General features: G+C 41.7%; 4 protein-coding genes across 4 annotated transcripts; 1 reads left to right on the top strand and 3 right to left on the bottom strand.

Annotated features, from left to right (window-relative positions):
• Positions 1 to 6,345: 6,345 nt before the first annotated feature.
• On the bottom strand, positions 6,346 to 13,784 carry LOC142660032 (olfactory receptor 8D1-like). The gene is made up of 2 exons (XM_075836683.1): positions 13,194 to 13,784; positions 6,346 to 6,699 (listed from the first exon to the last, which is right to left on the bottom strand). The coding sequence occupies exons 1-2, from the start codon at positions 13,782 to 13,784 to the stop codon at positions 6,346 to 6,348; spliced, it is 945 nt and encodes a 314-aa protein (XP_075692798.1).
• A 4,081-nt stretch (positions 13,785 to 17,865) lies between these two features.
• LOC142658864 (C->U-editing enzyme APOBEC-1-like) lies at positions 17,866 to 21,608 on the top strand. Its single transcript, XM_075834479.1, has 3 exons — positions 17,866 to 17,924; positions 20,074 to 20,483; positions 21,435 to 21,608. The coding sequence occupies exons 2-3, from the start codon at positions 20,102 to 20,104 to the stop codon at positions 21,554 to 21,556; spliced, it is 504 nt and encodes a 167-aa protein (XP_075690594.1). The 5' UTR covers positions 17,866 to 17,924; positions 20,074 to 20,101; the 3' UTR covers positions 21,557 to 21,608.
• Positions 21,609 to 27,084: 5,476 nt separating this feature from the next.
• Positions 27,085 to 39,688, bottom strand: MVB12A (multivesicular body subunit 12A). The gene is made up of 10 exons (XM_075836320.1): positions 39,588 to 39,688; positions 38,071 to 38,172; positions 37,890 to 37,982; positions 36,118 to 36,211; positions 34,498 to 34,627; positions 32,896 to 33,027; positions 31,758 to 31,858; positions 31,600 to 31,661; positions 30,662 to 30,721; positions 27,085 to 29,397 (listed from the first exon to the last, which is right to left on the bottom strand). Exons 2-10 carry the CDS (start codon positions 38,146 to 38,148, stop codon positions 29,353 to 29,355), a joined length of 795 nt encoding a protein of 264 aa, XP_075692435.1. The 5' UTR covers positions 38,149 to 38,172; positions 39,588 to 39,688; the 3' UTR covers positions 27,085 to 29,352.
• Positions 39,689 to 43,013: 3,325 nt separating this feature from the next.
• On the bottom strand, positions 43,014 to 43,955 carry LOC142660031 (olfactory receptor 5B17-like). Its single transcript, XM_075836682.1, has one exon. The coding sequence runs from the start codon at positions 43,953 to 43,955 to the stop codon at positions 43,014 to 43,016; it is 942 nt and encodes a 313-aa protein (XP_075692797.1).
• Positions 43,956 to 59,040: the final 15,085 nt, after the last annotated feature.

Here is a 59,040-nt window from a genome sequence, read left to right as displayed (position 1 = left end):
AGTGACTGCCGAAGTCCCACACAAATTGTCCAATTTATGTTTCCCCTACCAAGACACATTGGGCAGGGGTCTAGCAGCCCCATAGGCAGAAAAGAGAGATAATCATCGAGATCTGTGTTTTCTACCAACAAATTCTTAACATCTATGGGCAGCATAAAGGGGTTTCTTAGAAGGGTTCGCAAGAATGATCTGCTGCTTGGACCCTCAACGAACCCGGCTACAAGTCCTCAATTCCCTGCAGCGCCACCACAGAGGAAATAAAGCATTACATGACCTCCCTTAAAAAATCAATGGGCTGTTCTTGTGCTGTTTGGACATCCTCCAGAACAAAGGAGGCTCACTGTGGATTCTTTCTGATCTATAAGAAGGGGATTTGTTTAGATAATGTTGGCTTCTTACCTGATCTGGTAGCCAATGCTCAAAATATGATAATCTTCTAGACCTTCTGCAGATATTAAGCTTCAACTCCTATAAATCCTTTCTCTCTTCTAACAAAATGTAAGAAAACATGGCAGCAAGAGATTTTATAATCTTCCGACTGGTAAGGGTACAAGATGAGCGTCACTGCATTGTCAATGTTAATTGATCTCTTGGGTGCAAATAACTTTGTGAACCTTTAATTGGTGATTAACACAAGTATGTGATCACAGTTACAAAATGTATGAAATAAATGTAATTAGACTGTTCTCCACAAGACAAATTGAATTGTTAGTACACAAACAAACAAACATACGAACATGCGCACACACACACACACACACACACACACACACACACACACACTAATTTGCCCTATGTTACTTTAAGTCCCTGATTTGAGATTATTAAAGAGTGTGAATACTTTTCCAACCTGTTTTTTTTAATGTTTAAATAAACTGAGCTATGTGTCTCCATGGTTACAGACTACAAACAAATACTGAGTAGTCTGATCGTGCAGTCATGTGTTACTGTATCCACTTTGCCCACTTTACTTGCTAACCTGCAGACAGTAGAAGTAACGGGCAGATGGAAGACAGGACTGTGTAGCTCTGTGAATGCAGCTCTGAAGTATAATAAGGCTGTAACTCAAGATCTGTATAAGACAAGTAATTTAGATTTATTCTACATATAGTTTTTTCTTAATTAAAGGGGTTGTCCAATTAGGAAAACCTTTCTATATGCTTTATTAGACTATATGGATGTCATAGAAGAGGGTCACTTACTTGGGATCCTCCTCTATAAGCCAAAAGGGAGAGAAAAAGTAAAAAAAAAACTGCTCCCAGGCTAGTGGACCACAGCGGATTACCAGAGAGGTTTTCGACTTAAGAAGGAGCTGTCCAGATGGCCATCCCTTTTAGCAAATAAATGTTATTTTTTGTTTAAAGTTATAACATTTTCCAATATACTTTCTGTATCAAATCCTCACAGTTCTCAAGATCTCTGCTTGCAGCCTGTCAATATGAACTTTCATTGTTAAAGGCGTTGTACACTACCGGGCAACTGATGAACTACCCCGTACCGATCTATGGGGGTCCGTGGGGTGTCCAACACCCGGACCCGCACTGATGATCTGTTGGGGTCCGACACCCGGATCCCACATGATCAGCTGCTCCGTTGGCCTCCGTGCACTAGACGTATATGCCGGAAGTAGTTGGCTCCGGGCACGGAATAGTGGCCGAGCTGCAGTTCTGTAGCTCTGCTCCTATTCAAGTGAATAGAAGCAGAGCTGCAGTACGGACGCTATGCTATGTACGGAGCCAACTACTTCCGGCTCCGTACATAGCATAATGCGCCATAACTTCTGGTGCCCGCAGGCCACCAGAGAGGCTTATCGGTGCGGCGTCCAGGTATCGGACCCGCACCGATGATATACTAATGACCTATTTGATGGATAGGTTAACAGTTCTCCGGAAGTGGACAATCCCTCAATGGATAATGATCTGTCCTAGTGATGTGATGGACACACAAGTGCACGGCATGTTACTAGACACAGCTCCGATAACTGGACTGTAACTGTAGTACTGCGCCTGTGTAATAATCACAGGGCAGATTTTTGGTCTGTGGAAGTACACAATAAAGATTCCTATTCAATGACAGCAAGCAGAGACCTTGAAAACCATGAGAAATGAATACAGAAAGTATATTGGGAAATTGTATAACTTTTCAGTAAACAAAAAACAAAATTTATTTGATGCAACAGGAAATACCCCTTTAAATTTCCTGAACTATCTAAATTTTTTTGTACATTAAAGGAGTTTTCCCACAAGGGACATTTATGACATATCCACAGGATATGTCATAAATGTCAGATAGATGCAGGTCCCATCTCTATCTCTAGAATGGGGTCCCCTAAACCCCGTTATAGCTTTGTCCGCTATCGCTGACTCCCGGCCACTTCCTGAATTTATGGTCGGGAGTTACAAAAATAGCGTAGCTAGCTGTGCTATGCTGTTTCCGTAACTCCCATAGTACTGAATAGCAGTTACGAAAGCAGCGTAGCACGCGAGCTACGCTGTTTGCGTAACTGCCATTCAGTTCTATGGGGATTACGAAAACTGCGTAGCAAAGCGAGCTACGCTATATTCACCTTCATGGTCGGAAATCAGCCGACACACACAGAGGTAGAACGGGGTTTAGGGGCACCCATTCTAGAGATAGGTGCAGGTCCCAGAGGTGGGACCCGCATCTATCTGACATTTATGACATATTCTGTGGATGTGTCATAAATGTCCCTTGTGGGAAAACCCCTTTAATAACAATTTAGCATCAAATTGCTGTTACTACAAATCCGCAATATGGGAGGAAGTGTTACAGCATAAACGACATGGCGGGGTGCGGATGGGTTTTTAAGGCAGTCGGAAGCCTAATGAAGGCCTCCAGGTCTGCCATATTGACACTCCTATTGACATAATAGCATGCCCGTCAGACGTATTGCAGTGTATTATATCAGTGATCAAGTCATCATAGGGTCAAATCACCTAGAGGGACAAAAAAAATTGTAAAAAAAAACTGTTAAATAAAATGTTTACAGATTTTTCTTAAAAACAAAAACTTGTAGAAAAAACTTTTTAGCATTAAAAAATCTTTATTATGAAAATATTTAAAAAAATATATTAAAAAGTACACATAATTGGTATTGCTGCAACCATAACGACTCTAAAACAAATGCGTCGTTCAACCCACATGGTAAACGCTGTGAAAAAAAATGAAAATAATTGCTGTGTTTGTTCATCCCTCCTTCCATAAAATGAAATAAAAACTGATCAAAAAGTAATATATACCCTAAAATAGTACCAATAAAAACTACAGCTCATCCCGCAATAAAGAAGCACTCACACAGCTCAAAATAAAGTAGAACAAGGGGAGGAAACCTGCAGCTCACCAGCCCAACGCCTGACACTCCTGCTTCGCTCGGGTCTCCGCAACGGTCCACGGTAGATAATAGTAGAGTAGAGAAAGTTGATCCAGCGCTGGAGGAGTGTTTTAAAAAGGAACGTATTCCCAATTTTATTCGTATCAAGACATAAAAAAATTCGGTAACAGGCAGACTTGGTATCAAGGCAGCAATCGGTAGGTGTAGTGAGGATCAACTTTTTCTACTCTAGCTCAAAATAAACTTAGTATGTTATTTATATGCACGGTTACTGCTGTAAAAGCAAATCCCAGAAAAACAATGGCGGAATGTTTGTTCCACGCCCGCCCCAAAAAACTAAATAAACATACTATACTACCTTATATGTACGCCAAAATGTTGCCAGTAAAACATACTCATTCCAAAATAAACAAGCTATCATATGACTTCATACATGAAAAAATAAAAAGTTATGACTATTGGAATGCAAAAAAAATAACAATTCTGTGGCCTCAAACAGAATCTTTACAGAACAGCTGAGATCCTGTGACAAGTACAGCAGGTATGCACTTTCAGTTTACTTTCCTGAGTTTTATTCACAATATCTTGGGCATACAATACTTTACTTGTGCAACGTCATCAGGGAGTGATCAGCGTAAAAGAAAAATGAATCATAAGAGGACTTAGACACTCATATGAGGCACAGTGTCACTGACACTTATATGGGGCACTGTGGCTGGCACTCTTATAGGGCCACTGTGGCTTTAATTCATATACTCTAACCAGAGGCGTTGCTAGGTTTTCCTGCACACCGGGGGAAATATTCAGTTTGGTGACCCCCACTCCCGAACCTCTTTCCCGACATCTCCTTTTTAGTAGATGGTGACACACGCACGCGCGCACGCACGCACGCACGCACACACACACACACCCCTGTAGAAAGCGCTACAATACACCCCCTGTAGATTGTCCCCTCTAGAACTGAAATCCCCAGCTAGAGTGTTGCCGACACTCTGCCCGGGGATTCCTCTTCTGGAGGAGCCCTTGACTTCAATGTCCATAAATGGACATTGACGTCAGGGGCTCCTCCAGGAGTGGAATCCCTGGCCAGAGCATTGCCGACACTGGCCAGGGATTCCTCTCCTGGTGGAGCCCCTGACTTCACTGTCCATATGTGGACAGTGATATCAGGGGCTACCTCTATGAGAGGAATCCCTGGCCAGAGCGTCGGCAACGCTCTGGCTGGTTATTCCCCTCCTTGACTTCACTGTCCATATATGGATAGTGACTTCAGGGGCTACTTCAGGAGCAGTATACCTGGCCAGAGTGCCGACAATGCTCTGGCCGGGAATTCCGCTCAAGGAGAAGCCCCTGACATCATTGTCCATATATGGCACGGACGTCAGGGGCTCCCTCTTAGAGCACATACCCGGCCAGAGCATTGGCGCCCCTCCTACCTACCCTCTTAGTGCGCCCAGGGCACATTCCCCGCCTGCCCCACTAGCTACGCCCCTGCTCTAACCGTGGCTACCCCTCTTTGATGGCACAGTGGCCTGTAGCATCCAGTAGAGTGATCTTCACGGCATTCTTAACCTATTTTAGTTTATATTTCCTGGACCACAAATCAGTATTCCTTGAAGTAGTAAAAGATTATAAATAAATCTAAAACTGAATTTTATTTTTAATTATTATCAAATGCTTCAAGATCTGAGTATATCAATACGAAAACACAAAATAGTGTGAAGATACAGTATAATTACAATACAATGATGATACCACGGGACGGAAGGATGAGGAAACACACATCTCAGGGAATATTTACCAGCAGAACCTCAGTACAGTCAACCTTTCATCATATATGATCTCTTTGTCCAGCCAAAACTTAAGATCCAATCCGCTTGGGTTGTTACCTTGAAATACTTCTTGCATATGTGGTTTATATGGTTGAAGTCCTGGTATAATGGCGTACGTCAATACACAACTTAAATTGACAGTGGTCCAATATTATTTTTTTATTTTTAGGGTTGTCAGTGCTGTACACAGAAGAAAGAAAGGTTCCATAGCAAAGATCAAAATTTGCCCTTTTTAAGGCGCAGAGTTTGACATCCAGGACAGAAGGGCCTACAGTGTTTGAATACCCCTCCATATCTTTTACATGACCTTTAGGCCAATTCCTCACCCCCTTGTTTTCAAACAATTTACTTCCACTAGAGACGGGAGTCTTGGTTGCAAAGGTTGCATAAGTTCTTGCCACCCAGTAGCAAATGGGTTGAAACCAACCAGGGCCGGACCCCTACACCAGGGGCCCCATAGCAGCTGCATGGTCTGCCTCTATGGTATATACGTTAGGATGTCTTATTTTTTTTAAAGGATTTTTAATACATTTTTGCACAGTTTGTACATAATTTTAACATAGTTTTATAGTGTATATGCACTGCACAACATTTTATTATCTTTTCACTGTTGTTAAACTTTTTATCAATTACCGACAGAGGAACGGGAATGTACCACTCCCATTATGAACTGTCCCCTGCACCTTTGACCCAGAAGTGGTTCTTGGTCAAAGGGAATATTTAAGGAATGCATTTTCCCTAGTTTTTTTTATAAGCCTGATAAAGACCTTAGTCCTAGGTCGAAACGCGTAGCTTCCTGTACGATTATAGAGACATATGCTGTTCACTCACACATGTATTTTTTATGAAATAAATCTCTTTATATATTTGACCCATCGAGAGATTTTTCCATAACAGGGGATTCAGCTAAATTTTCAAAGCAAGTGCAGGAGCGCCTTCAACAAAGAGTGATAGTTTTTTCAGGTGTTTTGGAATCTATAGTATATACGTCTTTGGTTTGAGTTATTCTTTCAATGCAACTAGCAAAGTATGTGACTAATAATATATCTAAGACGAAGTCACAAAACTAATTTTAACAAACTTATCTCTAGTAATTACAGAAATTATATCACTATTGGCCTCTGATTATTATAATGTTGTAAAAAAATTAAAGTTTTGGATTCAAGTGATAAACGTACACAATTTGAGCCTCCGCATCATAGCTGATGTCATCTCTTTATTTTTTAAGCTGTAGATCAATGGATTTATTATTGGGATAAGGACAGTATTAAGCATAGAATACAATTTACTGGATTCTGTAGATCTTTTTGATTTTGGTGTGAAGTATTGAAAGGAGATAGTCAAATAGAGGAGGATGACGACTGTGAGGTGAGAAGAACATGTGTAGAAGGCTTTGCGTCTTCCAGCGCTAGTGCGGATCTTAATAATGGCAATGATGATAAAAATGTAAGGTGTGAAGGTCAGAAAAAAAGGAAACAAACCAAAAAGAAAAATTCCTGCTGTAAAAATGACTATCTGTGGGGGGGCGGAGCTTGCTGCGCTGAGCGATGGTAGTGTGATCCCGGAGCTCTACCTCACACTCGTCGAAACCAGCGGATAACACCGACAATTTGCCGTCAAATATGGGGAAAACAGGGAAGGACAAGACCAAGGACACTTTGGGGACCCCGAGACCTCCTAAATCACTACCGGAGATGGAGAAATTCTTTAAGAAAAGAGGGGCTTCTCCGGGGAGGAGATCCAAGATGGCGCCGGACAGACCACACGAGGATCAAGGAGCAGAGGACTCAGACAGCTCATATGCTCCGTCGGAGTGTGCAGGAGAAGCGGACGCCGATCCTATATCAAAGGCTTACCTGAGGGAGACCCTGATGCAGGCTCTCACACCAGTGGTGAGTGAACTGAGAGAAATAAAAACGGATCTGCAACACATAGGTCACAGGGTCCTGGCGCTGGAGGAGTCACAGGCTGCAGTTATGGAGCGACAGGATACCATGCATACGACCGCAAAAGAGCATACTAACCATCTGAATGCCTTATACTTACATATGGAGGACCAGGAAAATCGTAGTAGAAGGAAGAATATTAGGCTTCGGGGTCTTCCGGAATCTGTCGCTTTTGATTCCTTAGCAGGTACTGTGATGCAGATTTTCTCCTCCCTGATAGGGGCTGACCGGATGGCTTCGCTGGTGATAGAGAGAGTTCACAGGGCGCTGAGGCCTAAACCTACAGCTACTGAACCTCCTAGGGATGTAATTTGCGGTATTCTTAGTTATGTACATACGGCAGCCATTTTAAGGGCCGCGAGGGACAATCCGGAGATAAATTTTGAAGGAACTAAGCTTGCGGTGTATCAGGATCTGGCAGCTAGCACGCTGGCAAAACGTCGCATCTTGAGGCCTGTTACAGAAGCGCTGAGGGCCAATAAGCTACCAATTAGATGGCTTTTTCCTTTTGGCCTGGCGACAATGAGAGCGGGGAGACAGATAACTATCCGTACGCCGGAAGATTTGGAGCGAGCTTGGAAACCGCTGGATATGGATCCGATTGATGTCCCCTCTTGGATGCCAGTGGCAATGGATCTCTCGAGGCCCCGAATGAACCGCCCATGGCAAACGGTGGGGTATTCCAAGTCACCTCAAAAGAAGAACCGTCTGCCGGTTGTGGATAATCCATGAGGTTCGACGGACCTTTAAGATGGCGGATGATCAGAACGAATCTGGAGCGGTAGTCGGTAGATAGTAATATCTAGGAATATCTTTTGATTTGGACTGCTGTCACAAGAAGGACTATCTGCTGGATCAGAAGGTCGTGATAGTCTGTATGTGAGGATGCCACACGGCAAATGCCTATTTTCTTTTGTTGCTTTGCTCTTTTCATTTTCTTTAGCCCCTGTATTCCCCCTCCTGCTATTCCCCCCCCCCTCTCCCCCCCCCCCTCTCCCCCCCCCCTTTTTCCTTCCCCCCCTTTCCCTCCTTTCTTCCCCTCATTCCTCCTTTCACCCCCCCCCTCATTCCCTTGTTCCCCCATCTGTTTTCCCTCTCCTCTTTAACCTTCTTCTCTACTTCTTCCCCCTTCAGATATGATTTCTTACGCTACAGGAGTGGGTTGACCTCACTACACTAATACCTTGTACATTTTGCTTGATCTGATAGTTCTATATTCAAAGTGGTGTTTCATTGTAATAACCTTTATTAAGCACTTTAAGTTTCGATGAAGTGTTTACTGTCTCATGGTGGGCTTTGTTTATCCCCCCCCCCCGTGGACAGGGGTCAGTTGTGAGGCCTTTGTCTAAGGGCTTTGTTTCTCCTTATTTCGGGATAATAAGGAGGATCGTACGTAATTTCTTTTTGTTTTATGTGTTTTTGTATGTCTTTTTATTTTCTTGTTTTTGTTTTTGGGAATGTTCATGTTTGAAAGATATCTCCGTCTTCTGTATTGAACGGCTAGGGCTGGATGTCTCTTGGATGAAGCTCCATGGCTGGGGGTCTATTGAGCTAGTATCTGGTCAAAAATATAAATGGGTAGGTTGAAATTTTGCTCCTTTAATGTGAAGGGACTGGGATCCCCTCAGAAAAGATCTAGGGTTTTTGGCTCTTTACGTATACAGGCCCCTGAAATTTTATTCTTACAGGAGACGCACTTCCGACCGGCACATATTCCTACGCTACCGGTACATACATATTCACAGTGGTTTCATAGTACCTATTCCTCTAAGTCACGGGGAGTATCTATAGCTATTCATAAGAATGTCCCTTTTCAGGTGGAGACATCCAAAATGGACGAAGGAGGGAGATATCTTTTCTTAAAGGGCCAGATGTACGGAATTAAGTTTACGTTCGCTAATTTGTATGCTCCCAATGTTGGGCAATATAGATGGTTGCAATCTACTTTAATGTCCCTTAAGGCCTTTACAGAAGGTCAGCTTATTTTGGGTGGAGACTTCAACGTTTCCCTGGACTTGCCGATGGATTCCACCTCGTTAGTGCAGGCGGTGACACCTCTGATGCTCCGCAAACTTAAGGTGCTCATGTCTAGATTGGGCATGGTCGATGCTTGGCGGGTTGGGAATCCATCGGTTAAAGATTTTACATTCTATTCCGCTCCTCATGGTACATATCATAGAATAGACTATTTTTTCCTTCCCTTGTCTCTGTTAACGAGCCTGCAGCACGCCGAGATTGGAAGTCTCACAGTCTCAGATCATGCGCCAGTTAGTATTGTTTTGGAGTTGGGGTGTGTTCCTCAAAGGGAATGGCTCTGGAGACTCAACGACAAGATCATAGCTCAGGACGATAATAGTGCGTCTTTGGCCTCTAAATTGGAGGAATTTTTCAAATTCAATGATTCTCCACTGGTATCCAGACCCATTCTATGGGAAACACATAAAGCGTATATGAGGGGGGAGCTTATTGCACTAGCCTCTTATCTTAAGAAACAACGGTCTAAACGGATTCTTAGCCTAGTGTCACGGATATCTGAAACGGAGAGATTGCATAAACAGGGGGACCTCCTTGTAGACTATAAAGGGCTGTGTTCATTGCGGCAGGAACTTAGAGACCTACTAAATTACAATGCTGCTAAGGCGTATAGAATGGCTTGTGGTCAGACATACATGCATGGAGATAGGGGATCTAAGCTGATGACTAGGTTAATCAAACAAAGGCAAGCTAAAGTGTTTATAGAAGCTGTTAAAACTGAACGAGGGGACAGAGTAACCTCAACGCCACATATTGCTAAGGCCTTTCAGACATTCTATTCAAAATTATACAATTTATCCGCTTCTGTCGAGGGGGCCCTTAATCCTATCTTAGATAAACAGGAACGCATTAATGCTTTCTTGTCGGGCATAGTAGCTCCTCATCTCACTCAAACTCAGTGTGAGACGTTGTTGGCACCTGTCACGAAGGAGGAGGTAGAGAAGACCTTAGATTCTATCCCCTCGGGGAAGAGTCCGGGCCCGGATGGGTTGCCTATCTCTTTTTATAAAAAATTTAGAGATCAATTAGTACCAAAATTCACAGAAGTATGTAATTCCTTGTTGTGTGGATCCTCTCTCCCTGCGCAATCTTTAGAAGCCTTTGTTACTATTCTTCCCAAGGAGGGGAAGGATCCTGAGCAGTGCGGAAGCTATAGACCCATCTCGTTATTGAACTGTGACGTTAAGTGGTGGGCAAAAATTTTAGCGACACGCATGCAATCGCTCTTACCCTTAATTATAGGAGAAGAACAGGTGGGATTTGTGAAGGGGAGAGAGGGCAAACACAATGTGAGTAGAGTTTTGCATGCTATTATGCAGGTGCGTAAGTCCGGGGGTTCTATGGTTTTGTTGGGTACCGACGCCGAAAAGGCTTTTGACCGGGTCTGCTGGGAGTACATGAGGAAGGCGCTATTGAAGTTTAATTTCCCAATCACATTCATAGATGCTATATTCTCACTATATAAAGGGCCCTCTGCTAGAATTCAGGTGAATGGATCCCTATCAACCCCCTTTCCCATATCGAATGGAACTAGGCAGGGATGTCCCTTGTCTCCGTCCCTTTTTGTTATAATGATGGAGCCCCTGCTATTAAAATTTCGTCAAACTGAGGGAATCCAGGGTCTTAAGCTTGGGGGACGCATACATAAGACAGCGGCCTTTGCAGATGACCTGTTGCTCCTGGTTACGAACCCACTTACAGCACTCCCGCGGGTTCTAGATGTTTTTACTCAATTTGGGGATATATCTAATTTTAAAATCAACTATGGGAAATCTGAGGCCATGGGTATATCAATACCACATGACAAGTTAAAACACTTAAAATCTATCTCCTCGTTTAAATGGCAAGACTCGGCCATCCAATATTTGGGCGTTAAAATACCGGCGGATCCTAAACATATCTTCTCCATGAATTTTGCGCCTCTTGTCCCGAAAATCCAAAAATTTGTAAACAAAATCGACATTCCCTTCCTCTCTTGGATGGGAAGGAAAAATTTATTGGCCACCTATGTGCTCCCACAGATCCTGTACCCATTGCAGAATATTCCCATAGACCTTCCGGCTAGCTATTTTAATAGATTCAAGAGACTATTTACTAATTTTCTATGGAGAGGAAAGCGCCCCAGATTGGCTCATAGGTTACTTATCCTAAAAAAGAGACAGGGGGGATTATCAGTACCGGATATAGGGTTGTATTATACAGCGATCCAACTTCTCCGCTGGTCACAGCTAGCTAATGATTCTCTCAAACATGGATATCTGGATCTGGAAAGAAGGGTCCTCTCGGATGAGTACTTGCATTTACTCTGGATTAAGGCACCGTTACCCCCAAAAAATATTTTAGTCAGTGACATAACGAGAGGTATGCTCAAAGTTTGTCAAAGGTCTACAGTATTGAATATGGCTAAGGGGGACCTCTCTCCAATAGCTCCATTAGGGACTCTACCCTATTTTAAGGAAAAGGACACATCCTTAGGGGTGATACTAAGGCCTTTACTGGGTTCACTGCGGGTTAGGGAGGTCACTGCTAGGAGGGTAGTTCCGGATTTACAAGAGCTAATAGGTAAAGTAAGGGAAACTGGAGAGGCTACATGTGCTTCGCCCGCGACATTTCTTCATCAGAGGGGCTTTGAACTGGCGTGCTGCAGGTTCTTGACTGGAGCCCCTGCCCCATATCCGGATCCTACCTGGATGGAAAATTACACTCTCATGCCTCAGTCTCCGATCAGGGCTCTGTCAAAGATTTACACCAACCTTTTGTTAGACTTAGCCCCAACCAAACCCTGTTTCTTATTGGCGTGGGAGAAGGAGTTAGATATTATCCTTACACAAAGGGAAGTGTCCTATATTCTGACTAGATCCCATGGGTTCTCGTGCTGTGTGAGACATCAGGAGAATTCCTACAAATTACTGACCCGCTGGTATAGAACCCCTGCTTACTTATATCAGATTAGGCTTATTGCATCGGATGTATGCTGGAGATGTGGCATTTTTCCTGGGACCTTATCTCATATATGGTGGTTTTGCCCCAAAATTAAACCCTTCTGGGCTCAAGTAGAAAGAGCTATTAATGATATAGTGGGAGGCTCGGTGGAGTTGACGCCCACGCTGATACTTCTATGGCTTCCATCTGGAGACTTCACCCCTGTACGCAGAGACTTAGCTACTCTAATGATCTCAGCGGCTAAACTGCTGATACCGCAGAAATGGAGAAGTGAGAACCCACCATCGATAGATATGTGGTGGGCCAAAGTACATCAATTACACTCAATGGAAGAGTTGGTGGGCTGGCATTCTTTCTCTAGGGCTCTGTTTTTAAAGGTTTGGAAGCCATGGAGGGAATATCATAAGAAGGAAGGTACAGGAGGGTGAGGGGGATGGGTGGGATAAAGAGATAAAAAAGTAGTGGGTAAGTAATGAAGGAAGGGGAAAGGAAGATGCGGAGTAAACGTTCAATGAAGGTCAACATGTGAGGGGATTTGTGGTCTATTGTCCTCTTTAACTGGGGGAGGTGTAATGGATTGGTGTCAGACCCTGCAGGGGGTGCTAATTAGGAGAAGGGGACGTCCAGGAGACAGCCAGCCCTATGGATATAGGGATATGAAAGTATTAGCGAGCTCCGGTTCTTATAATATACGCAGAAGATCCAATATGCTGGAGATATGGATTGTTACCTTATGATGTGCAATTTTCTTTTCTTTTTGTTCTGAATGTAGTGTATTGTGATTTATTTTATTGTTAGTTATGGTATTGTATGTTATTTTCTTTTCTTTGTATGTATCTTGATAGGAATCCAAGAGGAAATGACTTTGTTGTGAAACACATCTTGAGGATCTAAAATATGTGGGAATTGCCTAATTGCCTATTTGCAATTTGGATTGCGAAAGTCATTGTTTCTATTGCACTGCCTTTTATTGTTAATTGTTAAATGTCAAATGTTAACTTCATATGCTGAGGTCATATGATGTATGTGTTTACTGCAAGTTGTTGTAAAATACAAAATAAAGAATTTATAAAAAAAAAAAATGACTATCTGTAAAATGGCAATGTCATCACAAGTAATTTCCATGATAGGGACGATGTCACAGAAAAAGTGGTTGATCTCATGAGACCTGTAACAAGAAAAGTCTAAAACCAAAATGATCGGTGGAAGGACTATAATGAAACCAGAAATCCAGGAGACTACAGCCAACCATACACAAACCTTCTGGGTCATGACTGCGTGATATAGTAACGGATTACAGATGGCTAGATATCGATCATAACTCATCACTGCTAGTATTGCAAATTCATCAAAAGTTAAAGCTGCAAAAAAATACATTTGTACCATACAAGTGAGGTAAGGAACCGTCTTATCTCCTAGTATGAAATTAGTTAGGATCTTGTGAAGTGATACGGTCGAACAAGACACATCCACCATGGACAAGTTGACCAGAAAGAAGTACATGGGAGTGTGGAGTTGACGGTCCAAACAGAAAAGTATGAGAATGGTCATGTTACCTCCAAGAATGATGACGTAAATAAGAAGAACCAGAAGGAATATGGGAAGCTGAAGTTCGGGAACACTTGAAATACCTCGAATAATGAAATAGGCTACCATGGTCTGATTTGGTGGATTCATGGTACGGGTTGAACTCTGCAAACAAAGATATAATTTATTACTACACTCAAAAACAAACATAGAAAGCTTCTTCAGGCCACAACACTGTCTTCTAGCTGCCATTAGATTAATGTTTTCTAAAAAAAAAAATACAAAAAATAATAAGCCATTTTTACATTATGTACTTCAGATACTATTAAGGCTATGTTCATACCTTTGTTGTGTCATTCTGTTGTTCTGCCTTGTTAGAGGAGCAGAACAAAGGAATAACTAAAACAGTGGTTCCGTTGCGCCACCTGTGACTTTAATGGGTTCTGTAGGGGTGTCTGTGGTTTTACCGGAGACAATGGAGCAGCATACTGGGCTATGAAATCTTGGCCGGATCTGCGACGGAGGCTCCTAACGGAACCTCCAACAGAGATGTGAATGAGGCCTTATTGAGGGTGTGATTGATGACGTCTATATATACAGACATATATTAATGTATTCTACGCAGCTTGCATGTGACCAACCGATCGAGTGTCTGATATAGATATACAATGTTCGTAATGTGTTTCTTGATACTTAGTTGAATTTATAGATATACAATTGGACAATAAAAAAAATTGGACACAGCTGTCTATTTTTGCAGATATCATAAGTTGAAGTACTCTGAGTATTAATCACACTTTAAGCGTCAAAGTGTGGCATTAATTAATCTTTTGCTCTATAATATATTAATTGTCGGAACATAGTTCATATTTCTGGATACATTCAGTGTCTCGCAAGCTACTATAACATTAACTATAAACATAAAGATTAATAACCAGTACACGGTGAGTCACTCACAAAGACCTACGAGCTGATGACATCATTGAACGTCATTGAGGTGTCCAAAATATTGGAAAATTATTAAGATATTTTTCTTCACTTGGACATTTACAATTCTAGACCATTATGAAATGTTATAGGTCAGTTTTGGTGGATCCATAGCAGAAGACCTTCCATTTCATCAGGGGATTCAAATTATTTTATTTCCTCAAAAGGGATTATATGTAGCCTTCTTATACTAATAATCTAAGCCTGGAAGCCAAGGGAAAATGAGTGCCTAACAAATTCCTACACAAATTGTCCAATTTATGTTTCCTCTACCAAGCCATATTGGGCAAGGGTCAGGCACCCCATAGGCAGAAAAGAGAGATAATCATCGAGATCTGTGTTTTCTACAAAATAATTCTTAATATCTATGGGCAGCATAAAGGTTTTTTTTTTAAGAAGGGTTCACACGAATGATCCGCTGCTTGGATCCTCAACGAGCCCGGCTACAAGTCCTCATTCCCTGCAGCGCCACCTCAGAGGAAATAAAGCATTACATGACCTCCCTTAGAAAATCAATGGGTCGTTCTTGTGCTGTTTGGACATCCTCCAGAACAAAGGAGGCTCGCTGTAGATTCTTTCTGATCTATAAGAAAGGGATTCGTTTAGATAATGTTGGCTTCTTACCTGATCTGATAGCCAATGCTCAAAATATGATAATCTTCTAGACCTTCTGCAGATATTAAGCTTCAACTCCTATAAATCCTTTCCCTCTTCGGACAAAATGTAAGAAAACATGGCAGCCGGAGATTTTATAGTCTTCCGACTGGTAAGGGTACAAGATCAGCGTCACTGGATTGTCAATGTTAATTGATCTCCTGGGTGCAAATAACTTTGTGAACCTTTAATTGGTGATTAACACAAGTATGTGATCACAGTTACACAATGTAGAAAATGAATGTAATTAGACTGTGCTGCACAAGACAAATTGAATTGTTAACAGACAAACATACACACAAACACACACACACACACACACACACACACTAATTTGGTCTATGTTAATTTAAGGCCCTGATTTGAGATTATTAAAGAGTGGGAATAATTTTCCAACCTGTTTTTTTTTCATGTTTAAATAAACAAATATGTGTCTCCATGGTTACAGACTACAAACAAATATTCAGTAGTCTGATCGTGCAGTCATGTGTTACTGTATCCACTTTGCCCACTTTACTTGCTAACCTGCAGACAGTAGAAGTAACGGGCAGATGGAAGACAGGCCTGTGTAGCTCTGTGAATGCAGCTCTGAAGTATAATAAGGCTGGAACTCAAAATCAGTATAAGACAAGTAATTTAGATTTATTCTACATATAGTTTTTTCTTAATTAAAGGGGTTGTCCAATTAGGAAAACCTTTCCATATGCTTTATTAGAGTATATGGATGTCATAGAAGTGGGTCCCTTATGTGGGGATATTTTCGACCTGAGAAGGAGCTGTCCAGATTGACAACCCTTTTTATCAAATACATTTTTTTTTTGTTTAATTAAAAGTTATACAATTTTTACAATATACTTTCTGTATCAATTCCTCACAGTTCTCAAAATCTCTGCTTGCAGATCTGATAACTGGACTGTAACTGTATTTCTGCGCCTGTGTAATCATCACATGAACAGGACAGATTTTATTCCTCTAAAAGTCAATAATAAAGGTTCCTATTTAATGGCAGCAAGCAGAGATCTTGAAACCCATGAGAAACTATATATAGAAAGTATAGTGGAAAATGTAATTTCCTGAACAACCTACATTTTTTGTACATTAATAACAATGTAGCAGGAAATTTCTGTTACTACAAATCCGTAATATTTTATCAAGAATTTTACCAAACTCAAATATTTGATAGTCTATTAACCCCTTGTCGCCAACTGCCGTACATTTATGGCTCTGCTGCGAAGTGGTTAAGGCCAAGTGCCGTAAATGTATTGTGCTTGGATAGTGCGGGCACAGAAGCTGTAGGCTGACACTGTGCTGCAACGGCCGGGATCGGAGATAACTCAGAGCCTTCAATTTAACCCCTCAGATGCTGTGGTCAATAGTGATAGATAGATAGATAGATAGATAGGATAGAGATATGAGATAGATAGATAGATAGATAGAAGGGGCTCCCTCTGTTATGCCATTGATGCAATGACGGGGTGTGGATGGGTTTCAGAGGTAGACGAAAGCCTAATGAAGGCCTCCAAGTCTGCCATCTTGGCACTCCTATTGGCCTAATAGGATGCCTGTCAGTGTTAATAATTCACTGCAATACGGATGTATTGAAGTGTATTATATTAGCGATCAAGTCATTGCAGGGTCAAGTTTCCTAGTGGACCAAAAATTTTTTGAAAATGATTACCGATATTTTTTTTAAAAACCCGAAAAAAACTTTTTATCATTAAAAAAGCTTTATTATAAAAAAATAAACAATTTAAAAGTACATATAATTGGTATTTCCGCAACCATAATGACCCATGCTAAAAATGATTGCATTGTTTAACCCACACGGTAAACGCTGTAAAATATTTTTAAAAATGAATGTTGCTGTTTTTTGTTCATCCCGACCTCCATCAAATAAAAAGTGTTCAAAAAGTCCTACGTACCCCAAAATGGTACCAATAAAAACTGCAGCTCATCCCGCAATAAATCTGCACTCACACAGCTCCATTAATGAAAACACAAAAATGTTATGATCCTCAGATTATGGAGACACAAAATTAAAATATTTTTTTAAAGTGTTTTTTTTGGTACAAAAGTAATAGAACATTTTAAAGAAACTATAGAAATTTGGTATCGCCGTAACTCTATCAACCCATAAAATAAAGTTAGCCTGTTATTTATACTGCATGGGGACTGCTGTAAAAGAAAATCCCTGAAAATAATGGCGGAATGTTTTTGTTCCATCCCCCCCCTAAAAAAATACCTTGCAGGTCCGCCAACATGGTGGCAGTAAAAAATACTAAAAAAAAAAAACAAGCCATCATATGACTACATTGATTAAAAAATGTATGACTCTCGGAATGCAAAAAAAAAATAAAAAAATTCTGTGGCCTCAAAGGGTTAAAAAACAGAATTTTTACAGATCAGCTTAGATCCTGTGACAAGTACAGCGGGTATGCACTTTCAGTTTCCTTTCCTGAGTTTTATTCACAATATCTTGGGCATACAATACTTTACTTGTGCAACGTCATCAGGGAGTGATCAGCGTAAAAGATAAATGAACCAACCAGAATATATTTAGCATCATTACTAGATAATCCAGTTTACAACTATAAAAGCTTGGGTACAAGTTGCCACAATAGAAGAGCTCCGGTTGGTACAACACTACAGGTCAGTACATGTCTCCTGTCAGCACGTAGATACGTCTAATCTAACAGTCGTTCTGCCTATAGAAAAACCATATACTTTCTAGAATTTCTATAGATGCCATAATGTCACAGAAGAAAAACAAAACTGTAGGTCCTTTATGACAGCTTGTAGATATGTCTAATCTTTTATTCTTTCTGCCTATATGAAAGCAATATATTTATAATAACAGAGTAGTAACAGAGTTAGGGCTTATTCACCCGAACGTGGTAAATGTCCGTGTGATGGCCGTAAAACAACGGCCGTCACACGGACGCATGTATTTCAATGGGGCTGTTCACACAGCCGTTGTTTTAACGGGCCGTGTAAAGGGTCTGTTGAAAAATAGAACATGTCCTATTTTCTTCAATTTTCACGGATCCCTCGATAGACTCAAATCTACTGGGATCCGTGAAAATGGGTCCCGCACTGGTGAAATTCGGATGTGGAAAACGGACGTTTTTCACGTCCGAGTTTCCCCACGTTCATGTGAATAAGCCCTAAACGTAGTAACAGGGTAGTATCATAGTTTGTAAGGCTGAAAAAAAGACATCTCCATCCAATTCAGCCGATTATTCTACAATGTTGATCTAAAGGAAGACAAAAAACCTCATGAGGCAAAAGCCAATTTTTCTTACCTTAGGGAAAAAAATTCCTTCCCGACTCTAAATACTGCAATCAGAATAAATTCCTAGATAAACAACCCATCTCCAGAAATCTAGTGCTTATAACGTATAATATTATTATAACGTGAAATTATACTTTGTAAAATTTCTTTAGATACCATAATGTCACGAAAGAAAAAAAACCACTATTTAAAATTCAAGTTTCATCCATGATTGTTAAAAGAAACGTAATCACTTGTATTATCTTTATGAGTGGTCTCCAACCAGTGGTCTCCCGATGGGTCGGCATGACAGCCTGGAGACTAAAGTATGCCCCCAGGTCTGCCATATACGTATTTTGTAAGCAATCAAACAATCGCATAGTTAAGTCCCCTAGTGGGACAAAAAAATAAATATTCAGAAGTATAAAAGAATTTCAAAGAAAAAAAAACTGCGGGATAGTGTTTTTTTTGTTTTTCTCCCCTCCCAAAACAAAAGAATAATAGTAAATCAATAAGTCCTATGTACCCCAAAATGGTACCAATGTAAATATAACTTGGACCGAAAAAAAGTCCCCATGAAGCTCTGTCGACAGTAAAAAAAATAAAAAATGATGGCTCTCAGGATGGAAGGACACAAAAACAAATTATTTATTTTTTATATTTGTTTTTATTGTGCAAAAGTAGTAAAACATGAAAAAAACAAAACTATATAAGGCTTCGTTCACATCTGTGTTGGGACTCCGTTCATGGGATCCGTCTGACCTTTCCGTCAGGGGAACCCATGAACGGAATCCAAACTGAGACAAACGGATGGTGACGGATCCGGTGCAAAATGGTTCCCGTTTGTCACCGTTGTGTAAGGGTTCCGTCATTGTGACGGAATGAATAGCGCAGTCGACTATGATATTGATTCTGTTAAAACGACGGAACCCTTAATCAAGGGTGACAAATGGAAACCAATGGCACCGGATCCGTCACCATTGAAATCAATGACAATGCGAACGGAAACCTATGGTTTTCGTTTGTTTCAGTTTGGATTCCGTTTTTCCCGATGGAAAGGTCCAACAAAACCCGTGAACGGAGCCCCGACGCAGATGTGAACGAAGCCAAAATAGCGAAGATTTTATTTAGACACACAGTTTGTCCGACCTCATGACCAAATTTTTAAACACAACAGGTCAATCGTGATTTTTACGATTATCTTCGGTCAGTATAGACCTAAGCGGGAATTCACAGCTTTCAGAAATCCATGTGCTTGGTGCCAAAGAAGTCCTGTTCAGATGAACATATCTGATTTTCAGCCACAGAAATTTCTGCAACAAATCTGCGGAGTATGAATAGACTAATACTTCTCACAGCTGACATTTTGCTACCATAAGTATTTATCCTGTATGTGTATTTAGCCTTCGGCTGTCACTATGTATGAATGCTTTGAGCACCAGATTTGTTCTACTTTCGCTGATACAGGATCTCTGTTGTTTTTTAAAAAATTTCCTATTTTTATATGTTTTTTAAATTCTTTTTTAGGTCTGTTAATTCTGCGCTTTCCACCATCATGATTCTGATGCCTCCTGCTATGTTTCGCTCTCACTACGGACCATATACAGATCCCCCTGCAACTCATCTAATTTATGAGGTGTATGATGGGAGCACACGTATTGATTCAGGTCACCATACCAACACTGGTGAGGCCCACGCTGAGGAAGTGTTTCTTGGTGAACGATTCAGAGATGCTTGGAAACAATGCACTATTGTGTGGTACATCTCTTGGAGTCCTTGCGATCATTGCCTTCAGATTTTGCTGAACGCGTTCCTTCCAAATAACCCTCAAGTCACGTTGTACATCATATTTGCCAAGGTCTACAAGTTCACTGAAAAGACTAGGGTCCGAGAGCTGAATAGAAAAGGAGTGAAAATACGATCAATGTGCCTCACAGGTAATGTATCTCTGGTCTATTGTGCTTTATTAAAAAAAAATAAAAAAAATTGTAGTAATACCGTTTAAAAAGACAATTTAATTCTTCGAAGAAAAGTGTCAAGATGCATCTCAGTGTCTTCTGTTTCGAAGGGATGCCAAAACTCATTGTGTTGACGTATGACAGGTCCCAAGAGCTTGACAGACCCCATTGACTTACAATTGGGTCCATTGGGGCTCCATTGTAGTGTCGGTCATTTCAAATGTGGCGGACCTGCCAATGGAGCATCCGAATATTTTGGCTTACACACTGCGACTGAAAACGGTCTAGTTTTAATAGAATGCTGTATTTTCTTTCAGGCCGCAGTCAGACAACCGTAATGAAGACACATTTTAGAGTCCGCATTGGGGCTGCAAGACCGAGGTCCCCATGGTTCAAGTAGCCTAAAATTAGATGATCATAGGGTTCTGTTGTGATCTAAACTCGGTTCCAATGTCTTGCATCTTTCATACGGACCTTAAAATGTAGCTGCATTACGGACATCTGGATGCAGCTTAAAATATCTTATACCTGTCCTCAGGTTAGTTCTGTCATTTTTACCAATGATTAAAAAGCAAAAGCTACGACCGTTGAATGGCAATGTGGTAGAAACAAAACCTCAGAACCGTGGGAGACTTTCTTACACTATTTGCACATGTCAAGTAGCCTCAAAGACTTGGGTTACAACCTTGTCTGCTGGAAGGGGAATGGGTGATGCGATGGTCTATGCCTCCATAGTGTCTAGTTTATGTTACTCTTGGGGTACTAGTCTTAAGAACCCTGCTAAATCAGCAGATCCACAGTGCATGTCATTGGATTTCAAGCGCAGGGCCTAAAGATTAGGAAAAGTACTTAGATAAGATTAAAACAACAATAAAACAGTACAAAAAAAATTCCTCTTTATGCCATAACAATTATTTATTTTTTTTATAGATTTTCGTTGGTGCTGGAATCATTTTGTTGAAACTACAGAAGCATTCACACCATGGCCAAATCTGTACAGAGATTATTACAAGGCTTTTAAATGGATACAGGACGCTTTATATTCGGATTAGTACATTAGGATCATTGTATTTATATTTGTATTATATTTTTTACTTCAACATTCCTTTCTTATTCTTTCTGCAACATTTTACAATCACTTATCAGTGTAGTTGCTATAGAGTCGTTATTCTGATAAATATATTAATATTATAGTATTTATTATATTTTAGAAACAAGAACATACATGCAGTGGAAGGAAGCCATGTGGCTGCTATGGGGCCATTGGAGAAAGGGGGGCTTTACTTGGTTGGTCCCATCCCCTACTGGGTGTCTATCTATGCAGGACTCCACTCTACATTTTTAGCAAACCAGGGAAAATTGGCCCAAGGGTCTTGACTACTGTAACTCACTACTAATCGGTCTTCCCCTCACTAAACTCTCCCCCTCTCCAATCTATCCTGAATGCAGCAGCCAGGCTCATCTTTCTGACCAACCGCTACACCAATGCCTCTACCCTGTGCCAGTCACTGCACTACTACACAAATGCCACTACCCTGTGCCAGTCACTGCACTGGACCACCACACCGACGCCTCTACCCGGTACCAATCACTACAGTGGTTGGCCATTCCCTTCAGAATTAAATTCAAACTTATTAGGGTATGTTCACACAGCCTATTTTCGGATGTTTTTTGGGCCGTAAACGCCCGAAAAATCGAAAGCAGAGGGGCCATTTTTTACGCGGCCATTTTGAAAAATGGCAGTGAAAAAGAAGTGCAGGTCACTTCTTGGGACGTTTTTGGAGCCGTTTTTCTTTGACTCTATAGAAAATAGCTCCAAAAACGGCCGTGAAAAACCCTGCGAAAATCGCGAGTGGCTTAAAAAAGCTCTGTATTTTCAGACGTTTTTTGAGTTTGTGTGAACATACCCTTACTCTCACACACAAAGCTCTCCACAGAGCTGCACCTCCTTACATCTCCTCCCTCGTCTCGGTCTACCACCCTACTCTACGTTCTGCCAACGACCTTAGATTAACATCCTCCATAAACCGAACTTCCAACTCCCGTCATGACTTTTCTTGTGCTGCACCAGTCCTCTGGAATGAGTTACCCCAGAGAATCAGATTAATTCCCAACATACACCGTTTTAAACCTGCCCTGAAAACCTATTTTTAGACAGGCCTATAACATTCCCTAATTGGACCCCTTTTCTTTGCCCCCTATTACATTAGTCTTCAGAACCCAACCCCTCATTCACCAGTATCCCCCACACTCCTTGCACTTCATGTCTGTCAGACACAGATACTGGCCGGTGGCCGGCTCATGCAGCTTTATATTACTACCCCATGTGTATAAAAGATGGCCGGACCATTGTACCAAACAAGCACTCTTTACATTTCGTGTCTCCCTTATTTCCTCATAGATTGTAAGCTCTTGCGAGAGGGTCCTCACTCTTGTTTGAATTGTATATTAGTTTTGTCAATATGTAACGTCTGATATTGTCTGAACCCTTTAAATTGTAAAGTGTGCGGAATATTTTGGTTGGTGCTATATAAATAAAGATTATTATTATTATGTAAAGGGTTTGGGTGAAGAAACAAACTGCTTTTCTACCCTGAATGGTAAAGTCTGGCAGTATATTGGAGGGCCCTTTTTGACCTTTCCTCTGGGGCCTCCTCTTCTAGTGTAGTATGATTCGTTTTGCTCTCAGCGACCAGTGCGGTCTCCCAGCCTGTAGGAGTTATACAATGCATCCATTTTGATGTTAGGAAGCGGCCGATTCCTACAAACTGAATAATATTAAAAAGGTGAAAAAAATTAATCAATAGTCAAATAAATAGACACCGCCTGCTGAAAACGAATTCCACCAATCATTGTCGTAGCACTAGCCCTGAATCAATTACCATAAATAGGACATGTAACGCATCAAATTTAATTGCAGACGGTGATAAATACAATTACTCTCCTGTTTGTGTAACTTCCATAGAAGTGAATGGAAATTCGGAGCACATGTACGGCCAACTCTACATTTATTCTCCGACTGGATGCGGGACCCCCGTTCAGACATTTATGGCATATCCTGTGAATATTAAGTAGAAACCACGGCTCTCAGACAAAAAAGTGCTCAGGTAGGATTCCACTCTGGGCTTCACTAAATATCCTGTGAATATGCCATGAATGTCTGAGTTGGGAATACCCCTTTAATATTAGCCAGTTTAGATAAATGAAGTTGTATGTCAAATAAAATACCACAACCATTTATGACGGATTTCCCAAAATCTTGATGCTCCTGTGGTGATCCAGTGGGGTCTATTACTACAGAGCATTAGAATTGATAGATATATAGCAATGCCACTTTCCACAACCCCCTGCAGATAAAAAGGAAGAATGAGCACCAGTCCTCAAAATTAAACAGCTTTTATGAAAAACATAAAATAAAATAAGACAAAAACACATTACATGTAGGGCTCTGTTCACATCAGCCACGTTAGAGCTGTGCTATGAGCCAATCAGATGTACCCAACTTCTGCCCTTTCTCCCCTCTCACAGCATGCAGTCTCAGATACACAAAGTGAGAGATACTGCAGCTGCATCTCCCTCCTCCCCTCTATTATTTATTTATTATTCTAAACGGAAATTTTGGGGACTAAAGTTTCTGAACATTTACAGCGAGACAGCACTAAATGTATACAAATTGAGGCGTCAATATTCAACCGATCCTATATTCATTGGACATTGTAAGGAAATCATTGATAACAACAGACATTATATATTTTGTGATTTTATTTTAAGAAGAGACAAGACGAGAATTAATGATGCAGGATCTGGTGTCTATACAGAAGTGAGATAAATGAGAAAGCAGTAACATGCAGCGTATACAGTATTCATTATCTCGACAGGTCTGCTACTCCTATTGTAGGGAATTGAGAGAATTACAGAAAGGGGTTCCCTGAGATTTTAAAATATTCACATTTGGGTTCAAACTGTGCAATATACTCACTTTACCGATTCCAGACATCACGTCATGAACAAAAACAGCGGCAAGGAGGTAACAAGACCTTGGATGGGGAGTCAAAGTGGTAAATATATTGCACAGTTTGTTATTTTACCATTTTGCAAAGATTTTAAAATCCCAATAAAAACCTCTTTAAGACTTGAAACACACATGAAGTTTTTGGATAGTTTTTGATGCATTTTGAGCCATGCACAAAAAAAAAAAAAAAGAAGTACCAGTCTTCCATTTATGCTTTTCTTTCTTTTTGGATCCACTCCTAGCTTTGGCACAAAAAAAAAAACTGCATAAAAAACCCACCACAACAAATACATGTGTGATTCCAGCCTAACAACTAGAACCAGACTGGGTTCACACATGATTGAGGCAAGATGGTATTTTTTCTCGCCATATAAAAACAGGATTTAATAGATTCCTCTTAAAATAAATAATAAAAAAAAGTTAAAATGTAAAGGGCTTCTCCCATGTGTCCCATCAGATGGATGTCATAGATGGGTTTATTCATCTGAATAGCCACTACATTTCCCTTGCAGTCGGGTGTCTGGCGAGCTGAGGCTTTCCCCTGGCAAAAAGATCTGTTTGCCAGGGCTCCCACATTAAAGGGGTTGACGTACATGAGACCTTTTACTTTTTAAGAAAAAATAAAATAAAATAAAATACTGCAGAACCAGTACTACAAACATACTATAGATAACCAGTTACATTTGTCACTTTTTCTATGCTGTCCTTTTAGCTCGGCAGTTTCTGTCAGTGCCGTAGACTTTGAATGGATCGGCAGGGCGCATGCCCGACCTGCGCTCCTCTCAACGCCTCCTGGCAGTGGGCTTGCAGTTAAGGGAAAATGGTGGACACGGGACCCCCGTTCTGGCGGTCAGTGGGAGTCTAAGCAGTCAAACCTGATCGATCTAATAAGTCACCTATCTAGTGGATACGTGATCATTTCTTTCATTTACACCAGACCCTCTGGTTAAAATAAATACATGGAAATGATACGAAAAAATAAAACATACAAAACAAAAATTATGTGCAAAGAGAAAGGTTCATGTCCTAAAAAAAAAAAGAGGCTGTGCAGTCTACTCACTGCATCCGTCTGCGTGGCTTAAGGATCTTTAGGGTTGCATGCACACACAGCGTTAACGAACTTATGTTTTTGGTGCAGTTTTTAAGTGTGTTTTGTCCCCCAAAAACATGATGCGGCCAGATGTTACATTAAAGTCCGTAATAAAATATGAGAACTCCTACACACAGGAATTTGGTTTCTGGTGTTTTTGTAGCGTTTTTTTTTGTTTTTGCTTAAGGCCCCATGCACACGAACTTATTTGTGCGGCCGCAATTCACCTGCAAATCTGCGGGTAATTGCGGCCCCATTCATTTCAATGGGCCCGTGGTTTCCACTGTCCGTGCACTGCCGAGGAGCCTGAACCGCAAAAGGATCGGACTTGTCTTATTACGGCCGCATCTTGTGATCCAGGCTTGTTGAAATGAATGCACGCTGGTGACACTCCGCGGCTGTCTGAGGCGCAAGTCACGGCCTGTGCACAACACTATGGTCGTGTGCATGAGGGCTTAGGTATGGCATTTTCCCATAGGCTTCTGCATCTGTACAAAATGACACGAAATAATAAAAACGCCACCAAAAATGCATGTGGAAAAAAATTGCTGGCCTTTTTGCAGCTATGTCAATAGAATGGTGCCATTGAAAAATAACACTTAGGCCTTATTCAGACGAACGTGGGGAAACTTGGACTAAAAAATGACTACTTTTCACGTCCATGTTGCCCCCATGAGGGTCCCGTTTCCACGGATCCCCATAGACTTGAGTCTATGGAGGGATCTGTGTAAACGCTACAAAATAGGACAGGTTCTATTTTTCAATAGACCCTTCCACGCTCCGTTGAAACAGCCGTGTGAATGACCCCATTGAAATACAGGCGTCCGTGTGATGGCCGTTGTTTTAACAGCCGTCACACAGAGGTATTCTAAGTCAGTCTGAATAAGGCCTTATTCTGCAAAAAAACAAGCGCTCATATGACTACATCGATGGAAAATAAAAAAAAAGTTATGAAATTAAATAACAAAATTTTGAGATGAAATTAAAATTGCTGTGTCCTTAAAGGGGTTGTACAGGCACGGGGCTGTCTTTTATCAATATATTGTCAGTGGGGGTCCGACACCCGCACCAATCAGCTGTTACAGCTCCCGGAAGCCGTGCAGAGGTCGGTACCAGAAGCGGCTGTGCTAGGTTACTGCAGCTCTGCTCCTATTCACTGGTGGTGAGTGGTCGGAGACATCTGCTTTCGGGACCACTGCATAGCTTCTGGCGCCCGGAGTCAGCTGACTGATGCGGGGTCCGCTTGATGGACCCCCACCGATCATATGCTCATGAGCTATGCTGTGGATAGATCATCAGTATAAAAAACAGCCTCCAGTCCGGACAACCCCTTTAAGTACTAAACTAGACCGCGTAGAAGTCATTACCGAAGCAGCATTCTATCACTTAACTCTTTGCTATACTGATAGAGATAAAGCTAATCATTGGGATCTTGTTGACGGCAGCCCCAGCAATCAGTTGTTATTTCGGGGGGGGGGAAGTCATAGTATAAAAGGTGCTTTGCAGGGTGCCCATTGAGATCAATACGGTTCCACTGATTGCAAAGGACTTTGGAAGCGGTCGATTTCAGCTAATAGAGGAGGGAACTCCACATCTACAGCCCTAACCAGCTTTAGAAGGGCATTATACATGGGGTGGCCATCTTTAGGGGATATTTACACATGGCAAATTCGCTGTAGAAATTATTCACATGCTGCAGAAACAACCCCAACCAGATGTACGGAATGGATTTTTCAGTCTGCCGCACGGGACTATACCCTGACAGGGCTTTAGACAAACATGACTGCTCTCTACCAAACAACCGGTGGACAGGGGTAGTGCTGTAGTTGGTATAGTGCAGCTCGGAGCCATTTACTTCAACGCAGCAGAGTTACAACACAACCCATGGACAGTTAACAGACGTTGTACCCCTTTGAAAGGTGCTAAATCTTATTCCCATCAGGTCCGCAGAACTGAGGGGTTCAGTGAGAGCGGGTCCTGCGTGTCTCTGACACGCTAAATCCACCTGTAATCTATCACATCTAAGTTCATAATAAAAAAATGATTGCCTTTCAAAGGTTTGCATAGCCTTTAAGCCGCTGTTTCGGGAAGAAATGTTTTTATAAACCCAAACAAACCCTTTAAGCCTTGTGGCCCCCCAGGCCAACAAAGGGAGAAAATTGGACTTTATTGTAATTAGTGCTATAATTTATTAGCAGTGTCTGGTGACCGGATGCCGTAGGACATTTTTTTTACCTTCGTATACATCAGCAACACATTTCTTTTTTTATTCCTACTTATCACTTCATTATATGTCAGCATATGATATCTTTTCAGCTCAGAGCTCGGTTTTGCCTATTTAGAGCTCCAGTTCCCATTTCCTCTTCGCACAAAACCACAGCAATTTCTGCAGCTGAAAAGGACAGACCCCAGAGACCTAAAGAGAAGCTGCATACAACCATCCTATTGATGTCTATGGGGAATGATTATAGAAGACCTTGTGTTGTATTCTTCTATGAAGTTGTTAAAGGGAATTTGTCAGCAGTTTTGAGGCCTCAAAACCACGGATGGCGCAGTATATAGGAGGGGGAGGGCATTGTAAACATACCTTTTGTCTCCATCATGCAAGTTGCATGACCGAGAAACCGACGTAGGATTCCCCCCAAAGCGGTGGTCGTAAGGGCCATTCTCTGCTCTGAGTAACGGCCCTAGCGGCCAATCAAAAGACCACTAGAGCTGTCACTCAGAGCAGAGGGGATGGCAGTGAACAGTATGGGAGAACTTGCACTTAGCGGCACTTGCGATCGTGGTGCTGGGGGAATTAAACATCGTTTTTTTAGGTCTTACAACGTGCATGGATACAAAGATCATCTCTCGTTCTGGAGGACCTGGCATGACCCCACATTACACAGACAGGTTATTGATTTCAATGGGAACTATGTAATACTCAGTTTCCCCCAGTGCTGGCGCTGTAGGAAAATCTAACACTTTCTGGCAAGATCGCTAGCAGATTATAGCTGATCGCTGAAGTTCCAAGCAGCAAGACAACTTGTGATCAGTCTATTGGTGGGGAACGAAAAGAGAGATTGCCCCAAAAAGACGACCTCTTTAAAAGGAGTTGTCCACTACTGGACAACTGATGACCTATTCACCAGATTGGTCATCAGTACATGATCTGTGGGGGGTCCGATACCCGGACTCGGCACCGTTAAGCCGCTCCGGCTGGCTCTGGACACCGGACGTACATGCCGGAAGCAGTTTGCTCCAGCCACGGAATAGCGGCGAGCTGCAGTACTGTTCAAGTGAATAGCGGCAGAGCTGCAGTTCGGAAGCATGGCCGCTATGCTATGTACGGAGCCAACTGCTTCCAGCTCCGTACATAGCATAATGGGCAATAACATCCGGTACCCGCGGGCCACCGAAGCGGGTGTCGGAACTGCACCGATGATATACTGATGACCTATCCGTTGGATAGGTCATCAGTTGTCCGGTAGTGGACAACCCCTTTAAGGTCTTGAATTACAATTCTGGGGACATGCTCTTGGGGAGCTCTGTCGTGTGTTACTCGATACAAGCTACCCACTTCATGTTAGGAAGAACAATTAATTCTATACTATAAAACAAAGTGGATATCTGAAGTCACCACTTATATCTGCTACATCATCATTGTACATTATATAAACTTGGTAATATGCATATCCATTTTGTCTCCATCATTCGGTCAGTGAATCATTATACAAGTCCATCGCTGATCAGCAGGATCATCGTCATCTGTCACAAGCAGAGCGCTCCACCACAAATCCATAGTCGTACTGAAAATACGAACAAATGTTTACAGTGATCAATTACGATGTGAACTTACTCAAACCAAGAAAGGGGGTTTTCTGGAATTTTAAATCGATGGCCTATCTATAGTAACCCTACTCGACTACCACCAATCAGCAGAATGAATAGGCAACAATGTTTGCTGTAGTGCCACAACCCCTTCAAGTCAATAGGGCTGAGCTGCAGTACCAGACACAGCCCCAAGAGCATAGACGTTGCGGTATTTGGTACTACAGAGATGTTCGTTCTGCTGAATTGATGGGCGTACTAGGCGGCAGGATGTACTAATCATACATCGATCCTAAGGATAAGCCATCGATGTGAAGTCCCAAAAACCCCTTCCAAGGGAATGTATCATCAGAAAATGACATTATTTAAATCAGGTTTTTATTACACACAATTTTTTTTACATTTTGGTGTTTGTTTTTTTTATGTGACTATCTAGGTAAAAATAATCTTAAAATATTACAGTTTTCACTTTGGCCACTAGAGCAGTCACAATACGCTGATATTTCCTGTCCTCTGTAGCTCACCTGCCAGCTTTGCTGTATAGACTGGGACAGCATGAACAGAGTCACCTCAATATCATTAAAGAGTGGGCAATTTAACGAAAGCTCTATTACTGAAATCCTAGATAAGGCAGGATAGTAACATTATACACTGCAAACATGGATAAAGCTCTGTATGAATCTCCCCTGGTCTTTGCAGGAAGGAAACTACTCCATCACTTCCTGTACACTGTAAAAATCTATGAGATCTCTCCGTCAATACACTCCTATTCATTTTAGCTGCCATAAAGCGCACACACTCTGCTGCACTGTCTATACAGGAAGGAAGTGTGTGTCGCCAATATGGCTGCCTCCATAGAAGATTTTATAAATAAAAAAATAATAGCTATAACTTTAAAAAAAAAAGAGAAAAAACACATTATCATCAATATCATCTATATACTTAAATCTAATGAATGAAATGAAAATTTAAATTCATGACATGTCCCCTTTAAATCAATCCCATCAAATTCAGCTCATCTATAGCTGTATACACTATGGTCTATGATGATGCATCGTGTTGTAGGTTGCCCCTTCTGGGATATTGCCAGTGTAACAAAGGGCTGCAGTAGCCACGGCTTTATATGTGAATGTTGTCTATATACAGGATCTCAATATTCAGAAATGATTGCGTTCCGCTAGTTATTAGCACAAAAATTTTTTTGGACATTATCCAGCACTTGGTCGTGTCTTCAAGATTTACCTCATTTTCAATCTCAGCCAAGGTTTTGATTCGAAGATCTTTAAAGTTGGAAAAGTTTATCTAAGGGGAAAGAAAAAAGAAACCTTTTATTATATGCAGCAAATACATGCAATTTTACATATAATGATGAAAGAGTAAGGAATTTTCCCCATATACTTTCTGTATCGATTCTTCACTGTTAAATATCTCTGCTTGCTGTCACTCAATAGGAAACTTTAATGTTAACTTATAGAAATTTGTCTCGGTCATGTGATGATCACAAAAGGCAAAAGTTACAAGACACAGATCTGATAACCGCATTGTCACAAGCCGTGCAGCTGCATGTCCATCACATGACCAGGACAGATTTTTAATTACTGGTAGTAAACAACGAAGGTTCCTATTGAATAACAGCAAGCAGAGATCTTGAAAACCGTGAGGAATTGATACTGAAAGTATATAGGAAACTTATATAACTTTACATTATACAAAGAATAAACTTGTCGAAACTAGTACAACACATTAGTGAAAAGGTGACCCTATGAAGCCGGAAAGGACGTAACACTTAAATCCTGGCTAAATGCAATTACAAATGCTATATTTTTCATTGATTTAGATTAGCTATCCATCGATTTTCAGTGATTTTGATTGGGCATTTATCGAGACACCCATTTGCTATTCCAAAACCGGAGAAATGTGATTACAATGAGATCTCTCTCCTCAATGCTATTAGCATAATGCTGATACAGAAGGGAGACCCTAATGATGCATCACTGGGGTTCCCTATGCTGTAAAGCTACAACTCCCAGCATGCAATCGCTGTCTAGTCACAGGTTGGAGACTTCTGCTTTACTGCATATGAAAGCCAGGGGCTCTCAGGGGATGCTGGGTGTTGTAGTTTTGCAACAGCTAGAGGGCCACAGGTTTGTGATCACTGGTGTACATGATATGATACTCACAGTCGGTTCTGAAATCTTGCTTTCAAACATTGGATGGATGGTAAAGGGGATCCCATCAATAGCTGAAACACAAAAAAATAATAGTACGATATAAACTTACGGTATGTAAAGAAATTCTTTGTTTGCTATTTATTACGGTTACAGACTTCAGATCTTACCAGATACACCATAGACGTTGGACTCGTATAGGGGGTGTTCAGACTGAGGAGATCTTACAATGGGCTTAGGATCAATTACAGGAGCCGGAAGGTGGATTGTGCTACAGAAAGGGACAGAGGGAACGTTAGTTTATAAAGCAGCGATATAGGAGGTGAAACCATACACATGTCATATTTAGGTGCCAACCTTCACAAGGGAAACAATGACCTCTTCAACCCTGACCCTTAAAGGGGGGAGTCCAGTTTAGAAAACTAATTTTCATACACCCTATTAGGGAATTTTGGATTCATAGAGGGGGGTCCTCTGTTCAGGATCCTCATCTTTTGGTCAGAGTGATGAGCGTTTACAGGGAGCGTCTATCTCTGGAGGACCTGTCCTGTCCCGCATTACACAGACAACACAATGATATGAATAGGCACTGTGTAATGCTTAAATTCACCTGTGGTGGCGCTGCAGGGAAATTTAATACTTGTAGCTGATCGCAGAGGATCTCAGCAGGGTGACACTTTGTGATCTGCTTATTGTCAAGAGACTGTTGTAACAAGTAGAGATTGTCCAAAGTGGAGGACCCATTTAGTGCAACATTTGCTCAGAGTCGCCGCGATAAAATTGTATCTTGGTAAAACAAGAACCCCAAATTAATTTTTTAAAAGGGGTTGTCCGGTTTGGACAGCCCCTTTCAAATACCAGAGGTCCCTCACACTGTAGCCAAGATGCACACCTCATCGATCAGGAATTGCCTGGGGAAGTAGCTAGCAAGTCAATGGGCCGTCCATGTAATGATGCGACAGTCCTACCCAAGGAGGAGCCATTTTTCGTAGAAGTGGTTCTTTAGTGGGGGACCTCGATCATATCCATATGCCATAATAGGGAATATGGATAGAAATTGACTAAAGCAAATCCCCCTTTAACCTGCAATTGCATAATATTCCACAATATCGTCCAAAAAAATAGTACTGAACCCAAATTTAACATGGATTCTCCTGAATTTCCCAAATCTCACAAAAATAGGGGAGAACATGCTTGAAAGGAGAGGGTGTCATTTAATGGAGCGTACTCCAGCGAGGGTTAATACTACTAAATTTTGTTTTTCCAGATTTATTTTCTTTGGATTACCAGTTTGTGGACTGTACTTACGTAGTCTGAGCTGGGCTGCCGTTATCTAAAGAAAGTCCTCTGATGCCTGATGTGAGGTTTCTTGGTTTTGGCGTAGGTGTCTGGAGAGAAACAGGAACCTTCTTGCACCATAGAGCCAGGCCACTCATATCACTGGGGTCACATAAAAAACACATCCATATGATAAGACACAAGCGAAGACGAACAAAAACATATCAGGTTACGTGTCTTGGCGCGGACAATAAAACTGCTAGACCTGGATGTTATAACTCCCATATTTTATCTTCCTATTCATGCATTTATTCCAGGATATCAGCTATGGATTACTAATGAAGCCCAAGTAGGAGGAAAAGCTAGCTACTTCCTCCCTCACTGTTGTATTTGTACTCTTTTCCCAGCATTCCTTGTGTTTCAGCTTCAAATAAAACCTTATAACTGTATAGGCTAAAAATGAGAATGAAGTCCTTGGTCTGTCTGACATAACCTTGATGACAAGCATTTGGTCACTTATAATATATAAAAAGTGTTATGTGGGGACCAAAAATTATTATCCGTGTAGTCCCTGCAGTATGTGATAAACTCGCTAATATAGATTCCGGTCCTCCGCTGCGCTGATTCTGAGATCTACATAGATTTTTATAGCACTGCCGGGGGACCGGAAGTCTAGTTGCACAGTCTTCTTTGATGACAATACGACTCTTCGTCATGTAACCGGCCCCGCTGTATTCTATGTACAAGCAGTAGAAGCAGTACAGCGATTACATAGAGTACAGCGGGACCGGTCACATGACGAAGAGTCGTATTGTCATCAAAGAAGACTGTGCAACTAGACTTCCGGTCCCCCGGCAGTGCTACAAAAATCTATGTAGATCTCAGAATCAGCGCGAAGGGGGACCGGAATGTATATTAGCGAGTGTATCACATATTGCAGGGACTACACTGATAACTTTTGGTCCCCACATAACCCCTTTAAGTTTCCGTCTTTACTGGCAGAGACTCAATTTAGGCTTTGTTCATATGACATTGGGGGGCTTTTCGTCAGAGCCAATGCCCGCCATGAAAAAAAAACAAAACACATATGGCATAGTATACGTCTTTTTGTGGTGGCCCATTGTATAGGAAAGTCTGCTGCACTTTCCTATACAGCAAACAGGAATAAAAAGGTATGCCGACACATACCACCCCAAAAAAAGAGCAAAAGGACACTTTTTGACCTCCATCGGGAAAATGCAGGCCTATGTCTATGTTCAACGTATGTGCCGAGAGCATTCAGGGCACCTACGCCGGACATGATCGCTAAATGTGAGGTGAACACAGTCTAAGTAGGTCACTGCACAGTGAGAGCGTTGCGAGGAGGATGATTCAGGTAAAGTTGAGTGAGGTGAATCGTCTTGGTGACTCATTGACTGAAAATTTGCTCCAAGGAGAACGAATATGGCTGCATAAGGAGCAGCTGCCAGACGGCTACTTCCTGTCCCAAAAGCGAACGTCAGGAGAAGTTTTGAGCACAGTCGCGCTTCCAAGAGAAAATCTTCACACAGTTGCTGCCCACAAGGATTCAGGCGCATTGGAGTTCTGCTCCAGGTCCACAAAAACTTAAACTCATTGCTCCCTAGTACTTACCCAATGCGAGTATACGGTGCGCCAAGCTGCTTGCTTTTCACTGTTAGTTTAATGTCAGAGACGGCAGAGTCCGCAGTGTTTACAGGGCACAGTTTAACACACAGACGTTTCTTCTTTGGCACCGTTACCTCTGTAAAGAGAAGTAACATTGATTGAGATACCGAGAGCAACAAACAGCAACAAGGGAAGATCCAAAGCCTCATTTGGTCAATGCACTATACCACAAGACGCATTAAACTTTCATGCTTCACTTTAGAGACCCCTTTTCTAAATGCAGATCTGCTGGTGATCAGCGGATATCAGTGGTGGAACATGCAGGTAGCCGCTTATTTCTCTGCTGGAAATGTATTACACAGCCTTCATTCGAATGAATAGATCACCATGTAAAAGGGCAGCTTCCTCTGCTGTCAGACCCCGACTCAACACTGAGGAGTGACGAGATAGCCAAACCCTCAGATAGGTAATCTTTAATCAGTGGGGATCCGATCCTTGCCAATCAGTAGAATTAATGGACTACGGCGTTAAGGCCCTTTACACGGGCCAATTATCGGACAAACGATCATTCGCAGAACGCTCATTCCCGATCATTGACTCGCGTACAGAGAGATTTATTACAAAATTTCTTATATTCGCTGGTACTATTGTATTCATTTATGCAAAGTCTTAAATGCTATTGACCTCGGCATCTAAGTGGTTAAACAGTCGGGATCTGAGTTATCTCCGACCCTGGCCATTACAGTGAAGTATCGGCTGCAAGATACAGTGGACACCCGCGCCATACTCCCCCTTCTGGGCCATGACATACAGTTCTGACAATTATGGGTAAGGGGTTAAGGAACTGGGCTGTGGGGGGTATTCTGGTTTTAATAAGACAAATAGACCCACAGCCCATTCACAACATCACACTCATGTACTAATTAGAGTGACATAATAAATCTGTCAGAAGCAGCTTGTTGATGGTTTCCAAGTATCAAAAGGAGACTTTCCTAGTTTTACACAGTAAAAAAATTAAAAAGAAAAGAAAAAAGTACATATGATCTTAAATTTACCAACTAGTACTAGTCCCTGATAAAAGGATATAAACCAGTACACCCTCATACACTTATTTACAGTTTATTATAGGGAGGATTTACATATAATAGATACAATTACTAATCCGTGAATGTCATCATACAGGTTTACATCATTAACTAACATAACTGAGCCATGACGTGATCCATGCAAAACATACCAGCTATGTTACTCAGCAGGAAGACAACCGACTCGGAGACTTAACAGGGTTTTACACAGGACGATGATCAGGCAGACGAGCGTTCATATAACGCATGTTACCGATAATTGCCCTGTGTAAACAGGGGAACGATCAGCAGATCAGCGAGCAAACGCTTTAAAAAAAGAAAAATTATCGTTGTCGGCAGCACATGTGTAAACCGGGAGACGCGCCGCCGACATGATAATAATGTATGGGGACGAGCGATCGGAGTAACGACCGCTCATCCCCATCTATAGCTCCGTGTGACAGGAGCAAACGAGCACCGATCAATGAGGTCTCGTTGATCGGCGCTCGCTGCATCGGCCACTTAGCGCTTATGCAAAACACACATTGGATTAGATACTTACTGGGATCTACGTATTCCCCGATGAAAGCAAAACCTACTGGTAACGCACTCTTTTCACTCAGCAGCAGGACCTCAGTGATCACTTGTTCTATAGTCTGTAGATACAAGAAGACATGAGAACGGCTGACGGTAACACAATGAATACATCATTTTATTACTGGCTATAAAAGTAAAATAAAAAATTTTTGTGAATCGATCTCTTTGATCGATCGTTTTTGTGCGGATCATTTGGAATTATGGTTATGTCTTTGGCCAACTTTATTTAAAGGGGATGTCTGAGAAAAAAACATATATACATTTTCATATATCCTACTAGGGAATTGTGAGTCAGTACCGTTTAGGACCTTCATCTATTAACTAGAGAGGTGCGCCACTTGCTTTGGAGGACCCAGCAGCACATCCGTGCATTACATGGACAGCCATTCATTTAAATAAGAACTGTGTAATGCTTCTCTTCTCCTGTGAAGGCGCTGCAGGGAAACTAAACATTTATTGCCTAGTCCCTCCACAAATGACAGGTCCTCTAACAAAAAGGTATTGTCCAAATCGGAGAACTCCTTTTAAAAATGTATGCTTTTGACAATCCCTTTTTGTTTCGAGGATTTCCAGACTATAAACTGATCTTTCCCTGCTGGGACCCTCAGTGATCAGCTGTAATCTGTGTGAAAATAAGCAGCAAGTGTTCAATTCTTTTACAGCGCCACCACAGGTGAAATGAAGCATTGCATGGTGCCCATTAAAATTAATAAGCGGTCTATGTAATGACAGACATGCTGGATTTTTTTTAGCTGCCCTCTATTGTAGCGAATACTGCAGATGAAGACCATGAACAAAAAGACCCATCTCTTAAGTCAAAATTCCCTAAGCTATTTGGAAATGGGTTTTCAAAACCAGAAAAACCCCTTTAATGGGGTTTTCTGGGACTTTGATATCATGAACTTATCCTTAGTATAGCTCATCAATATTAGATTGGTGGGTGTCCGACTCCCGGTACCTACACCGATAAACTGATTGAAGGGGCCACAGTGTCCCAGTATGCACTGCGGCCACTTCATTCCTTACCGGGCAGTTTCGCACATTCGGTAGTGGCTGTGCCTGGTACTGAACGAGACTGAGCTGTAATACCAGGTACAACCACTATTAAATGTACGGCGCAGTCCCCGGTAAGCAATGAAGAGAACGCAGTGTTTACTGGGGCGTTGCGGCCCCTTCAATCAGTTGATCATGGGGGTTGCGGGAGTGCGATATTGATGACCTATCCTAAGGAACTCCTTTAAACAGGCTCCTTCTTCACACAACATAAGAAGCTACTGATCTACATAGAAGATTCAAATCATCAAGAGGAAGACAATATCCCTTCTCTGGGAGTGCGACTCAAGGTGAATACTTTTCTGCCACCCGTCAATGGCTGGAATCAATGACTATTCGCCATGATGTTCTGCCATTGTCCGTATGACTCCCTCGGGATTCATATGAAATGAATTTTACAATGTATCAATCTGCCAGACATATCAACCTGTAAGGTGTATATCTAAGTGCAGTTGCTCACAACCGAGTGCCACTCTGGCCGTTTTTCACGGCATCCGAGTGGCACCCGATAGTTTTCACGGACCCATTCACTTTAGCAGATGAAGCGTGTCCGTGAAAACAGACCCGACTCTCCGATCCCTGGAAAAGGTAGGACATGTCCTATCTTTTACAGACCACGGATGGGACCCGACCGGCACACAACGGTCGTGTGCATTTGACATTATGGTCTGGATTGGAGTTTACCTCTGGAGTTGAGCTGTAACATAGGTAAAGAGCAGACTTCTGATTAAACCCCTTCAAAAAGTTAGCCGAGGCTCCTTCAGCGGTGGCCACAATCTATGAAAGGTACAAATAACACAGACTAGATTCTGATACATGGGTGAACGTCGAAATCAAGATCAATCAATCAAAATCAATTACTTACTATGATGTGGCCTTTGGGGCATGTTGGTTGGCCAGATGTCCATGCTAAACTGGTCAGAGGTTTAGAATTTTCCTCCATATTATCAAATTTTTGAGAAAATCACTGGAACAGAATGGTAAACGGAGTTTAAAGGACATGTCCAACTTTATACACGATTTAAACAATTCTCTTTTATTATACCCCAGAGCTGCACTCACTATTCTGCTGGTGGAGTCACTATATACATACATTACTTATCCTGTACTGATCCGGAGTTACATCCTGTATTATACTCCAGAGCTGCACTCACTATTCTGCTGGTGGAGTCACTGTGTACATACATTACATTACTTATCCTGTACTGATCCTGAGTTACATCCTGTATTATACTCCAGAGCTGCACTCACTATTCTGCTGGTGGAGTCACTGTGTACATACATCACATTACTCATCCTGTATTATACTCCAGAGCTGCACTCACTATTGTGCTGGTGAAGTCACTGTGTACATCCATTACTTATCCTGTACTGATCCTGTGTTACAGCATTTATTGTGCTCCAGAGCAGCAGTCACAATTCTACCGGTTGTCATTGAAAATAGTCCACAACCTCATTGAAAGACAAGACTCTGACAGCTAAGCTGAGCTTCTATAATGTGTGTGTGTGGGGGGGGGGGGGCAGTTATTTACAACGACATCAGATGACTGTACAGAGCCTGGTGCAGAGAGAATACCATACAGAATGCAAATCGCTAGAGAAAGCTCTATGCAGACATTGAGCCAGCAAGGAATACTGGGAGATTTCAGCTCTGAAGCCTGCGGAACATTAAATGTAGCCGTGGACGATTATACAGACTGTATCTCGGGTTCCTTACAGTAGAAGTAGTGTAACACGTTTACAAAGATGCTCATATTTTTACATAGATTGAAGAGGTATTCCCTCTCGGCTCAGCCTGTCACAGCCTCTCAGGAGGAGAAGCTAGCTACTTCCTGCCACACTGATGTCGCTACTGAACTTCCAATCATTTCCCCATACAATGCCTGGTTACCGCAGACTACGGTGACGGCTCCGGTCTGTCTGACACGCTAGGTCAGCTCGCAAACGTGACCGTATCAACGGCGGAAGTTAACCCAGGACGCCAATAAGTAAACTTCCTGCAGAAAGGATGCAGTCTCTTGTCCCTGACCGCCATCAGTCAACGGGATCAGGGAACATTCGCTTTATTAAAAAAAAGTAACTTGAAAATATCCCAAAATTAGTTATTTACGAGACGCTCTGACATTCTGCGGCCCAGCTTATATCAGCGCCCAAGACCATAGTGTACCGTAGACTCCTCCCCCACCGCAAGGGCCAAAACCCAGCACCGGTGTCCCATTCCTCACCAAAGTATCCCAAAAAGTAATTTCATTCCTATTCTCCTCTATATGTGAACATAGCAGCTACCATCACCCATAGAGTTATATAGAAGTACATTTATGTGTATTCTTTACTTCCTTCCGACCTCTCATATATTTATCCAAGGTAAACAAGGCCACTTACCTCCCCCAACACAACCCGCGTTACACACGGCCAGAAACTTCTATTTCCTGGTTGGGAGTCAACTACAAAGCAGGTAGAGCAGCCCAACTCCGGGAAACTACATTTCCCGGCACACCTCCTTGGTATGATGCAAACATTCTGCTCTGCGCCTGCGTAAAGAAGCCGGTTACCATTGCGCATGCTTGTTAAATTTTGTGATCCACGGATAACTTGAGCAGTAAAAGTGTCTCGGTGAAGTTTGTTCAGAAGTGACGGGCGGCTCGGTAACTGCTCCGGTGCTGCTCTGCCGGTTATACATGATCAGAACAGCGCCTCGTCCTCTCCATCTAGTATTACCTATACTATTATTGTTGTAATAAGTTTATTCATTACCGTTGTTTGCTTTCAGCTTCAATTACTTTCTATTATCAGTTGTTTTAGCTCAAGGTACGATTTACCCGCAAAGGGACATAAATTATAACCAGAGTGCCCTCATACACAGTGCCAGACAGTGCGTGCCCTAATAATCAGTGTGAGATATAGAGTGCTCTTATGATCAGGGTCAGTGTCAGCTATAGGGTGTTCTTATAAGCAGGGTCATTAGAGTGTCAGATATAGAGTGCTCTTATAACCAGGGTCATTAGACTATCAGATATAGAGTGCTCTTATAAGCAGGGTCAGTGTCAGCTATAGTGTTCTTATAATCAGGGTCATTAGACTATCAGATATAGAGCGCTCTTATAATCAGAGTCATTAGAGCGTCAGCCATAGAGTGCTCTTATAACCAGGGTCATTAGACTATCAGATATAGAGTGCTCTTGCAATCAGGGTCATTCGAGTGTCATTGTCATATATAGAGTGCTCTTATAATCGGTCATTAGAGTGTCCGTGTAAGATATAGAGTGCTCTTAAAAGCAGGGTCAGTAGAGTGTCAGTGTCATATATAGAGTGCTCTTATAAGCAGGGTTATTAGAGTGTCAGTGTCAGCTATAGAGTGCTCTCATAAGCAGGGTCATTAGAGTGTCAGTGTTAGCTATAGAGTGCTCTCATAAGCAGGGTCAGTAGAGTGTCAGTGTCATATATAGAGTGCTCTTATAATCGGTCAGTAGAAGGTCCGTGTCAGATATAGAGTGCTCTTATAAGTAGGGTCAGTAGAGTGTCAGCTATAGAGTGCTCTCATAAGCAGGGTTATTAGAATGTCATTGTTAACTATAGAGTGCTCTCATAAGCAGGGTTATTAGAGTGTCAGTGTCAGCTATAGAGTGCTCTCATAAGCAGGGTTATTAGAATGTCAGTGTTAACTATAGAGCGCTCTCATAAGCAGGGTCATTAGAGTGTTAGTGTCAGCTATAGAGTGCTCTCATAAGCAGGGTCATTAGAATGTCAGTGTCCGCTATAGAGTGCTATCATAAGCAGGATTATTAGATTGTCAGTGTTAGCAATAGAGTGCTCTGATAAGCAGGGTTATTAGCGTGTCAGCTATAGAGTGCTCTCATAAGCAGGGTCATTAGAGTTAGTGTTAGCTATAGAGTGCTCTTATAAACAGGATTATTAGAGTGTCAGTGTTAGCTATAGAGTGCTCTCATAAGCAGGGTCATTAGAGTGTCAGCTATAGAGTGCTCTCATAAGCAGGGTCATTAGAGTGTTAGTGTTAGCTATAGAGTGCTCTTATAAACAGGATTATTAGAGTGTCAGTGTTAGCTATAGAGCGCTCTCATAAGCAGGGTCATTAGAGTGTCAGCTATAGAGTGCTCTCATAAGCAGGGTTATTAGAGTGTCATTGTTAACTATAGAGTGCTATCATAAGCAGGATTATTAGAGTGTCTGTTAGCTATAGAGTGCTATCATAAGCTGGGTTATTAGAGTGTCAGTGTCAGCTATAGAGTGCTCTAATAAGCAGGGTCATTAGAGTGTCAGTTTCATCTATAGAGTGCTCTTATAAACAGGATCCGTAGAATGTCCTATAAACAGTGTCAGCCAACTCACCATGTGGAAAAGGGTTAATATATCTGGTAAAAGGCTGTCCGTATGTTTTAGCTGAAAAACGAAATTGTAACCCACTTCGGTCAATGAAAGTCGTCCAAACCCGTTTTTTTAGTTGGGACCGACCGACTAGCTAATGTGTATGGGGGTGTCCCGACTCTCCCCAACAGCAGATGTCAGAAGAAAGATGTTCCGCGTGTTCTGACAACCTTCTATTATAACTGTTTAAAATAAGATAAAAAGATACATAGCGCATCATCCAATGGATTTTGAGTTTTGCTCTCCTGATGACGTGCTAGGAGCACAACGTCCTGAAGTGCAGATAAAGGTGGAGGTGACTGCAGCCCGGGATTCAGGCGGAAAACACCGGGATTCCATTGTAATTTGAAGAGAATGGAAGGAAAAACTGGAATCCGATCTTGGCACTGTCCCTCTTCTATAGCACTGCCTGCTTGAAATAATCGGGTGGTAGAAATCCCATGGACAAGATAGGATAATACAATTTTGTTTAGTGGTCCAAGAATTTATTACAATGTTTAGATAGCAATGCGTTTTTTGAGACCGGTCTCTTCCTCAGGCTAAAAACATATGTTTTATGAGGAGACCAGTCCGGTCTCGAAACGCGTTGCTATCTGAACATTGTAATAAATTCTTGACTAGTCACATCAGGCTAGAATTTACACCCTACTCACATCAATGAGCCTTTGGGAGCCCATGACTCTGTCGCTGGTCACCGGTTGTACTTCGTTGGACCACTTTTGGTCAGTACTTATTACTGCATGCCGGGAACACCCCACAAGGGCGGACATTTTGGAGATGCTCTGACCCAGTCTACTAGCAATCACAGTTTGGCCCATGTCAAAGTAATTTAGATCCTTACACTTGCCCTTTTTTCCTACCTCCACACATCAACTTAAAGAACTGACTGTTCACGAAGGCCCCATGCACAGGACCATAAAAATCATCCATAATTGAGGACCGCAATTACGGACCTATTCACTTCTAGTGTCCACGGACACCTTAGCTTTTATTTACTGGAAGGTGTCCAGGCCACAGATGTGTACCGCATAAGACAGGACATGTTCTATCTTTTGCATTTTACGGGCCGTGCTCCCATACTTTGTATGGGAGCACAGGTCGAGAATGTGGGTGGCTGTCCGTGGCCGACCGTGCCTGTAATCGCACCCCGTGATTACAGGTACGGACGTGTGCATGAGGCCTTACTTCCTAATATATCCCAGCCCTTGAGAGGCACCACTGTGAGGAGATAATGAATGTTATTCCTTTCACCGGTCAATGGTTGTAATGTTATGGCTGAACGGTGTAAACTCGAAAGAATAATGCAATTATAATTTAGAAAAATTGATACAAATTTTTATTGATATAATTGATATATAATACCTATAAAGACTAGAACAAAAATAATCGAAACAGTTTAATGTGAACAGTCTAAAGACCGCAAGATCATAGCAATACTTTATTATTCCTCTTCATCAGGCGCTTGAAGGCCATTTTCACATCTTTGTTTTTCAGGCTGTAAATTAAAGGATTTAACATGGGTGTTAATGCGGTATAAAACAGCGTAAAGAGCTTGTCCGACTCTAGAGTGACCGATGAGGTAGGTCTCATGTAGACGCAGAATATCGTCACATAAAGAAGGGAAACGACGGTGATATGAGAAGAACATGTATAGAAGGTTTTACGTCTGCCAGTGCTGGAGTGGATCCGGAGAATGTTCCTGATGATGAAGACGTACGAAGTAAGAGTGAGTGTGAACGGCAAGAAGCCAACGAATACCGACTCCACGTAAATTAAGTGTTCCATGTTGGATCCCTTGTAGCAGAACAGCTTCATGATGACCAGAAGATCACAGAAGAAGTGGTTGATTTCGTTAGACTGAAAGCAGTGGATGTCATAGATAATGAAGATTGCCGGAACGACTTCAGAAAAACCAAGGACCCAACAAACTGAGGCCAAGACAGAACAAACTTTACCGTTCATGATCGTAACGTAACGTAGAGGGTTACAAATCGCAACATATCGATCATAACTCATAGCAGTCAAGAGCACAAACTCACAGCAGAGGAGAGCTACGTAAAAAAACATCTGTGCAATACAGGCTGAGGACGAAACACTCTTATCCCCAGATACGTACGTGATCAGTGTCTTATGCATTGTGACTGTGCTGTAAGAAATGTCCATGATGGAAAGGTGGGACAAGAAGTGATACATTGGCGTCTGCAATTGGCGGTCATTCAAGATTAGAAATAAAATTGCTGAATTTCCACTAAGAATAATGAGATAAATAACCAAAACCAAGAGGAAGATGGGAGTCTGCAGCTGAGGCAAGTCACTAATACCTTTCATGATGAAAAATTTCACCCAAGTTTGGTTCTGGTCTTCCATCTTATGGCCTGTTGATGAAATTAGAGGCCATACAAAAGTGAGTGCCCATCAACACCCTACAAATACAGTAACAATAAATCCTAAAAGAACAGAGTGTGGTGATCGCATGAATATCTCACACTTCTAGGTTTGTTCGACTAGACCTTCGGGACATTGCAAAAAGGATAGCGATGTATAGCCATGTTTCACCAGGCAGTGAGAAATCTAAATGAGTTTTGGGCTTAGAGTGGCGGTGTCTAATGGAGTAAAAGGCGTGTCGGTTATTAAGGGGTTGCAGATTGCACCTGACGTGGGTCCGGCACCTGGCACCCCTGGCAAATGGCTGATTTTACCTGGGGAAGACTTGCCTTGCCTAGCCAGACATTTCTCCTGTAGTATGTAGTACAATGACATTACGGCCATCCAGATGTATTAAATTCACAGCTTGAATCCGCTATCGCTGCTCCCCGTTCTGACTCATAGGGGACAATATTGATTGTGGGCACAGCCCTTTATGACTTTCATATGCCCTAATGGGGCATATGGGCAGGGTCTGTCTTCATGAGACAACCCTTTTAAGGGTAGGACTTGGGGTGTTAAAGAGTCTCGATGACTTTGGAGTTTGAGGACGTTTCGTACAGATTTAAGCAGTGTGGTTGATGGGGACTGAATAGACTGGAGGGGTAAAGGAGGCACTTGGGAGTTATAACCAAATATTTTGATCATAAATTAAACCTATTATACACATTGTGCATAAATCCTACCAAAATCCTACCAAAGAAGTAAAAACAAAATAAATAAATACTGCAATAATGAGGCGAATTACATAAATATACGTTCATGCTATAACAAACCAAATAATTATATGCGAGGATGAATGAAATGCATAGACATTGGGGGAGATCTATCACAACCTGCACAAGGGAACGTGGAACAGTTCTCCAAAGCATCCTAAAAAGTTGCTGCTTTTATTTTTTAAAGGCCCTCTGACAAATGAGACCTGAAATCAGTTGGTAGTGACAACTTTTCCACCTTTCACTTGCACCACATTACTAAATCTCCCCCCGTGTGTCAGAGTGTATAAAAAAAATGAATAGTCTATGCAATGACAATCAAATAACGCGTGCACACTTTTTCCCCCATTATATTACAGTTTTATTTGCATTTAACTTTTGCTGGGGCTTTTTATGTCCTCAAAGTAAGATAACTGTGTTAAGCTGTCCTGCCCTTCTCCTCCATAAACATGCATGTTCGGATAGGCTACGTTTTCTTCTCAATACGGACAGGGGCATAAGCGGCTAACATGCGCCTTTGGCAAACAAAAAATCAGGAAGGTTAAAGTCCGACCTGCCTAAACCTATCTTCCCCTGACGGCAGAAGGAGAATCTGGCAGATACCATACTTTTATATGTTTTAATTTATGATGTGTCTATTGTGACATAGCTTTATAGAACTCAGCCTATAAATAATCATTTCTTTATGAAACGCATAGAAAACAGCCTATACATATACACAACATTATTTCTGAAACACAGTTTTATGACATCACAATAGAGCACAGCCTTATAAATGCAGCTTTATCTATGAACTATAGTGTTGTAAAAGCTCAATGGAGCAAAGCCTATCAATACATGCACATTTGTTCATTAACTAATAGTACTGTGACAGCACAATAGAGCACAACCTATCAATACAAAAATATTTATTTATGAAGTGCAGTATTGTGACCTCACAATAGAGCACAACCTGTAAATACATACACATTTACAGTGAAGGAAATAAGTATTTGATCCCTTGCTGATTTTGTAAGTTTGCCCACTGTCAAAGACATGAACAGTCTAGAATTTTTAGGATAGGTTAATTTTACCAGTGAGAGATAGATTATATTTAAAAAAAAACCAGAAAATCACATTGTCAAAATTATATATATTTATTTGCATTGTGCACAGAGAAATAAGTATTTGATCCCTTTGGCAAACAAGACTTAATACTTGGTGGCAAAACCCTTGTTGGCAAGCACAGCAGTCAGACATTTTTTTGTAGTTGATGATGAGGTTTGCACACATGTTAGATGGAATTTTAGCCCACTCCTCTTTGCAGATCATCTGTAAATCATTAAGATTTCGAGGCTGTCGCTTGGCAACTCGGATCTTCAGCTCCCTCCATAAGTTTTCGATGGGATTAAGGTCTGGAGACTGACCTTAATGTGCTTCTTTTTGTGCCACTCCTTTGTTGCCTTGGCTGTACGTTTCGGGTCATTGTCGTGCTGGAAGACCCAGCCACGAGCCATTTTTAATGTCCTGGTGGAGGGAAGGAGGTTGTCACTCAGGATTTGACGGTACATGGCTCCATCCATTCTCCCATTGATGCGGTGAAGTAGTCCTGTGCCCTTAGCAGAGAAACACCCCCAAAACATAATGTTTCCACCTCCATGCTTGACAGTGGGGACGGTGTTCTTTGGGTCATAGGCAGCATTTCTCTTCCTCCAAACACGGCGAGTTGAGTTAATGCCAAAGAGCTCAATTTTAGTCTCATCTGACCACAGCACCTTCTCCCAATCACTCTCAGAATCATCCAGATGTTCATTTGCAAACTTCAGACGGGCCTGTACATGTGCCTTCTTGAGCAGTGGAACCTTGCGGGCACTGCAGGATTTTAATCCATTACGGCGTAATGTGTTACCAATGGTTTTCTTGGTGACTGTGGTCCCAGCTGCCTTGAGATCATTAACAAGTTCCACCCGTGTAGTTTTCGGCTGAGCTCTCACCTTCCTCAGGATCAAGGATACCCCACGAGGTGAGATTTTGCATGGAGCCCCAGATCGATGTCGATTGACAGTCATTTTGTATGTCTTCCATTTTCTTACTATTGCACCAACAGTTGTCTCCTTCTCACCCAGCGTCTTCCTTATGGTTTTGTAGCACATTCCAGCCTTGTGCAGGTCTATGATCTTGTCCCTGACATCCTTAGAAAGCTCTTTGGTCTTGCCCATGTTGTAGAGGTTAGAGTCAGACTGATTCATTGAGTCTGTGGACAGGAGTCTTTTATACAGGTGACCATGTAAGAGCCGTCTTTAATGCAGGCACCAAGTTGATTTGGAGCGTGTAACTGGTCTGGAGGAGGCTGAACTCTTAATGGTTGGTAGGGGATCAAATACTTATTTCTCTGTGCACAATGCTAATAAATATATATATAATTTTGACAATGTGATTTTCAGTTTTTTTTTTTTATATCATCTATCTCTCACTGGTAAAATTAACCTAGCCTAAAAATTCTGGACTGTTCATGTCTTTGACAGTGGGCAAACTTACAAAATCAGCAAGGGATCAAATACTTATTTCCTTCACTGTATGTATGAAACATAGTATTGTGACAATAGAGCTCAGCCTTTAAAAACACACTATGGTAGATAAAAAAAACTCTCTCTGTATAATTGCTGTTACTTGACAGATCAAGCATCCTAGAGTCAAACACAATGTATGCTATCCTGTCCCGTGCAGCATCTTTATGATTGTTAGGCCAGGATCACACACACAGTTTTGATGCAGTTTTTAGCTCTGGTTTTTTAGCCAAATACAGGAGTGACTACAAAAGAAAGGAGATGCATCAGTCTTTTTTTTATAACCTTTGTTCCCTCTAGATCCACTTCCAGCTTTGGCTCAAAAAACTGAGCCAAATACTGCCATAAAAACTGCATCAAAACTGAGTGTGTGATCCTGGCCTAAGTCTGGTAGTTTATAAAAAGGTGTCACATTCTTTATGTATAACATACAATGCAAGTATTACTTTTGGCTACATAAATCTGTTATTTACAAGCACGTCTGATTCTGTAGTGCAACAAACATTTTTAGTGAGGGTAAGGGTATGTGCACACACACTAATTACGTCCGTAATTGACGGACGTATTTCGGCCGCAAGTCCCGGACCGAACACAGTGCAGGGAGCCGGGCTCCTAGCATCATACTTATGTACGATGCTAGGAGTCCCTGCCTCGCTGCAGGACAACTGTCCCGTAGTGTAATCATGTTTACAGTACGGGACAGTTGTCCTGCAGCAAGGCAGGGACTTCTAGCATCGTACATAAGTATGATGCTAGGAGCCCGGCTCCTTGCACTGTGTTCGGTCCGGGACTTGCGGCCGAAATACGTCCGTAAATTACGGACGTAATTAGTGTGTGTGCACATACCCTAAGGGTATGTTCACACGTAGAGTCAAAAACGTCTCAAAATACGGAGCTGTTTTCAAGGGAAAACAGCCCCTGATTTTCAGACGTTTTTTGAGCAACTCGCGTTTTTCGCAGCGTTTTTCGCTGCGTTTTCGCTGCGTTTTTTACGGCCGTTTTTGGAGCTGTTTTCATTGGAGTCTATGAGAAAATGGCTCCAAAAACGTCCCAAGAAGTGTCCTGCACTTTTTTTGACGAGGCTGTAATTTTACGAGCCGTCTTTTGACAGCGACGCGTAAAATGACAGGTCGTCGGGACAGTACATCGTAAAGCCCATTGAAATTAATGGGCAGATGTCTGCCGAAGTATTGGAGCCGTTTTTTCAGACGTAATTCGAGGCGTAAAACGCTTCCATTACGTCTGAAAATAGGTCGTGTGAACCCAGCCTAATACATTTTCAGGATAAACCTTATGTTCATGTGTTATGTTCACGAGCCCTCTTGCCTTAGGGTTCGTTCAGACGAGCGCGTAACTCGTCCGTGTGACGGCCGTTAAAATAATGTATTTCAATGGGGTCGCTCACACGGCTGTTTCACTGGAGTGTGCGAAGGGTCTGTAAAAAAATAGGACACGTCCTATTTACTTGCATTTTCACACATCCCTCCATAGACTCCAGTCGATGAGGGATCCATGATAACTTCCGTTTTTCACGTCCGAGGTTGCACATGGTCGTGTGAATGTTACTCCGTTTTTTTTTTTTTTACTCCAGCTCCAAAGAATTGTAACTTTTTTTCTGAATTTCATACACACAATCTTAAAAAAACTCCTGCTTACTTTTCTCTTCTTTCTAATGTTAATAAAAGACGCAGATGAGATGAGCCTTCCGTTGCTGCAGCGGTCTGGATGTCTCATTCCCTATGTCTCTGACTACATGGGAAGTAAGCCTGTGCCCACACGTGTCCGTTTTGCTGCGATTCTGTCACAGTTTTTGCCACAGTTTTTTTTAGATTACGGTCAAATATTGCACAAAAAATACATTAAAAAGTTCAGCCTAAAACACACGCAGGACTTTGAAATGCAATGTGAAGTGGTTTATCTGCATTTATACCTTCTTTACCTTTTGTCAAGTCTATTTTTTGCTTATAAAGTTTCATTGTATTCTTTGTGGAATGAATGATACACGACTGTAGGTTTCTTTGAATGTTTGGAATCTTGTTACCAGTATATGTCTATTAAATAGACATGAAATTCCAAAATACAAATAAATATGTTCATATAAATGATAAAACGAAAAATTTTCTGATTCAAAATGAATAGTTGTGTAGCAGTAGGTTCAGCAGAAACAGCATCTACTACATAACAAGATAATATAGCGTTCTATCTACCTAAAAGGTGCCATAGTATATGAGAAAGTGTTACCTGCTCTGCCAGTGCCAGGAGCCGCATTACAATCTCTCTCCGACTATTTATTATATTAGAGCATTTTGAGAGAAGCTTCTCTAAGGTAAAACTGTGACTCAGGAGGCCAAAGCCCTGGATGAGCAACAATCATACAAACATGATGTCATCAGTTCCAACTCGGAAAAGTCGGCATAACTTTGTATTTTTTCTTTAAAAAAAAGAGCTGTACAGAAATAGAAAACATGTCTACTTTTTCCCAGAAACACTGTCACACCTGGTTGAAAGTGATAGTGCAGCTCAGCCCATTCACTTTAGTAGAGCTGAGTTGCAATACCAGACACAACCCATAGACTGCTGTGGCGCTGTGGTTGGAAGGAAGCATCCCTGTTTTTCTAATCCTGTACAACCCCTTGAACAATTGACCAAAATTTCCAGGCTCATAAAGAAGCTGTGTCAATGCTTCTGGTTTTGGTTGTATGAGGTTAGGAGACGGTTTATTAGGTTTGTTGTAATCAGTTGCATACCCTTTTGTCATTCATATGGCCACCAATGGATCATGTATTCCTCAAGAAGTTTTCCACAGGAATGCTGTATCAAACTACCATCAGGTCAATTCTCAGCTGCTAACCTACAGCTATATAGTAGCTGGAGTTTGCGTATTGCTTGCGACATGCATGCTGCTGTAAAGGCACAGTCTGCAGCCTCTCTTGTGCCTAAGACCTGCATCTGTGGTATTTTAGTTTCCTATTCACAAATTTAAGTGATGTATATAATTATAGTTTCTTATAGATGTGATTTGGCCAACCTCCTTATGTGATACCTTGGCAATTCCCAACATCCACAGTTTTAAACGTGCCCTGAAAACATCTTTTTAGACCGGCCTATAACATTCCCTAATCTGACTCCTTTCCCTGGCCCCCCTTTTACATTAGTCATGAGAACCCGACCCCTTCATTTAGCAGTATCCCCCCACACTCCCTTCATCCTAATGCACTTCATGTCCGTCATACACGGATAGTGGCTGGTGACCGGCTCATGCAGCTTTATGCTACTACCCCATGTGTATAAAAGATGGCCGGACCATTGTGCTGAACAAGCACTTTTTACACTTTGTGTCTCCCTTATTTCCTCATAGATTGCAAGCTCTTGCGAGCAGGGTCCTCACTCCTCTTGTTTGAATTGTGAATTAGGTTTGTCACTATATAATGTCTGATATTGTCTTTACAATGTACCCCCTGAACTGTAAAGTGCTGCGGAATATGTTGGCGCTATATAAATAAAGATTTTTCTTATGGGACATGTAGTTATCAGAGCTACTGCTGGCAGACATGGATTTCTACAGTCAAGTTAGAGAGAAGCTGATCTATTCTCTTCTGAACGAGGTGGCATGTTGAGAAATAAAAGAGCACTGTAATAATGTGGGCTAGGTTAGAGGGGAGTTGAAATTATTCTATGTGTTTGTTGCAATTCCTCTTTAACCCCTTCCCGACATTTGACGTACATGTACGTCATGGAAAGTACTGACTTCCCGCATCTTGCCGTACATGTACGTCAAACGTTTGGCACCGGCTCAGAAGCTGAGCCGGTCCCATCATCACCGGATCTCAGCTGTATCTTACAGCTGACATCCGACTGTAACGGCGGGGACCGAAATTAGCTTCGATCCCCGCCATTAACCCCTTAAGTGCAGCGCTCAAACGCGATCGCTGCACTTAAGGTGTTTGCAGCTCATCGGAACCCCAGTAATGAAATTGCCGGGGTTCCGGTGGCTGCAATGGCAACCGGAGGCCTAATACTGGCCTCCCGGTCTGCCTAGCACCGAAGCCGGTCAAGATCCGCCCGGCGGCGGAGCCTGATCGGCTTCCGTAGCTGCCGGCAAGATGGCGCCGGGTCAGGAGCTGATCCGGCGTCATCAGCGGTGGAAGTCAGCTGTACTGTACAGCTGACATCCACCTGTAACGGCAGGAACCGGAGCTAGCTCCGATCCCTGCCATTAACCCCTTCGATGCAGCAATCGAAAGCGATTGCTGCATCGTAGCGGTTACAAGCAGATCGCCAGCCCTGACAGGCAATCGGGACTGGCGACTGCTGTTATGGCAACAGGAGACACAATGGTCTCCTGCTCTGCCATTACGGAAGCCGATTTAGGCCCCGCCGGGAGGCGAAGCCTAAACGGCTTGCTGTCAGTGAATGACTGACAGATCTAATACATTGCACTACATAGGTAGTGCAATGTATTAGAAAAAAAAAAATCTGACCGTTGGACCTTCAAGTCCCCTAGTGGGACTTGAGAAAAAGTGTAAAAAAAGTATAAAAAAGTGTAAAAAAAAGTGCAAAAAATAAAAGTTTGAAAACAATAAAAGTTTCAAGTAATCAAATAACACACAATCCCCCTTTTACTCTTATCAAGTCCTTTATTATTGAAAAAGAATAATAAACCATATGTATTTGGTATCGCCACGACCGTAACGACCGGAGGTATCAAAATATTATATTATTTATTGCACGCGGTGAACAGCGTAAAAAAAACCCGTAAAAAACGTTACCAGAGTTTCTGTTTTTTAGTCACTTTGCCCTACAAATATTACAATAAAAAGTGATCAAAAAGTCGCACGTATCCAAAAATGGTACCTATAAAAACTATAGCTCGTCCCGCAAAAAACAAGCCCTCATACAACTCCGTCGACAAAAAAATTAAAACGTTATGGTTCTCACAACTTGGCGACAGAAAAAATACATTCTTTTTACAAAAGTAATTTTATTGTGCAAAAAGTTGTAAAACATAAAAAAGTTCTATAAATTAGGTATCGCCGGAATCGTACTGACCCGCAGAATAAAGGTAACATGTAGTTTATAATGCGTGGTGAACTCTGTATAAAAAAAAACCAAAAAAAGCTGTGCCAGAATTGCGTTTTTTGGTTTACCTGGCATCCCAAAAAATAGGATAAAAGGTGATCAAAAAGTCACATGTACCCCAAAATGGTACCAATAATAACTACAGCTCGTCCCGCAACAAACCAGCCCTCATACCGCTACGTCTATGAAAAATAAAATTAGTTATGGCTCCAATAAGTCAGGAAATAAAAAAATATGCAGTTGTGCCCGAGGAGAACATTTCTTCTGTTTCAAGAGGCGATTTATCAAGGACCTAAAATTAGGGAACCAGGAAGGGAGGGCCCAATCATATCCGATGGAAGCGACGGTGCCCGTATTATACCAGGATAATACTTTCCCAGCAAAATTCCCCAAACTACAAAGGCGCGGAGTGTGGACCAAAAGGGGGATAAGAAATGACACCATTTATCAGTGCGACACCGGCCTGTGCAGAAAGGATTGCTTCACAGCGTAACACACATCTATGGATTATTTTTATTTTTTTATACCACCTGACTATGCCCCTTATATACTCCGCCCCGCTTACATGTACCCCCACATTATAAAACACCAGCAATACTCAAACAAATATAGTACCAAGCAAAATCCGCTCTCCAAAAGCCAAATGGTGCTCCCTCGGCCCTGAACCCTACAGCGTGCCCAAACAGCAGTTTCCTTCAACATATATGGCACCGTCATACCCGTGAGAACCCTTTTAACAATTTTTGTGGTGTGTGTCTCCAGCGTCATAAGCTGGGCATGACATATTTGCCACTGAATGGCATATCTAGGGAAAAATATAAATTTTTAATTTGCACCATCCGCAGCGCATTCATTTATGGAAAAGACCTGTGGGGTGAAAATGCTCACTACACCCCTTAATAAATGCCTTGAGGGGTGCAGTTCCATAATGGGGTCACTTATCAGGGGTTTCTTTTTATTATTTCACATCTGAGCCTCTGCAGTTGTGAACCAATACTTTGTAAATCGCCAAATTAGGCCTCCACTCCGCATGGTACTCTTCACTTCTGAGCCCTGTCATATGTCCAGACAAAAGATTAGGGCCACATGTAGGGTGTTTCTAAAACCGGGAAACACCGCATAATAATTAGAGAGCTGTCTTGTTATGGTGGCACAAGCCGGGCACCACATATTGGCATATCTATGGAAAAAAATCCCATTTTCACTCTGCAACATTGAGCGCACACTAATTTCTACAAAACACCTGCAGGGTTAAAATGCTTACTACACCCCTTGGTAAATGCATTGAGGGGTGTAGTTTACAAAATGGGGTCACTTCTGGGGGGTTTCCACTGTTTTGGGCCCACAGGTGCCCAGAAACCAATCCAGCAACATCTGCACTCCAAATGGCGGTCCTTCCCTTCTGAGCCCTGCCGTTTGCCCAAACAGCAGTTTATGACCACATATGGGGTATTGCCGTACTCGGGAGAAATAGCTTTACAAATGTTGGGTTCTTTTTTTCCTTTATTTGTTGAGAAAATGAAAAAATTTGCGCTAAAGCTACGTCTTATTGAAGAAAAAGGACTGTTTTTATTTTCACTGCCTAATTCTAATAAATTCTATGAAACATCTGTGGGGTCAAAATGCTCACTACACCCCTAGATGCATTCTTCAAGAGGTGTAGTTTCCTAAATGGAGTCCCTTTTTGGGCGTTTTCATTGTTTTGTCCCCTCAGGGGCTTTGCAAATGTGACCTGGCCTCCGCAAATCATTCCTGCTAAATGTGATCTCAAAAAGTCAAATAGTGCTCTTTCCCTTCTAAGCCCTGCCGTGTGTCCAAACAGCCGTTTATTACCACATGTGGGGTATTGTTTTACTCGGGAGAAATTGCTTTACAAATTTTGTGGTGCTTTTTCTCCTTTAGTCCTTCTGGAAATGAGAAAAAATTAGCTAAACCTACATTTTCTTTGAAAAAATGTAGATTATTATTTTCAGGGCCTACTTCCAATAATTTCTGCAAAAAAACTGTGGTGTCAAATCGCTCACTATACCCCTAGATAATTTCCTCAATGGGTGTTGTTTCCAAAATGGGGTCACTTGTGGGGGGTTTCCACTGTTTTGTCCCCTCAGGGGCTTTGTAAATGTAACATGGCCTCCGCAAACCATTCCTGCTAAATTTGAGTTCCAAAAGCCAAATGGCGCTCTTTCCCTTCTCAGCCTCGCCGTGTGTCCAAACAGCCGTTTATTACCACATGTGGGGTACTGTTTTACTCGGGAGAAATTTCTTTACAAATTTTATGGTGATTTTTCTCCTTTAGTCCTTGTGGAAATGAAAAAAAATTAGCTAAACCTACATTTTATTTGAAAAAATGTCGATTTTCATTTTCACAGCCTACTTGCAAAAATTTCTGCAAAAAACCTGTGGGGTCAAAATGCTCACTATACCCCTAGATAATTTCCTCAAGGGGTATAGTTTCCAAAATGGGGTCACTTGTTTGGGGTTTTCACTGTTTTGTCCCCTCAGGGGCTTTGTAAATGTGACATGGCCTCCGCAAACCATTCCTGCTAAATGTGAACTCCAAAAGCCAAATGGCGCTCTTTCCCTTCTCAGCCACGCCGTGTCTCCAAACAACCGTTTATTACCACATGTGAGGTATTGTTTTACTCGGGAGAAATTGCTTTACAAATTTTGCGGTGCTTTTTCTCCTTTAGTCCTTGTGGAAATGAGAAAAAAAATCGCTAAACCTACATTTTCTTTGAAGAAATGTTGATTTTAATTTTCACGGCCTACTTCCAATAATTTCTGTAAAAAACCTGTGCGGTGAAAATGCTCACTACACCCCTAGATAATTTCCTTGAGGTGTCTAGTTTCCCAGATGGGGTCACTTTTGGGGGATTTTGACTGTTTTGGCACCGCAAGAGCCCTTCAAACCTGACATGGTGCCTAAAATATATTCTAACAAAAATAAGGCCCCAAAATCCACTAGGTGCTCCTTTGCTTCTGAGGCCGGTGTTTCAGTCCAGTAGCACGCTACGGCCACATGTGGGATATTTCCTAAAACTGCAAAAACTGGGCAACAAATATTGAGTTGCATTTCTCTGGTAAAACCTTCTGTGTTATAAAAAAAATTGTATTAAAAATGTATTTCTGCAGAAAAATATGAAATTTGTAAATTTCACCTCTACTTTGCTTTAATTCCTGTGAAATGTTTAAAGGGTTAAGACATTTTCTAAATGCTGTTTTGAATACTTTGAGGGGTGAAGTTTTTAAAATGGGGTGACTTTTTTGGGGTTTCTAATATATAAGGCCCTCAAAACCACTTCACAACTGAACTGGCCCCTGTAAAAATAGCCTTTTGAAATTTTCTTGAAAATGTGAGAAATTGCTGCTAAAGTTCTAAGCCTTGTGAGGTCATAGAAAAATAAAAGGATGTTCAAAAAACGATGCCAATCTAAAGTAGACATATGGGGGATGTTAATTAGCAACAATTTTGTGTATTATAACTGCCTGTCTTACAAGCAGATACATTTAAATTGAGAAAAATGCTAATTTTTGCAATTTTTCGCTAAATTTTGGTGTTTTTCACAATTAAATACTGAACATATCGAGCAAATTTTGCCAGTAACATAAAGTCCAATGTGTCACGAGAAAACAATCTCAGAATCGCTTGGATAGGTGAAAGCATTCCGGAGTTATTACCACATAAAGTGACACATGTCAGATTTGAAAAATGAGGCTCTGTCAGGAAGGTCAAAAGTGGCTAAAGAGGGAAGGGGTTAAAGGAAGCTATGTATGGGGACGAGCAGTCGTTACTCCGATCGCTCATCCCTATACATTATTATCATGTTGTTTACACAGGGAGATGTGCTGCCGACAACGAAAATATTTAAATGTTTTTTAAAACGATACGATCAGCTGATGAACGATCGTTTTCTCGTTCATCTGCTAATCGCTGCCCCGTTTACATAGGGCGATTATCGGAAACGAGCGTTCTATGAACGATCGGTTGCCCGATAATTGCGCAGTGTAAACCCCCGTTTGGTCCCAGGACTCCAGTAAGGTGGTGGTGCTGATGTGGTGGCTGCCACATCCAGGTGGAGAATGACTGGGGAGGTGGCTGCACATGTTAATGCCTTTTTCGATTCTCTTCTATGGAAGTTATGGAAACAGCTGAGCAAGGTTTCCTAATTACTATAAGGAGCTCAAGGAGAACATTTCTAACATTACGGAATTCAACCACCACCAGATTGAAATGCTGACGCCATACAGAACGGGTCCATGGATTCATGTTTTTTTTTAACTAAATGTTGATATTTCCATCAATATGATACAGAAGAAACCAGACTCCTCTCATACCAGGATTTGGTGCTCCAAGGAGATATCCTTTTTTTGGTATGCCTCCCATCTGCAAAGTATTGGACATCAAAAAGTAAAGGATAGAAAATTAATCCTATTTGGTAAAGAAAAAAAAGAATACGTCGACGTTTTTAATTTATTTAAAAAGATACTCAAAGGACTGTATAGTTCCATGTAAATAAATTTGGGAAGCACAATAAACCCATGCGAAGCCAAAAAATGAACACTTCGAAAGAGCTTAGTTGCGGAAGGTATAAATTATTCAACAACAGAGAAACTCTTGTAAAATTATGAATTGAAAATATTTGTTCCACTTTTTGCCATACTAGAGAATAACAAAAACAACGAGTATAGTCTATATTTCCCAGAAGTTATCTGCCTTTCCTCTAAGACCTCACAAAACAGTCTCTCAAGAAAAGAAGGCATTATACTTACGCTATTCTTCTTTCCTGTAGTCCTAGCAGCAGCACAGAAACCAATAGGTTAATACCCCACTGATGGTAGGACAGGTGACAAGAAACAATGAAATAATCAATCAAGTAGACTATATGTAGGGACGTAAGTACCACACCCCTGTGACTCTTAAAAAGAATACCAGAAATACAGATCAACAAAAAGATTTTAATGGGAGGGAACAACAACGCTGTGCTGCTGCTTGGACTACAGGAAAGAAGAATAGCGTAAGAATAATTCCTTCGTTTCCTGGTCGTCCTACGCAGCAGCACAGAAACCAATGGGATATAGCAAGATTATATGGGTGGGCAAATTGAAGACAAAACTGTACGTCCAAAGGCTTCTTCCTCTGAAGCACCAATGTCCAGTCTATAGTGCTTCATGAAGATGTTCTGTTGAGACCAAGAAGCTGCCGAACAGATTCTCTTCAATGGAAACCTTCCTCTTTCCGCCCACGAAGCTGCCATGCACTCCTCTAGAGACTCTGTGGATCTGTTCCAATGAGATAGCAGATTCTGCTGGAGATCCCTCATGTGCCCTCTGGCCCATGGGATCGCTTCTATTGCTGAAGCCATAAGTCCTAGGGTCTTCATCACCTTGCGAAATTAAACCACCTTGATCAGTGTCAATTCTGCAATATGGGTAGTTAAATTGTGACATCTCTCCTCCGAGAGGGCAACCGTCATAGTTTTGGAATCATGACATGAAACCTGGCATTTTAACAGGGGTGTGTAGACTTTTTATATCCACTCTACACCTAGAATGACTATATGTACATCTTGAAAGTTTTCGTACGACACTTTGATTCATATTACACTACACAAATATATCTATACATAAACTTGACGATTACGAGTCGCAGGACAGTATTGGCATTATCCCCGCTTTCTATTAAGTTCATGCTTTTCCGCCTGACCTAGTTGTACTTGGTCGGCAAGTCCTTTCCCTCATCAGTACTATCACAAGGTGGATGAGCAGGTTGAAGAAGAAAGTTGCTTTGGGGCTGTAGCCAAACAGGTTCTCCCACCAGGACACCTCTGAGTCTCTTTCCAGGGCATGCAAAATCCCGGTAGTCTTGTCATGCTTTAATGGGATGGGGGCACGATTCTCAGGCTCTTTAGGCTTCTCCACGATATCCCCTTCCTCACTGAAGTCTAGCAGGAGCCGTTTCAGTTTTCTGCCAAACCCAATAGGGATTGTCTAGCGTCTTACAGGAGCATCTGGGTGGATATCAAGCCTCTACTCAAGGGTGACTGGAGTTCTTCCCTTCCATTCTGCTACATCAATACCTGGGACAATACAAAAAAGCTAAAATGCTCCTTGGAGGAGTATTTATCTTCCGGTGTAGTTACTCGCACAGATAGTGTAGTAGTCATATTGCACTCGACACCAATACCCTTGACCCATGTTAAGCTTGAAGAGGATATTGGTTAACCTTCATCTCACAGGACCCCTCTTTATCTTAACACTGGTGTCTAAGCACCCGGTCCTAACTACCTTGGTAGAGGTTCGCATCCTCCTTCTTTCAACATCCATCTGTATCAGATATGGATGGCTGCCCTTATAGGTTAGGATATCCGAGGGGAGCTGTGGATGAAGTGCTGTTTAGTGGTTCTACACAATTCCCAGGTTTGTGGAACTATATCTCTGTCTTACCAAACCCATTATCTTATAACAAGATGTGGGTGTTATTCCAGGATTACCACCCCCTGTCAACCTTTCCTACAGGAACACTCTGGTTAAACACAAAAGAATCAGCCATACTTATTCTCCAGTTATTTTCCAGGAGTGGCTTCTTATCATGTATTATACAGATAGGCAACACCCATATATTATAAATACATATTACTGATAACCAGGGATATATCACAATAAAATCTGTAAAAGGAAGCACAAAAT

This window comes from Rhinoderma darwinii, chromosome 8 (assembly GCF_050947455.1).
Source record: "Rhinoderma darwinii isolate aRhiDar2 chromosome 8, aRhiDar2.hap1, whole genome shotgun sequence".
Classification (NCBI taxonomy): Eukaryota; Metazoa; Chordata; class Amphibia; order Anura; family Rhinodermatidae; genus Rhinoderma; species Rhinoderma darwinii.
Note: the sequence above shows the minus strand (reverse complement) of the source record. Positions and strands in the feature narration are given on the sequence as shown.

What these genes read in the sequence shown, in the direction of transcription:
- LOC142658864 (XM_075834479.1), top strand. Translation starts at nt 20,102, where the DNA reads ATGATTCTGATGCCTCCTGCTATGTTTCGCTCTCACTACGGACCATAT. An exon ending in ACGATCAATGTGCCTCACAG is followed by an intron (nt 20,484 to 21,434) that starts GTAATGTATCTC and finishes TTTTTTTTATAG; the next exon opens with ATTTTCGTTGGTGCTGGAAT.
- MVB12A (XM_075836320.1), bottom strand. Translation starts at nt 38,148, where the DNA reads ATGGAGGAAAATTCTAAACCTCTGACCAGTTTAGCATGGACATCTGGC. An exon ending in GGCAGCCCAGCTCAGACTAC is followed by an intron (nt 31,859 to 32,895) that starts GTAAGTACAGTC and finishes CCCTTTCTGTAG; the next exon opens with CACAATCCACCTTCCGGCTC. An exon ending in TGGCTGAGATTGAAAATGAG is followed by an intron (nt 29,398 to 30,661) that starts GTAAATCTTGAA and finishes TCGTATTTTCAG; the next exon opens with TACGACTATGGATTTGTGGT.
- LOC142660031 (XM_075836682.1), bottom strand. Translation starts at nt 43,955, where the DNA reads ATGGAAGACCAGAACCAAACTTGGGTGAAATTTTTCATCATGAAAGGT.
- LOC142660032 (XM_075836683.1), bottom strand. Translation starts at nt 13,784, where the DNA reads ATGAATCCACCAAATCAGACCATGGTAGCCTATTTCATTATTCGAGGT. An exon ending in ACATTGCCATTTTACAGATA is followed by an intron (nt 6,700 to 13,193) that starts GTCATTTTTTTT and finishes GCCCCCCCACAG; the next exon opens with ATAGTCATTTTTACAGCAGG.